Genomic DNA, 72089 nt, shown 5'->3' with positions numbered 1-72089 from the left:
AGCTAAGTCGCTTTCATGCTCAAAGTTTTAATTTTTAACTTGCGTTCGGTTCGACCAAGCATTATACTTTTTTGGGAAAAAGTTGCTTGTAAAAAATTTCCTTGTCCAAACTTTGTTTGTGACACACATATTCAAATACCCCGTTTATTTGGGGGCTTCCTTTATGAAGCTTTTCCTCTTGCATATGATTATACTTGTACGGCTTCATTCCTTGTTCGTGTATTACGCCACAATATGCACCATAGTGACTTAAGTGATTTGCAAGCTGGGTTGCCTGGCTCCTGTGCTTACCCCTACGTTCCCGATTGTTCGGCTAGGGAGTAAAGGGAACACCTCTGCGATTGTCACGACCGGTTCCTCCGAGCTCTGACCTCAGACTGGGTGAAGCCGAAAGCTAGCGCTCTTATTGTTTTCAATCATGGTCGGCACACAACGGAACTCATGAGTACAAAAAATCTATTGCACAAGTCTCATAGTAATAATGAGCACCGAAGAAAGGTATCGGTAGGGTACTATTTTCTTCGAAGATGCTTCTTACACTTCGTCTGTAATATAGCATAAGTTCCCTGAGCGCGCTTTGTCTGTTACAGCCTTATGGCCCAGTTGCCTGGTTACCAGAAACACTGTCGATATTCTCGATAGGCGGAGTACATAACACTTTTCGGCCTTGACCGAAGAGGGAGAAGCCGACGGTCGGTTAAGACGCGTTTAAAGTTCGGTTGAACAAAGATATGATATAAGTACTTCGGTACATACAATCATTATACATAAAATCTTTTACCCAAGTCACTTGGGGGCTCTTAAAATTTATATGAGCTATTTTATAGTAAATGTGTTTTCTTCTTGGTCGTTGCAAAGTCTTTTTCTATCGCTCCTATTTCAACGTGAGTGTGTGGTCAATAGCCAGATAACCCATTTTCTCTCTAGTGACCGCTCGAGTTTAGTTCGCTAAACTGGTCTAACGAGAAGCACTCCGCCTTCGGGATAGGAGCCTGCAGCCGTAGGCTGACCCGCTTGAAGTCTTGAGATTGGATGTGTAATGTTAAAGCACGACAGTAGCACTCTTTTTTTTCTAAGACCAATTTTCAGATTGGCACCGAACACTTGATCTTGTTCGGATGTCAAGTTTTTACTGACGTTTTTGGTTTTCCAAGCTTATGGCACTTTTAAACTATTTGTGTGTTTTCAGCACAAGTCTCGCAGTGCAATGCCGGACACCTTTATAGATTTTGCAAAAATATTCTTGGATATTGCTATATATGCATCGGTTTCAAATTGTGTCTTCGGTCAATAGTTGGGTTGCCCAGCTCCTGCGCTTGCCTCCTATGTTCCGCTTTGTTCGACTAGGTGTGCAAAGGGAGAACCACTGCGATTGTGCTTCTAGCTCACATGGTTAAGCACCTCGGTGGAGAAAGCCGAAAACTGATTGTCACAATAAGCGTAAACTGGTCAGCGATCCGATGACAGTGTTAAATGACGGGCCATTCATAACAATGGCCGAAGTGTTTACGGCTTGACCTCAACTGTCGCCGAACACTATTAGGGGCTATTAACTGGCCTCCCAAACTAAATCCTTGATATTTTGCTCTTACATTGGAGCTGAGGTTTCATGATCATGCTTAGCATGACAACCCAAAGAAAGGAACCGATAGCGGGACTATTTTCTTTGGAAGACATTTCTTCTGTTAAACAGTAATATAACATATCTCTCTGCGTACCTTTGTTTATAAAACCGTATGGTCAGATTGCCTTGTTTGTCGTAAATCTTTGCCCTCATAAAGGCTTTATAAAGTAGGACAAACACTCCTCGGCTATTGGCTGAGGAGGTGGAAGCCGATGGTCGGTCAACAAAGTTTTGTACAATGTGGATCTGAGCAGTAATGACGTAAAGTACTTGGATACATAGAGTCATTACACATAATTTGTGATTTTACTATGGATATCAATCCTTAATTTGGCCACCCGTGCCGGCATTAAGGCTCGGGGGCTACTGGGCTTCGGGCTTATTATTTACAAATATTAAAGGGGCACATCGATCCCCTGATCTGGTTTTGCCACCCGACCAGTGTCTCGGGGGCTACTGCATTGCCTGTCCAATGCATAAAATTTTATGTGCAATATAGTTTCTGAGGAGATTTTGATCCTCAGGTTGGTTGGCCGCACCCAACCTGAGTCTCGAGGACTGAACACGCCGCTGTTGGTGTCCCGAAGTATTCTGCTGAGCTAGGACTTGATCCTCAGACTGATTTTGCAAATCAACCTGAGTCTCAGCGGCTACTGGGATCAGCGGTCGTATGTCATCCTTCATGTGCATCTCGGGTTTTAGACCGATACACACCTGGAGGGCTACTGGCCATATATCTCGGCAGAGAATAAATTGTAGTAATAAAAAATATTGACAAAAAATCGGCCCACAGTCGGGGTGGTGCACCACCTCAGAAGCAGTCCGGCATAAAGCTCGGGCGCTAGTGGCTGGCTCCATAGAGGGCATTTCCGGCATTAAGCTAGGCTAAACTCCTTCAACCTTCTTTGAACCAAGGTGATTTATGACACCTCGGATACAGTCCAGCGTTGGAGCTCGGATAAATAGTCCGGCGTTGGAGCTCGGATACAGTCCGGTGTTGGAGCTTGGATACATAGTCCGGCTTTGGAGCTCGGATACATTCCGGCGTTAGAGCTGGGAAGCGGTCCGGCGTTGGTGCTCGGCTGCAAAAGATACCTCGAATGCAGTCCGGCGTTGGAGCTCGGACGCAAGAGGACGTTGCCGCTCGGGAACAACTTCAAACCCGAGGTGTGGCATAAAAATTACAAGGCATTGATAAAGGCCGGGAACTTAAAGGGGCTCCTCGGATACCCGACGTGTGAACTCGTCGAATGCATTTCGGTGATCCTCAAGATCGAAGATGAGAAGATTTGTTGAACCAGTTTTCAAGACCGACGACCGAAGATGAAGAATGGTTCGGAAGAATCGAGGAGCATCCCTAACTTGAAGACCGGTTCAGGGGGCTACTGACGGTGTCCTGGACTAGGGGGTACTCACCACATCATCTCCCGATCTGTTAGATTGGGCCGAGGACCCCCATGGCCGTATACTCATGGGCCAGTTCGGACAGTTGTCGCATACAAGGAAGATTCCACAAGACTTGGCGATCAAGACAAGGACTCCACCCCACCGGCGTATTCTGCTAGGACTCTTGTTATCCCAGGCCTCTGGTGCATTATATAAACCGAGGCCAGGCTAGTCGATAGAGAAATACAACAATCATACCATAGGCTAGCTTCTAGGGTTTTAGCCTCTACGATCTCGTGGTAGATCAACTCTTGTAAAACTCATATCATCAATATCAATCAAGCAGGATGTAGGGTATTACCTCCATCAAGAGGGCCCGAACCTGGGTAAACATCGTGTCCCCTGCCTCGTGTTACCATCGATCCAAGACGCACAGTTCGGGACCCCCTACCCGAGATCCACCGGTTTTGACACCGACGGGTTCCCATTATAACCCAACCGCATAAGGAACACAAAATCAAGGAACATAACACCGGTATGACGGAAACTAGGGCGGCAAGAGTGGAACAAAACACCAGTCATAAGGCCGAGCCTTCCACCCTTTACCAAGTATATAGATGCATTAAAAATAAACAAGTTATAATAATGATATCCCAACAATAAACATGTTCCTACAAGGAACAAACTCCATCTTCACTTGCAACTAGCAATGCTATAAGAGAGGCTGAGCAAAGCGGTAACATAGCCAAACAACGGTTTGCTAGGACAAGGTGGGTTAGAGGCTTGACATGGAAATATGGTAGGCATGCTATAGCAAGTGGTAGGTATCGCGGCATAGCAATAGAGCGAGCAACTAGCAAGCAAAGATAGAAGTGATTTTGCGGATATTGACATCTTGCCTGCAAAGTTCTCCCAGTTGACGTATGCCTGACCTTCGTAAGCATACTCAACGGGTTCCTCGATCACGTAATCGTCTCCCGGCTCTACCCAAGGCAAGAACACAAGCAACAACAATCAACCACGGTGCAATGCGCAAGCAACATGATGCAAAACATGGCATGATATGCGGGATGTGATATGCAATGCATATGCGTGCTCCGGAAGGAAAAGATTGAACCAGGCCTCAACTTGGCAAGCCAAGAGTGCCACTGGAAAGATGAGTTGATTTTGGTCGAAATCGATATAAAGATCGCCGGAAACGGATGCACGGTTTGCAAATGGCAAGAAAACAAGAATGGCACAATTATGCGATTAACAGCACGATGCCATCTAGAATGAAATAAGAAACTAAGCTACTACACTCCCAACATAGCAACAAAGCACATGGCAGTGATCTACTCAAGATGCTTGACAAAATATGAACACTGAGCTACGGCTAAATCACACAAGAGCAGGTTCAAACCAGCATGGCAAGAATGCAAAAGAAATCAGCTTCACAGACTTAGTGAAAATAATAACATGTCAGGAATTAACATCAGGAAGACATGTTTAGAGCAAGCAATCACCATGCTACAGGAACAGATCGTAGCAATACAAGGCATGGCATGAATCTACTCAAAGCATAGAATAAAAGTCCCTTACTGACCATAAGCCAAAAGGATCAGAAGATATGATGGCACCCATGTAAACATAGCAAGTTTCGTTAACAGATTCAGACTTGGCAGAAAACAGAGCATGGCAAAACAGAGTTTTGAAGGCCTCTTTGCGAGCTCGATTCACTCACCACAAGGCATTGCATTACAAACTAAGCATAGAAATAGAAATATGACATGTTCGAGAAGCTAACCATGGCAAGAACAAGTTTATAGCATGCTTGGATCAACTACAACAACCTTGGCAAAATTGATTAACATGTAAACAATCAGCTAGGAATGTTTTATAGCAAAAGTAGAGCAAGATTAAGTCATGCTAGGGCACTCCATAATTTCAAACAGGGACATGGATGGATAGAGCACAACCATATGCCCAAATCATCCTTACTGAACATACCCAAAAGTAGCATGGATCTCACTGTAGCAATATGAATACATGGCATAAAAATAACAGCAAGGAAATGACAGTGAAATTCTAAGTCTCTGAAATCAGCACGAGAGCTACTTTGCATGCTTGTGCTAGTCACCAAAAAGATCACAAAAATACATGGCACACACCCCTGTAAAGATGGCATGGCATAGCCCAAAACACATGTAGAGCTCAAGTCCATATGCAGCACACAACAATTGTAGCAAAAATGACAAATGCTCATACTCTGCTAGGAATCAGCACCTAACATTTTATAGCACTCTTGCTTCAACTATTTGGGCATCAAGATGGACTCAAAAAGCATGGCACAATGGAACAAAATGAAGAGCACATCATGCTGAACATTTCGAGATATCATGCATGCAAAACGGATCTACGGGTGAGGACTTATGGCATGTTGAATAGGGCTTGAAAATATAGTAGAAAAATGACTTAGAGAAAATTAGACCTCGCGAAAACTGGACGGAGAAGACCTGGGACGGAGGGATCCGGGCACAGAGAGTCGTTTGGTTCGCGGTCTTGGTGGATCTGGTCCAAGCGGGTTCGGGATAACATCGTCCTGTCGGAGGTTGAAGGAGGCCGGCGATGGGAGACGGCGCCGTGGCTCCGGCGAACAGGGGAGCAGGGGGGCGGAGGAAGGCGGATCCGGTCGTCCCCCGTTCAGATCTGGCGGCTCCGGCCACCTCGTCACGGACCCGAGGGAAGGCGGGCTCGCGGGGACGCGGGAGCTCCGGTGGGCGAGCTCCGGCCGGCGAGCGCTGAGCGGGGCGGCAGAGGCGCTAGCGCCGGCGAGGCCGAGGCGGCAGGCTTCCGGGCGGCGGTGGAGGCGCTTGCGCCGGCGAGGCCGAGGCAGAGAGCTTTTGGGCGGCGGGTACGGCGCGGTCGGCGGCGGCGCGCAGGCAACGGCGTGCTCCGGTCACCGGAGTTGGTCGCTGGCGACGCATGAAGGCGGTGGGTCGGCGAACAAGCGGCGAGGCGCGGGTGCTCATGGTCCGCGGTGGCGGAGATCCGGGCCTGGGCGGGCCCGCGATGGGCTTTCCCCATCCGTGCGGTGAGAGGCGGCGGTGAGGACAGGTGGCGGCGCCTGAGTGGAAGAGGGAGGCGGCGGCAATGACGTGTCGGCCCCGGATTGGTCCGGGCGACGTGGCGGCGGCGGTGGACATGTCCGGCGCGGCACGAACGTGTCCGGACGCGCGGAGGAGGAGGAGGTTAGGGTTTGTACTGCGCGAAAAAAGGAAGGGGAGGTGTTTATATAGGTAGAGGGAGGTAGGAGTGTCCAAATGGAGTGCGGTTTTCGGCCATGCGATCGTGATCAAACAGCCGAGAGGATGGAGGGGGTTGGATGGATTATTGGGCCACTTAATAGGGGTGTTGGGCTACAACACACACGAGGCCTTTACGGTTCCCCGGTTAACTGTTGGAGTATCAAACGGACTCCAAATGGCACAAAACTTGATAGGCGGTCTACCGGTGGTGCACCAAGGCCGCTTGGCAAATCTTGGTCCATTCCGAGAACGTTTAACACCCGCTCACGAAAAGAGACAAAAGGGGAACGCTGGAGGACGTAGGAGTGTCGGATTGCAAAACGGACAGCGGGGAAAATGCTCGGATGCATGAAATGAACACGTACGCAAATGCGATGCACATGATGACATGATATGAAATCCATGACATGAAAAAAATGCAAAACGAAGACAAAAACCCAACCACGAAAGAAATATCATATCGCATCTCTGGAAAAAGGCAAGAGTCAGAGTACAAATGTGGAAAGTTGTATCCGGGGCATTACAACACTCCACCACTACGAAAGGATCTCGTCCCGAGATCTAGGATGGCACCGGAGGGAAAGGAAGATGAAGAGAAGAGGTAAAGCTAAGTTACTTCTTTGACAAATGAGTGAAACCAAAGAACCTTGCGATATTGAACAAATTTAGAGAAAGAATACCACGAAGATGAACAAAGTTGAAAACTCTCTGTTAGAAAAGAGGAACAAGGAAGAACAAATTTGGATAGCACTCTGTTTGAAAAGAGATGCAAGACTTGATAGGATGAAAAAAACTTGAGCAGAGGGCACGACACTTCGGTTAAATGGATAAGCATGAAAAGAACACGATCCTCCTACTTCGAGATGATGAGTGAAGAGAGCAACATCACAATGCCTCCGGAAGGAATGAAAGAATTGGATGGAATGAATGGAGGGAAACAAGATCTTGAGAGAGCACACTTACAACAAATGCTAGAACAGAGTTGTTGGATTATCAACAACGAAAGGATAAGCTTGATGTGGGCTTATGGAAGACATCTCAAAATTATGAGGTGAAATTCTGCCACTAACGGAAAACAAAAGATTGGATTGATATCAACAAGAAGACGAGAAGCTTATTTTCACCGGGAGGGTAACTGAAGAACTTGGGTCATTTATAAGCACCATAAATAGCAACAATCCTTAGGGAAAGCTTTAGGTGAAATATAACCCAATCTAACTCCAATGAAGGGATTGATTGGTTGAAAAGATGACTTGAATGAAGAGAAAATGATGGATTTAGATATGTCACTCTTGAAAACATGTGAATCATGAAACCAAAGGGAAAATTATCAACAATGACATAACACCACCTCAAAAGATAAGATAGAACGAATTGGACTTTGGGATGCAAGATGAATAATGCTTGAACTCCTCTGAAAAGAATCTCGACAAACACTTCGAGAAGGAATTAAATCCTTTATGAACCAACATGTAGAGCCTCCATAAAGAACTCCGGTAACAAAAGGATGATCAAACGAAAGGAAAGAGAAGTTGAAAAACACAAGATGAAGCCTTGCGATGATTTAGATGGAGCTTCGTGGTGATATAATTGAGAGACCTTGGAACTCCAGGAAAGAAAGATGAACAAAAGAAATCAAAAATTTATTCATCATGAACAAACTCCGAAGGAAGGAATTGAACACTTGGATGAAAGAAGAATAAGAATTATGTTATGCGTATCCCTCACCAATTTAAATTGATGACAAGCAGCGGATTTGGCATACTACTTATTCCCGTTGGAAAGGATTGATGAGAGATATAGCGCATACTTGAATAAGGTCTTGATGGATCCACCGGTGGGGTTCGGAAAACCACGAATGAATTGATATAAAAAAGAAGCAAGAGAAATCTTAAACGAACCACCGTAAGAATTAAAATGACCGAAGAAAAGATAAAGGAACACCGGGAAGAATTATGAAATGAACGAAGATACTTGAGAGAATTTAGATTCAAGTGAACGAAGAGATCCCGGGCTGATTAGAGAATACTTGAATGATGCACCGGTAAGATTTGGAGAACGATAGCTACACATTGAGAATGAATAATTCTGAGATGATGGGCTCCGGAGAATCAAACTGAAAAGACTCCTGAATTTCTCTGGATGGGTGAAAAGAATTCTCACAATCGAAAACAATTATGAGAGGATGGCATAAAGCTAGCACCATGAATCTTGAAGAGAATGGAGCAAGATATGGAGGAAAACTCTTCTTCGGTCTTCAAATGTTGAGAATGACGATGAGAAACACCACCATGAATTGTTGAGATACTCCGGGATGACGAATTTAAAGGTTGATCCAACGGTGATAAGAATTTGACAGATCTTGGAGAAAGGCATTTGACTGATGATAACTCATTCTTACGTCAAACTTTGAAATGAATTGAAAATAACTCCGGAAAAATAGAAGAAGAGTCGGGTAATAAGATCCTAGGAAAAGACCTGTGGGTTATGGGCCCACTCAAAAGAAACACCATTGAAAGATTGCTTGAAAAGAGAGATTGCACCGGTGAATTAAATGGCTTGAATGAGATAACATCCTCAAAATAGGTTGAACGGATCTTGAATGAAAAGACGAGCCTTCTGAGATATCTTCAGCACTCCCGAACAAATGAATAGCGAGAGGTGAAAAATTAAGAGGTGCAACGGCATGGAAAAGCATTTGAAATGAGGAAAAGAATACAATCCACCCTGAAAGGCTTGAGTTGGAACCACCGGAGAAGGAAAGAACGAAGAATGATGAACTTGAAGCTCCATTACTATCTTCCTGAGAATCACCGGATAAGAACACTGAAAGAGAGGAGTAAAGAGGCTTCACATCCATAAGATGGATACTTGAATAAGAAATCTTAGTCCTTGAAGAAAAAGGGTGGGAGGGCGGGAAAAACAAGGAAAACTTCAGACGAATGAAACAAACACCGTTGACGAAAACTGAGTTGATCTTGCGGATGTTGAATATGATCAGATCCAATTGACGAGAAACACGCCGGTTGAAAAGGATTGACATGACAATCTCGATGAACAAGAAGGATTGGTATTCACATAGAAGTATGAGAACACCACTTAGGAAAGGTATGGAATCAACATTTGACTCCGAAGCAACTCGAATACCACAACTCAAAACAAAACAAAGGATTGGCTTGCAAAATATGCTGGAAACAAACATATGATAGATCCCATATCGTATCATGTGTCTATTGGAAAGATATTCTAGGAGCTACTTGAATTCCCACTTATCAACTCCCGAAACTTTCCGGTTATGCAATCATGTGTTGGGGATACAGGGGGAGCATAAAATCTCACACAAAACTAACAAATCCTACATCCAGCTATATCCATCCTTCAACACATAACCAAGAAACCTTCGGAAATCATTTACCACAACCTTCGAAAAGCATCCTTTATACGAGTTATGGCAATACTGCCGAACTCCCTCCCCGGTACTTGGTGGCGTCGAGGTTATCTCACCAATAACTACATAAAAGAGATTTTCGATGTCGGCGAACTCAGGTATTCTAGAACTGCAATGATAAAATTGTGACGACAACACCTCGGAGCTCAACTCCCCGGGACACTGCCACAACCCCTAAATGTCAGGAGGCACCAAGAACACTCGTCACAAAACCATCGGAACAATTCCAAGATACCCGCGTGATCCTAAAAACAATTCGTGAAATTTGAGAAGAGAAGAGTCAAAACTCTACATCAGGAGGCCTCACTAGAGCGACGAAGGGACTGAGGAGTAAAAGAATCCTACTCTCCGATATATATAATCCTATAAGACTCAAAACATTTTTCTAGACTCAACAACGCCAGCGATTTGATCAAGCAGGGGGCTCCTAAGTCGGGGAAGGCTCTGATACCAACTTGTAACACCCACGATGCGGCTATATCTCCCACGTGTCGGAGCACGACTTAGAGGCATAACCGCATAGTAGGCATGTCGCAAGAGGGGTAATCTTTCCACATCCCATGTACTGAATATGAAAGGGATAAAGAGTTGGCTTACAATCACCACTTCACACAATACATAAATATAACATTACATCATCCAGATACAATCAAGGTCCGACTACGGAACCAACATAAATAAAAGACAACCCCAAATGCTAGATCCCCGATCACCCCAACTAGGCTCCACTACCGATCAACTGGAAACAGAACAACACAACGAACACGATATTCATCGAGCTCCCACTTGAGCTCAGTTGCGTCATCTGCACTGGTATCATCGGCACCTGCAACTGTTTGGAAGTATCTGTGAGTCACGGGGACTCAGCAGTCTCACACCCTCACGATCAAGACTATTTAAGATTAAAGGTAGGAAAAGGGGTAGTGAGGTGGAGCTGTAGCAAGCACTAGCATATATGGTGGCTAACTTATGCAAATGAGAGCGAGAAGAGAAGCAAAGCACGGTCGAGAAGCAAAGCACGGTCGAGAAGCTATAAAGATCAAGAAGTGATCCTGAAACTACTTACGTTCAAGCATAACACGAGACCATGTTCGATTCACAGACTCCGCCGAAAAGAGACCATCACGGTTACACACGCGGTTGATTCATTTTAATTAAGTTAAGTGTCAAGTTCTCTACAACTGGACATTAACAAATTCTCATCTGCCCATAACCGCGGGCACGGCTTTCGAAAGTTGAAAGCCCTGCAGGGGTGTCCCAACTTAGCCCATCACAAGCTCTCATGGTCAACGAAGGATATTCCTTCTCCCAGGAAGACCCGATCAGACTCGGAAACCCGGTTACAAGACATCTCGACAATGGTAAAACAAGACCAGCAAAGCCGTCCGATGTGCCGACAAATCTCGATAGGAGCTGCACATATCTCATTCTCAAGGCACACCGGATGAACACTATGTACAACTAAAACCAACCCTCAAGTTTCCCCGAGGTGGCGCTGCAAGTGGCTCTGTTTTGGACCAACACTCAGAGGAGCACTGGCCCGGGGGTTTAAAATAAAGATGACCCTTGAGTCTGCGGAACCCAAGGGAAAAAGGCTTAGGTGGCAAATGGTAAAACCAAGGTTGGGCCTTGCTGGAGGAGTTTTATTCAAGGCGAACTGTCAAGGGGTTCCCATTATAACCCAACCGCGTAAGGAAAGCAAAATCAAGGAACATAACACCGGTATGACGGAAACTAGGGCGGCAAGAGTGGAACAAAACACCAGGCATAAGGCCGAGCCTTCCACCCTTTACCAAGTATATAGATGCATTAAAAACAAACAAGATATAATAATGATATCCCAACAATAAACATGTTTCAACAAGGAACAAACTCCATCTTCACCTGCAACTAGCAACGCTATAAGAGGGGTTGAGCAAAGCGGTAACATAGCCAAACAATTGTTTGCTAGGACAAGGTGGGTTAGAGGCTTGACATGGCAATATGGGAGGCATGATATAGCAAGTGGTAGGTATCGCGGCATAGCAATAGAGCGAGCAACTAGCAAGCAAAGATAGAAGTGATTTCACGGGTATGGTCATCTTGCCTGCAAAGTTCTCCCAGTTGACGTAAGCCTGATCCTCGTAAGCATACTCAACGGGTTCACGTAATCGTCTCCCGGCTCTACCCAAGGCAATAACACAAGCAACAACAATCAACCACGGTGCAATGCGCAAGCAACATGATGCAAAACATGGCATGATATGCGGGATGTGATATGCAATGCATATGCGTGCTCCGAAAGGAAAGGATTGAACCAGGCATCAACTTGGCAAACCAAGAGTGCCGCTGGAAAGATGAGTTGATTTCGGCCAAAATCGATATAAAGATTGCCGGAAACGGATGCACGGTTTGCAAATGGCAAGCAAAACAAGAATGGCACAATTTTGCGATTAAGAGCACGATGCCATCTAAAATGCAACAAGAAACTAAGCTACTGCACTCCAACATAGCAACAAAGCACATGGCAGTGATCTACTCAATATGTTTGACAAAAGATGAACACTGAGCTACGGCTAAATCACACAAGAGCAGGTTCAAACCAGCATGGCAAAAATGCAAAAGATATCAGCTTCACAGACTTCGTGAAAATACTAACATGTCATGAATTAACATAAGGAAGACATGTTTAGAGCAAGCAATCAACATGCTACATGAACAGATCATAGCAATACAAAGCATGACATGAATCTACTCAAATCATAGAACAAAAGTCCCCTACTGACCATAAGCCAAAAGGATCAGAAGATATGATGGCACCCATGTAAACATAGCAAGTTCTGTTAACAGATTCAGACTTAGCAGAAAACAGAGCATGGCAAAACAGAGTTATGAAAGCCTCTTTGCAAGCTCGATTCACTCACCACAAGGCATTGCATGACAAACTAAGCATAGAAATAGCAAGAAGACATGTTCAATAAGCTAACCATGGCAAGAACAAGTTTATAGCATGCTTGGATCAACTACAACAACCTTGGCAAAATTGATTAACATGTAAACAATCTGCCAGGAACATTTTATAGCAAAAGTAGAGAAAAATTAAGTCATGCTAGGGCGCTCCATAATTGAAAACAGGGACATGAATGGATAGAGCACAACCATATGCCCAAATCATCCTTACTGAACATACCCAAAAGAAGCATGGATCTCATTGTAGCAACATGAATACATGGCATAAAAATAACAGCAGGGAAATGACTTAGTGAAATTCTAAGTCTCTGAAATTAGCAATATCACGAGAGCTACTTTGCATGCTTGTGCTAGTCACCAAAAAGATCACAAAAATACATGGCATACACCCCTGTAAAGATGGCATACACCCCTGTAGAATCAGCACCTAACATTTTATAGCGCTCTTGCGTCAACTATTTGGGCATCAAGATGGACTCAAACAAGCATGGCACAATGGTAAAAAATGAAGAACACATCATGATGAACATTTCGATATATCATGCATGCAAAACGGATCTACGGATGAGGAGTTATGGCATGTTGAACATGGCTTCAAAATATAGCAGAAAAATGACTTAGAGAAAATTAGACCTCGCGAAAACTTGACGGAGAAGACCCGGGACAGAGGGATCCGGGCACAGAGAGGCGTTTTGTTTGCGGTGTTGGTGGATCTGGTCCAAGCAGGTTCGGGATAACATCGCCCCTGCCGGAGGTTGAAGGAGGCCGGCGATGGGTGACGGCGTCGTGGCTCCGGCGAGCAAGGGAGCAGGGGGGCGAAGGAAGGCGGATCCGGCCGTCCCCCGTTCAGATTTGGCGGCGGGCGACGGCACCGGCCACATCGGCATGGACCCGAGGCAAGGTGGGCTCGCGGGGACGCAGCAGCTCCGGTGGGCGAGCTCCGGTCGGCGAGCGCTGAGCGAGGCGGCGGAGGCGCTAGGCAGCGGCGGAGGCGCTAGCGCCGGTGAGGCCGAGCTGGCGGGCTTCCGGGCAGCGGGTACGGCGGTCGGCGGCGGCGCGCAGGCAACGGCGCGCTCCGGTCGCCGGAGTTGGTGGGCTTCCGGGCGGCGGGGTCGGCGAACGGGTGGCGAGGCGTGGGTGCTCACGGGTCACGGCGGCGGACATCCGGGCCCGGGCGGGCCCTCGATGGGCTTCCCCGGGCCGCGCGGTGAGGACAGGTGGCGGCGCCTGAGTGGAGGAGGGAGGCAGCGGTGATGACGTGTCGGCCCCGGATTGGTCCGGGCGACGTGGCGGCGGCGGTGGACATGTCCGGCGCGGCGCGAACGCGTCCGGACGCACGGACGGGGAGGTAGTTAGGGTTTGTACTGCGCGAAAAAAGGAAGGGGAGGTGTTTATATAGGTAGAGGGAGGTAGGGGTGTCCAAATGGAGTGTGGTTTTCGGCCACACGATCGTGATCGAACGGCCGAGAGGATGGAGGGGGTTTAGATGGATCATTCGGCCACTTTAGAGGGGTGTTGGGCTGCAACACACACGAGGCCTTTACGGTTCCCCGGTTAACCGTTGGAGTATCAAATGGACTCCAAATGGCACGAAACTTGATAGGCGGTTTACCGGTGGTGCACCAAGGCCGCTTGGCAAATCTTGGTCCATTCCGAGAACTTTTAACACCCGCTCACGAAAAGAGACAAAAGGGGAACACCAGATGACGTAGGAGTGTCGGATTGCAAAATGGACAACGGGGAAAATGCTCGGATGCATGAAACGAACACGTATGCAAATGTGATGCACATGATGACATGATATGAAATGCATGACATGAACAAAATGCAAAACGAAGACAAAAACCCAACCACGAAAGAAATATCATATCGCATCTTTGGAAAAAGGCAAGAGTCGAAGTACAAATGTGGAAAGTTGTATCCGGGGTGTTACATAAATACAGGCACATATGTAGATACGGCGGGGTCTCGAACGCCTACTCGCGCATATGTACGGCCAGGGCTCGTGTACATGGCTGGGTCGGAATGGAGAAGTTGTGCCGTCATCGTGATCATGGGGAGGCAACCGGCTGGGTCAGAACGGAATGCGTCATCGTGTTCATCGGGAGCGAACCTGCTTGGATGGAACAACTGATGGAAACGAGGCCTAGTATACCGCAGAACGGAGGAAACAGCCTTGTGTTCGACCGGCCACGGTCGAAACGGGATCCTTTTCATCGGGAGGGGTCTGGCGTACCGCAAATGGAGGAAACGGACCTCCTATGGCTGAAACGGGGTCCCGTTGATCGGGAGGGGCATGGCGTACCGCAAAATGGAGGAAACGGACTTGGGTTGCAGTGCTACGGTCGAAACGGGGGTTCTGTTCATCGGGGGGGCGTGGCGTACCGCAAAATGGGACTCCACGGGATACTGTTCATCTCCACCGTCGACAGCCTCCACGGGCTACTGTTCATCCACCGTCGACTGCCTCCACGGGCTCCTGTTCATCCACTGTTGACCTCCTTGAGCCTGCACCTGTGACCGTTCATCCACGGGCTCCTGTTCATCCAACCTCCACCACGCCCTCCTCCACCGGCTACTATTCAACCAGCCCTCCATGGGCTACTATTCAACCAGCCCTCCACCGGCTACTGTTCAACCAGCCCTCCACGGGGTCCTGTTCATCCAGCCCTCCATGGGGTCCTGTTCATCCACCGGCTCGATCGATCTGGGTACTGTTCATCCAGCGGCAATGGCCTCTACTACCACGGGGTCCTGTTCATCCAACCCCCACCGGGAACTGTTCATCCAAACCCCTAACAACGCTCACTATTCATCCAGAGGCAGCATCGATCGGCTTCAGTTGGTAGCAGTAGCGAAGGAATCACTCGGGTTCAGTTAACAGCAAGGGATCGATTGATCGCTCGGGTTCAGTAACCGCGTAGCCTGCAGTGCAATCGCTCGAGTTCAGTTAGAGCCCAACGCCTCGCTCGGGTTCTGTTAGAGCCCAACGCCTCGCACGCACGCGCGTACATACGAGAGAATGTGCATCGCTCGGCCCCGACCATCCACCGTAAGCAGGAACTCCCCGATATTTTCCTTGCTCTTGCTTCTACCACAGTTTTTTCCGTCATGGACGGCCCAAAGAATGTCATGCAGCTGCGTCACCGGTTTGCCCAGGACGAAAAGCCCATTTTCTGTCATGATTTTTTGTCATAGAAGTAGGACCCCACCACATCTATGATGATACCGGGTTTTGTCACAACTATCGTCATAGAAGTGTCATTAGTATGACAGAATTTTTTTTCGTTCGGCCCAAAATGTCATGGATGTGTCTTTTTTTGTAGTCAACTTTGATGTGCCACATGCCTCAAAACCGTAAACCGTGCGCCCACACAGAGCGAGGTTCATGAAGCATACTACATATGATGGTCCCCTTCCCCCCTCTTCACCGCATACTATATACTCCTGCTATAATATGTACAACCCAAAATAATCCTCATCGATGGTGAAATTAATTAACCTCTCCCGATGTGGGTCAAAGTGATGCATGCATGCATCGACGATGGCCTCGTGGGCCCACAGATGGAAGCGTGAGGGAGTGTATCCACCATTTATGAGAGAGGACGAAGAATCCCGATTGTTGTCGTGGGGGTCATTTCTCCTTCTTCTCCTTGTGCTAGACCTTTGTTATGCTCTAGGGGAAGGAGGAGTAACGACCATCACCGACGGTCGCAAATGTCAGAGAGGAATTAGTGAGGGAGAGTCTCCACCGTATAGACTCGGCAGAACGATAGTCAATCCGTGATGAATAATAATGATCTAATTTAATTTTTATAGTACATATATTGAGTTGTACAAGTTTCATCTTTGAATTATGAATGTAGGAAATGTCGTCATCGAACGACAAAAGTCTCCCGAGGGAGTGCAGCTGGTGCAACGACGACCGAGGTCTGTGTGATAGGCCTCCCCTGGACAAAGATCGGCGCTTGAGCATTAAGCTCCAGGAGACCTTCAATGTTGAAAGGGTACGGAACGATGAAAAGTGTTTTTTTCGTAATTAAGCATGACTTCAACTATTTCAACGTGTAATTTTCATCTTTTACAATTTGAGTAGCTTATCCCATGCCATGCAAGACGTTATGTCTTGGAGAGGATGGGTTCCGAAGACCATGAAAATTTCGAAACAAAGAAAATCACCTAAGGACCCATCATGATGTGGATTTTGAAGTAAATCTGTATAATTCTGAGAGCATAACCCATTTTGGTTACAAAAATTGGGAAGCACTTTGCAAGATGTATGGTTTTTATGAGGGTATGCTTGTCACCATGGATCTTGGTGATCCTGATATCGACCAAGACAATATGGACATTTGGGTCCTTGTTGATACGCTTCCAATTCTACCACTATGTGAGTTTCTCAAACATAGTTATTAACTAATTTATATTGTTCATTTCAAAATAGTTGACAGCTTGTTTCCATTGACAGCTTATTTTCATTGTTCAAACAATGTGCGGAACATGGTAGACAGAACCTATTACACCGATGGCTCTGAGTTAACCTATCAGGAGAAAAATCATCTGGTCGCATTTTGTACTGATCTTGAGAATTACAATATCTATTATAAAACTCCTCCACATTATGGTCAATACGTGCCACTAGTGCACGTGCTGAACTACGGTAACATCCATGGAGATGCCATGGTAAGATTTTTTAGTATTACGACATCCGTGCATCTTTTGCATAAATTCTTTTAAAACTTAACTACATTGCTAACCACGAAGTTATTACTATGTTTTTCAACAGAAAATCTCGAATGATTGTGTGCCTCATCTGATGTATCATAATGGTTGCATTGATGATTTGAACATACGGCCAGGTCATCATACGAATCTCACCTGTCCATATTGGATTTCTAAAAGAAGTGGAGACATGACAATCAAAGAATGGAAAAAATGTATGGACAGTCGTAAGGAGGTACTTGGAAGCAACATTGTGCGAAAGGCAAGAATTGAAGACAGGATAATCTCCATTCTCCATAATGGAGAGTCAGGGCCTATCTTGTTTTATGCTATTTTACCTAAGAGAAGGTAGTAGGTCCTAGTTAATAATACTCATGATCATGTGCTAAGAACAACTAAGTAGGATCGAGTTGAAGTTGTATGATCGATGATGATGAGTATGACTTGTTATTATGATACCATTGATGAGTTATTTGTTATTATGATCGATGATGCATGATGCTAAGTTGTTATATGAGCATGATTACTTATTATATATAATAGTGGGTGAAATGAACCTAGATTAGATTCAAGTGAAGCCAACATGTGGTGCACATCGAAAGTACTACTAATCCAAATTAGATCATGTTTGGATTAGAGTAGTACTTTTGACGTGCACCACATGTTGCCTCCACTTGAATCTACTCCATGTTCATTACACCCACTGTTATATATAATAAGTAATCATGGTCATAAAATCATATGATGAAAGTACTATATACAAAACCACACAATGAAAATAAGTTGTATTTTTAAAAATACAGGAAAATTTAGCAGCAGCGCTTTTTAGAACAAGCGCTAGGGAAGCACTACTGCTAACTAGGTATAGCAGTAGCGCTCCCTTTCCAGCGCTACTGCTACTAGTTAGCTGTGGCGCCTTAGTGGTAGCGCTGGACCCAGCGCTACTGATATGCATATTTCAAGCGCTACTACTAGGGTTTTCCCTAGTAGTGCACCCCTGAAGAGTGGTCTATTCTTAGTGAATCTCGATAGTAGTGATACACATATTCATAATATTTATGCAAAAAGATGCAAAGTTGATATTGATAGTGCAACGTATTTGTGGCACTGCTGTTTAGGTCATATTGGTGTAAAACACATGAAGAAACTCCATGCTGATGGACTTTTGGAATCACTTGATTATGAATCATTTGATACTTGCGAACCATGCCTCATGGGCAAGATGACTAAAACTCAATGCTCCAGAACAATGGAGCGAGCCAATGACTTATTGGAAATAATACATACTGATGTATGCGGTCCGATGAGTGTTGGGGCACGCAAAGGGTATCATTATTTTCTGACCTTCACAAGTGACTTAAGTAGACATGGGTATATTTACTTAATGAAACACAAGTCTGAAACATTTGAAAAGTTCAAAGAATTTCAAAGTGAAGTAGAGAATCATTGTAACAACAAAATAAAGTTTCTACGATCTGATCGCGGAGGCAAATATTTGAGTTACGAGTTTGGCCTTCATTTGAAACAATGTGCAATAGTTTCACAACTCATGCCACTTGGAACACCCAGCGTAATGGTGTGTACGAATGTTGTAACCGTACTTTATTAGATATGGCACGATCTATGACGTCTCTTACCGATTTACCACTACTGTTTTGGGGTTATGCATTAGAGACAGTTGCATTCACATTAAATAGGGCATCTTCTAAATTTGTTGAGACGACACCGTATGAACTATATGGTTTGGCAAGAAACCTAAACTGTTGTTTCTTAAAGTTTGGGGTTGTGACACTTATGTCAGAAGGTTTCAGCCTCATAAACTCGATCCCAAATAGGAGAAGTGTGTCTTCATAGGATACCCTAAGGAAATAATTGGGTACACCTTCTACCACAGATCCGAAGGCAAGATCTTTGTTGCCAAGAATGGAGCATTTCTAGAGAAGGAGTTTCTCTTGAAAGAAGTGAGTGGGAGGAAAGTAGAACTTGATGAGGTAATTGTACCTTCTTTAAATTTGGAAAGTAGCACATCAGAGATTTCCATTCCCGTGATGCCTACACCAACTAGAGAGGAATCTAATGATGATCATGAAACTTCAGATCAAGTTACCACTAGACCTTGTAGGTCGAACAGAGCACGTTCCGCACCAGAGTGGTACGGTAATCCTGTCCTCGAAGACATGTTACTTGACCATGGCGAACCTACGAACTATGAAGAAGCTATGATGAGCCCAGATTCCGATAAATAGCTTGAGGCCATGAAATATAAGATAGGATCCATGTATGAGAACAAAGTGTGGACTTTGGTGGACTTGCCCGATGATCGGCAAGCCATTGAGAATAAATGGATCTTCAAGAAGAAGACTTACACTAATGTTAATGTCACCAACTACAAAGCTCGACTTGTCGCGAAAGGTTTTTGACAAGTTCAAGGGGTTGACTACGATGAGACCTTCTCACCCGTGGTGATGCTTAAGTCAGTTCGAATCATGTTAGTTTATGATTATGAAATTTGGCAAATGGACGTTAAAACTGCGTTCCTTAATGGATTTCTTAAAGAAGAGTTGTATATGATGCAACCAAAAGGTTTTGTCGATCCTAAAGGTGCTAACAGAGTATGCAAGCTCCAGCGGTCCATTTATGGACTGGTGCAAGCATCTCATAGCTGGAATATACGCTTTGATGAGGTGATCAAAGCATATGGTTTTATACAGACTTTTAGTGAAGCCCATGCTTTTGACCTTAATTTTGGGGCAGGATTAACTTGTGGTCTAGGTGGTGGCGGTGGAGGTGGCTTCTGATTTGCTTCATCTCCACCAGATGGCTCATTAGTTCTTACATGCCTTCCGTTGTGTCCTGCTGGAGCCTCTTGATTCAACCTTGCCCGCTTGCTGCAAGTTCGAGGTGTCGTAGCAGTAGGAGAAGGGGCAGCCGGACGAGGAGCGGGAGAAGCCACAACAATCTAGTCTGATCCTGCACTTGTAGCAATATTCTCCTGATCACCACTGGCTTCATAATCCTCGTCTTCGTCCTCATGATATTCCTCACTTAGACTCCACAAACTAGTCATGCCTGCCAAAAATACAACAAATAGGCTCAGACTAGCACTTTGACAGATCGATCTAATGGACAGAGGCAGACTATACATAATACAAATGGACAGAGAAGGAGAAGAACTGAAGATGTATAGGAGATCTCATACTTGCTGGTCACACGCCGCTGCAGTGCGCAGTGGATGTCGTCTCCGCTGGTCGAGGAAGGTGCGGCACCGTCGGGACGAGGTCACCGTCGGGTCGATGAAGGTGCGCCGTCGGGTGGGTGCGGCGCCGTCCGGACGAGGAAGCTATGCCGCCGCTCGTTAGGTCGGGCGAAGGAAATATGCCCTGAAGGAAATAATAAAGTTGTTATTTTATATTTCCTTATTCATGATAAAGGTTTTTTATTCATGCTAGAATTGTATTGATCAGAAACCATGATACATGTGTGAAATAGATAAACAAACACCATGTACCTAGTGAGCCTCTACTAGACTAGCGCGTTGATCAAAGTTGGTTAAAGTTTCCTAACCATAGACATGAGTTGTCATTTGATAACTGGATCACATTATTAGGAGAATGATGTGATGGACAAGACCCATCCATTAGTTTAACATAATGATCGTTGAGTTTTATTGCTATTGATTTCTTCATGTCAAATACATATTCCTTCGACTATGAGATTATGTAACTCCCAGATACCGGGGGAATACCTTGTGTCCTATAAAACATCACAACATAACTGGATGATTATAAAGATGCTCTACAGGTATCTCCTAAGGTGTTTGTTGAGTTGGCGGGCTTCCGGGCGGCGGGGTCGGCGAACGGGTGGCGAGGCGTGGGTGCTCACGGGTCACGGCGGCGGACATCCGGGCCCGGGCGGGCCCTCGATGGGCTTCCCCGGGCCGCGCGGTGAGGACAGGTGGCGGCGCCTGAGTGGAGGAGGGAGGCAGCGGTGATGACGTGTCGGCCCCGGATTGGTCCGGGCGACGTGGCGGCGGCGGTGGACATGTCCGGCGCGGCGCGAACGCGTCCGGACGCACGGACGGGGAGGTGGTTAGGGTTTGTACTGCGCGAAAAAAGGAAGGGGAGGTGTTTATATAGGTAGAGGGAGGTAGGGGTGTCCAAATGGAGTGTGGTTTTCGGCCACACGATCGTGATCGAACGGCCGAGAGGATGGAGGGGGTTTAGATGGATCATTCAGCCACTTTAGAGGGGTGTTGGGCTGCACGGTGGTGATGAGTTCTTGAAGGGATCTTTTCTAGGGTTCGAGAAGCTCGCAATTTGTGAGGAACAAGTGTTTACTACTGATATGTCTCCGTCGTATCTATAATTTTTGATTGTTCCATGCCAATATTCTACAACTTTCATATACTTTTGGCAAATTTTTATACTATTTTTGGGACTAACATATTGATCCAGTGCCCAGTGCCAGTTCCTGTTTGTTGCATGTTTTTTGTTTCGCAGAATATCCATATCAAACAGAGTCTGAACGGGATAAAAACTGACGGAGATTTTTTTGGAATATATATGATTTTTGGGAAGAAAAATCCACGCGAGACGATGCCCGAGGGGGCCATGAGGCAGGGGGCGCGCCCCTGACCCTCGTGGCCACCCTGTAAGGCAGTTGATGCCCTTCTTTCGCCGCAAGAAAGCTAATATCCGGATAGAGATCGTGTTAAAATTTCAGACCAATCAGAGTTACGGATCTCCGGGAATATAAGAAACGGTAAAAGGGTAGAATCTAAGAACGCAGAAACAGAGAGAGACAGAGAGACAGATCCAATCTCGGAGGGGCTCTCGCCCCTCCCACACCATGGAAGCCATGGACCAGAGGGGAAACCCTTCTCACATCTAGGGAGGAGGTCAAGGAAGAATAAGAAGGAGGGGGGCTCTCTCCCCCTCGCTTCCGGTGGCACCGGAGTGCCACCGGGGGCCATCATCATCACCGCAATCTTCGCCAACAACTTCACCGCCATCAACACCAACTCTTCCCCCCTCTATGCAGCGGTGTAACCTCTCTCTTACCCACTGTAATCTCTACTTAAACATGGTGCTCAACGCTATATATTATTTCCCAATGATGTCTGGCTATCCTATGATGTTTGAGTAGATTTGTTTTGTCCTATGGGTTATTTGATGATCGTGATTGGTTTGAGTTGCATGTTTTATTATTGGTGCTGTCCTATGGTGCTCTCCATGTCGCACAAGCGTGAGGGATCCCCGCTGTAGGGTGTTGCAATACGTTCGTGATTCGCTTATAGTGGGTTGCATGAGTGACTGAAACACAACCCCGAGTAAGGGGGTTGTTGCGTATGGGATAAAGAGGACTTGATGCTTTAATGCTATGGTTGGGTTTTACCTTAATGATCTTTAGTAGTTGCGGATGCTTGCTAGAGTTCCAATCATAAGTGCATATGATCCAAGTAGAGAAAGTATGTTAGCTTATGCCTCTCCCTCATATAAAATTGCAATAATGATTACCGGTCTAGTTATCGATTGCCTAGGGACAAATAACTTTCTCGTAACAAACAGCTCTTTACTAAAATTAACTTAGTTATTTCTTTACCTAAACAGCCCCTACTTTTTATTTACATGCTCTTTATTATCTTGCAACACTATCCAACAACACCTACAAAGTACTTCTAGTGTCATACTTGTTCTAGGTAAAGTGAACATCAAGCGTGCGTAGAGTTGTATCGGTGGTCGATAGAACTTGAGGGAATATTTGTTCTGCCTTTAGCTCCTCGTTGGGTTCGACACTCTTACATATCGAAAACTGTTGCGATCCCCTATACTTGTGGGTTATCAAGACCTTTTTCTGGCGCCGTTGCTAGGGAGCAATAGCGTGGGGTGAATATTCTTGTGTGTGCTTGTTTGCTTTATCACTAAGTAATATTTATTTGCTGTTCTTAGTTGTTTTCTATCTTTAGTTATGTGTAGGAAACGCAAAATACCAAAAAAAATAGTTGTACCTACTAAACCAATGGTTGAAGAACCACTCAAAATCTATCACACTGCTGAAGCTTATTACTTGGACCATCTTCGATCCCTATGTGCTCGTGCTGAAACCCCAACTAGCTTAGTTGAGGGAAATTCTTTAGATGAGCATGCTTGTTATGCGCGACACCGAATATCTGAAAAAGGGAAAATTTTACTGGGTCAAATTCATTGTTTGCAATTCTGTGCTTGGAATTTATGCGAAATATATGATATTACTTGTTGTTCTGAAAACCCTAAGAAACACCTTCCCTACCAATGTGAGTTTATTGATAATGGAATCATATCTTCGTATGCTAAGGGTTTTTACAATTACTATGATGTTCAACAAATTGAAGAATTTGTTGCTTTTAAGGGTGCTTATGAAATTGCTTCTTTAATCGAAAAGTATGATGCTATTATTTACAAATCTAAAATTTTTGCCATACTTAAATATTGCTATGATAATTATGCTTCTAATGCCTATGTTGAACCATATATTGAGGACTACTCCGCTGTCCAAGAAGAGACTAATATTTTGCAGGAGTCTATGGAAGAAGAAATTGATGAAATTGTGAGCTCGTTGGATGAAAAAGATGAGGAGGAGAGTGAAGAACAAAAGGAGGAAGAGCGGATTAGCTACCCGTGCCCACCTTCTAATGAGAGTAACTCTTCAACTCATACATTTTTTAATTTCCCTTCGTGCTTACCAAAGGATGATTGATATGATAATCGCTATGATCCCTTTGATTCTCTTGAAATATCCCTTTTTGATGATGCTTGCTATGCTTGTGGCCAAGATGGCAATATGATTATGCTTATGGAGATGAACTTTCTATAGTTCCTTATGTTAAACATGAAATTGTTTCTATTGCACCCACGCATGATAGTCCTATTATCTTCTTGAATTCTCCCGACTACACTATATCGGAGAAGTTTGCACTTATTAAGGATTATATTGATGGGTTGCCTTATACCGTTGCACATGACGATTTTGATGAATATAATATGCATGTGCTTGCTGCTCCTACTTGCAATTATTATGAGATAGGAACTATATCTCCACCTCTCTATATTTCCAATATGGTAAAATTGCAAGAAATTGTTTATACTATGCATTGGCCTTTACTATGTGTGCATGAATTGTTCTTTTATGACATGCCGATGCATAGGAAGAGAGTTAGACTTCGTTGTTGCATGATATATGTTACTTTGTGCTCACTACTAAATTATAAATCATTGTTAATTAAAATTGGCTTTGATATACCTTGGGATCCGGGTGGATTCACTACTTGAGAACTATATGCCTAGCTTAATGGCTTTAAAGAAAGCGCTGCCAGGGAGACAACCCGAAAGTTTTAGAGAGTCATTTATTTCTGTTGAGTGATTTTATATAGTTTAAAAACAACAAAAATAAAGAGGGGAACCCAAAACTTTTTCAAAAAGGAAAGTGAAAGTGAGAAAGACAAGCATTGTTGAAGTGGGACAGCTCCTTGAACTTTGTTCATGCTCACTGAAACTTCGTGAATCTTGATTACAGGAAGTTTTCAACAAAAATAATTATCCCTTTGTACAATTCCATTGTATTATAAAAAATGTGCCAAGGTTTGCCTTTAGGATGTTTACATTTGCTTGATGGTTTGTACGGTGCAGGACAGAAAGTTTGGCTGTAGTGCGCTATTTTACATTTTTAGCTGGAATGTCAAATGGTTCTGACTCATTTTGCACTGTCTTTATATACAAATTGTTTGTTTTTCCTAATTATGGCAGAATTTTTCAAGTATCAGAAGTATGGTGAATGTTCAGATTATTGCAGACTGTTCTGTTTTACACAGATTCTGTTTTTGATGCATAGTTTACTTGTTTTGATGAAACTATCAATTTGTATCAGTGGATTAAGCAATGGAAAAGCTATATTACAGTAGACACAATGCAAAAACAAAATATGAATTGGTTTGCAACAGTACTTAGAGTAGTGATTTTCTTTATTATACTAACAGATCTTACCGAGTTTTCTGTTGAAGTTTTGTGTGGATGAAGTGTTCGATGATCAAGAAGGTCTTGATGTGAGAAGAAGGAAGAGAGGCAAGAGCTCAAGCTTGGGGATGCCCGAGGCACCCCAAGTAAATATTCAAGGAGACTCAAGCGTCTAAGCTTGGGGATGCCCCGGAAGGCATCCCCTCTTTCTTCAACAAATATCGGTATGTTTCCGGATTCGTTTCGTTCATGCGATATGTGCAATCTTGGAGCGTCTTTTGCATTTAGTTTTCATTTTTATTTTATTCACCATGCTGGTATGAGGTAGTCCTTGGTTGATTTATAGAATGCTCTATGCACTTCACTTATATCTTTTCAGTATGGCTTTATAGAATGCTTCATGTGCTTCACTTATATCATTTGAAGTTTGGATTTCCTGTTTGTCTTCACTTAGACAACCGCCATTTGTAGAATGCTCTTTTGCTTCACTTAGATTTGTTAGAGCATGGGCATATCTTTTGTAGAAAGAATTAAACTCTCTTGCTTCACTTATATCTATTTAGAGAGATGACATGAATTGGTCATTCACATGGTTAGTCATAAAATCCTACATAAAAATTGTAGATCACTTGATATGTTATGTTTGATTCCTTGCAATAGTTTTGCGATATAAAGATGGTGATATTAGAGTCATGCTGGTGGGTAGTTGCGGATTAGTAGAAATACTTGTGTTGAGGTTTGTGATTCCCGTAGCATGCACGTATGGTGAACCGTTATGTAACGAAGTCGGGAGCATGATTTATTTATTGATTGTCTTCCTTATGAGTGGCGGTCGGGGACGAGCCATGGTCTTTTCCTACCAATCTATCCCCCTAGGAGCATGCGCATAGTACTTTGTTTCTATGACTAATAGATTTTTGCAATAAGTATGTGAGTTCTTTATGACTAATGTTGAGTCCATGGATTATACGCACTCTCACCCTTCCACCATTGCTAGCCTCTCTAGTACCGCGCAACTTTCGCCGGTACCATGAACCCACCATATACCTTCCTCAAAACAGCCACCATACCTACCTATCATGGCATTTCCATAGCCATTCCGAGATATATTGCCATGCAACTTCCATCATCATCATATACATCACTTGAGCATTCATTGTCATATTGCTTTGCATGATCGTAAGATAGCTAGCATGATGTTTTCATGGCTTGTCCGTTTTTTTATCCCATTGCTACACTAGATCATTGCACATCTCGGTACACCGCCGGAGGCATTCATATAGAGTCATATCTTTGTTCTAGTATCGAGTTCTAATATTGAGTTGTAAGTAAATAAAAGTGTCATGATCATCATTATTAGAGCATTGCCCCAGTGAGGAAAGGATGATGGAGACTATGATTCCCCCACAAGTCGGGATGAGACTCTGGACGAAAAAATAAAAAATAAAAATAAAAAAATAAAAAGAGAGAAAGGCCAAAACAAGAGAGGGCCCAAAAAAAGAAGAAATAAACAAAAAAATGATAAAAAAAGAGAGAGAAGGGGCAATGTTACTATCCTTTTACCACACTTGTGCTTCAAAGTAGCACCATGTTCTTCATATAGAGAGTCTCTTGAGTTATCACTTTCATATACTAGTGGGAATTTTCATTATAGGACTTGGCTTTTATATTCCCATGATGGGCTTCCTCAAATGCCCGAGGTCTTCATGAGCAAGCAAGTTGGATGCACACCCACTTAGTTTCTAGTCTGAGCTTTCATACACTTATAGCTCTTAGTGCATCCGTTGCATGGCAATCCCTACTCACTCACATTGATATCTATTGATGGACATCTCCATAGCCTGTTGATACGCCTTGTTGATGTGAGACTATCTTCTCCTTTTTGTCTTCTCCACAACCACCATTCTATTCCACCTATAGTGCTATGTCCATGGCTCACGCTCATGTATTAAGTGAAAGTTGAAAAGGTTTGAGAACATCAAAAGTATGAAACAATTGCTTGGCTTGTCATCGAGGTTGTGCATGATGTGAATATTTTGTGTGGTGAAGATGGAGCATAGCCAGACTATATGATTTTGTAGGGATAACTTTCTTTGGCCATGTTGTTTTGAAAAGACATGATTGCTTTATTAGTAGGCTTGAAGTATTGTTGTGTTTATGTCAAATGATAGACTATTGCTCTGAATCACTCGTATCTTAATATTCATGCCATGATTAGATATGTGATCAAGATTATGCTAGGTAGCATTCCACATCAAAAATTATATTTTTTATCATTTACCTACTCGAGGACGAGCAGGAATTAAGCTTGGGGATGCTGATACGTCTTCGTCGTATCTATAATTTTTGATTGTTCCATGCCAATATTCTACAACTTTAATATACTTTTGGCAACTTTTTATACTATTTTTGGGACTAACATATTGATCCAGTGCCTAGTGCCAGTTCATGTTTGTTGCATGTTTTTTGTTTCGCAAAATATCCATATCAAACGGAATCCAAACGGGATAAAAACTGACGGATATGTTTTTGGAATATATATGATTTCTGGGAAGAAAAATCCACGTGAGACGATGCCCGAGGGGGCCATGAGGCAGGGGGCGTGCCCCTGACCCTCGTGTCCACCCCGTAAGGTGGTTGATGCCCTTCTTTCACCGCAAGAAAGCTAATATCCGGATAGAGATCGTGTTAAAATTTCAGCCCAATCGGAGTTAGGGATCTCCGGGAATATAAGAAACAGTGAAAGGGTAGAATCTGAGAACGCAGAAACAGAGAGAGACAGAGAGACAGATCCAATCTCGGAGGGGCTCTCGCCCCTCCCATGCCATGGAGGCCATGGACCAGAGGGGAAACCCTTCTCCCATCTAGGGAGGAGGTCAAGGAAGAAGAAGAATGAGGGGGGCTCTCTCCCCCTCGCTTTCGGTGGCACCGGAGTTCCACCGGGGGCCATCATCATCACCGCAATCTTCACCAACAACTTCACTGCCGTCATCACCATCTCTTCCCCCCTCTATGCAGCAGTGTAACCTCTCTCTTACCTGATCTAATCTCTACTTAAACATGGTGCTCAACGCTATATATTATTTCCCAATGATGTCTGGCTATCCTATGATGTTTGAGTAGATCTGTTTTGTCCTATGGGTTATTTGATGATCGTGATTGGTTTGAGTTGCATGTTTTATTATTGGTGCTGTCCTATGGTGCTCTCCATGTCGCGCAAGCATGAGGGATCCCCGCTGTAGGGTGTTGCAATACGCTCATGATTCGCTTATAGTGGGTTGCGTGAGTGACTGAAACACAAACCCGAGTAAGGGGGTTGTTGCGTATGGGATAAAGAGGACTTGATGCTTTAATGCTATGGTTGGGTTTTACCTTAATGATCTTTAGTAGTTGCGGATGCTTGCTAGAGTTCCAATCATAAGTGCATAGAAAGTATGTTAGCTTATGCCTCTCACTCATATAAAATTGCAATAATGATTACCGGTCTAGTTATCGATTGCCTAGGGACAAATAACTTTCTCGTAACAAAAAGCTCTTTACTAAAATTAACTTAGTTATTTCTTTACCTAAACAGCCCCTACTTTTTATTTACATGCTCTTTATTATCTTGCAACCCTATCCAACAACACCTACAAAGTACTTCTAGTTTCATACTTGTTCTAGGTAAAGCGAACATCAAGCGTGCATAGAGTTGTATCGGTGGTCAATAGAACTTGAGGGAATATTTGTTCTGCCTTTAGCTCATCGTTGGGTTCGACACTCTTACTTATCGTAAACTATTGCGATCCCCTATACTTGTGGGTTATCAACTACCGATTCAACTCGGTATGCACCTGTCGGATTTCGGGTTCCGGCAGACCCTTGAGGTTCGAACACTGGGGTGCGCACGGAGATCTCTCCCCTACCGATCTACGTCCGATCCTCTCATTCGAACTAAGATGAAAATGATGAACAACACAAGATACGCGAGGTTTATACTGGTTCGGGCCACCGTTGTGGTGTAATACCCTACTCCAGTGTGTGGTGTGGTGGATTGCCTCAGGGGCTGATGATGAATAGTACAAGGGAAGAACAGCCTCACGAGAGGTGTTCTTGAGCTGGTGCGATGAACTGCTAGGGTGAGTTCCATCGCCTCTCTTTCTCTCTGCTAGGGTTCTACCAGATCTCTCTCTCTCTCTCCTCGGTGTCCCCCTTTCCTTTCTAGAGGCTAGCTCTATTTATAGAGGCCCTGGACCTCTCCCCGAATAATTGAGCGGGAAGGGCGCCAACAATTGGCCATTTTGAAGGGGAACATCTAGTACAAGTTATCCTGACCAAAGGTGGTCTTCGGCTGCCAAAAGCACTAGTGATGACGCCGTCTTGGGCTCCACGGTGACCTTCTTCCTGCCGCTCTGCTGGTCTTGGTCTCGTTGCACCGGAATGTCAACCTTTGCCTGATGCCTTGGCCTGTGCTTGCCCCCTTTGCACCAAAGGGGAAACAAGGACCCTGTGCAGGCTGGCGCCCGCCTGGCACCCGCCTGGCCTTGATCGTCATGGCTTGCGTCACGGGATCCTCGCGAGGTACCCTTGCATTGATCTCTCCGCCTCCTCGCGAGCCTGCCTGATGAGGCCGCTCTTGAGGAAGCTTCCTATCGTCCGCCCCGCGAGGCTTGGCCCCTCGCGAGGGTCTTGAGCTTGCGTTGATGAAGATGGGCTGCGCTGGGCCCCCACTTGAGCCACAACGCAGGCCGCAGGCAGGCAAGTCTGGGGACCCCCGTTCCCAAAACACCGACAATAGCCCCCGGGCCCAAGGTGCGCGTGGGCTTGGCTTAGCAGAGAAGCGAAGGGGCAAGCACAAAGCGCCGTGGGCCCTAATAGCCTGCGGCCTTGGGCGCCGTGGGGCGGTTGATTGGACGTGGGCGTCTGCACTTCCCACGAAGCCTCGACAACTGCACGACTGACAAAAAAGGGGGTGCTCGGGCCAGGCCTACTTGCCCTGCTCTCGTTTGCCTTGCCCTAGATCCCCTTTCTTGCTTTCCTCCTTCTTGTTCCCGAAATCCTCTAGATCCGTCTCAATCCTTCGCATCCGGCACGCCATGGCAACTCGCAAGTCCCCGGCTGATGCTTGGTACTCGCTGGCCCTGGATTCCCTGAATTTGTCGGAGAAGAATCTCGCCCTCGCACGCCTGATGACGGTGGCGCAGGGCAGCGAGGGGGCGACTGTGCTCAAGGTCGGCTCCGACCAGCCTGAGGGCAAGGGGAGCACCTTCTACCCGTTCTTCGTGAGCGCCATCGTCGCCGGTCTGATGCCTCCTTTCTCTGAGTTCCTCCTTGCCGTTCTTCGCCAATACAACTTGCAGGCCCTGCATCTCCACCCCAACTCTATCCTTCTCCTGGCGATTTTCGCCTACTATTGCGAGGCTCATGTTGGTGTGAAGCCCTCGGTGGCCTTGCTGCGCCACTTTTTCTCCCTCCGGGTTTCTGGCACTCAGGTCTCCGCATGCGTGAGCTTCATTGCATACTCCAACTCCAACGCCATCTCGAAGCCTGGGAAGAGGATCGAAGGCTACCGGAGCAAGTGGGTCATGGTGGATGTCGGGCGCCTCCACCCTCGTCTGGTATTGCCCACGGGGCAACCTAAGTCCGTTGACGCATGGTCCCGCGCGGAGCTTGTCAACCCTCGCGCGAAGGCGGTGTTGAGGAGGATGAACGTGGACCTGAGGCCAAGTAACTTGGGAGCGGCGAAACTGACCGGGGCCACGCTCCTGAGGGAGTTCTTGGAGCACCGGGTGGCTCCGCTCCAGGAGCACTCGCTCCCACTGTGGAGGCTTGGAGGAGCAGACGCCGCCCTGCGCCTGAGCTCCGAGGCCCTGACCGACGAGGATCTGACTGCGGCTAAGGGAGTCCTGGATTAGGGGGTGTCCGGATAGCCGGACTATACCTTCGGCCGGACTCCTGGACTATGAAGATACAAGATTGAAGACTTCGTCCCGTGTCCGGGAGGGACTTTCCTTGGCGTGGAAGGCAAGCTTGGCGATACGGATATGTAGATCTCCTACCATTGTAACCGACTCCATGTAACCCTAACCCTATCCGGTGTCTATATAAACCGGAGGGTTTTAGTCCGTAGGACAACATAGACAACAATAATCATACCATAGGCTAGCTTCTAGGGTTTAGCCTCCTCGATCTCGTGGTAGATCTACTCTTGTACTACCCATATCATCAATATTAATCAAGCATGACGTAGGGTTTTACCTCCATCGAGAGGGCCCGAACCTGGGTAAAATTTCGTGTCCCTTGCCTCCTGTTACCATCCGGCCTAGACGCACAGTTCGGGACCCCCTACCCGAGAACCGCCGGTTTTGACACCGACATTGGTGCTTTCATTGAGAGTTCCTCTGTGTCGTCGCCATCAGGAAGGATGCCTCGCCCAGTCTTTAAAGACGGCACCGTTCCTAAGGGAGCTTTGGCTGTCGGCCAAACCCTCCGGCTAGGTGGTTTTCTTATGACCGCCTGTTCAGCTTCTGCGCCGACGATGACCTCTCGAGCCATCGAAAACAATCTTCATTTCAGATCAGAACTCACCGAGCAGTTAGATCCAATGGAGCTCTCCTCCATAAACGAGCTCTTGGATCGCTTCGCTGCCCTGGGAGTCGCCACGGATTACGACCAGATTGGGCCTAAACCCTTCCTGAGAAAGATTAACTCTCCCCAAGTCACCCATCATGTTGCCGTGGTAGAGGGACAGTGCGGCGACCCTTCATCTATCTTAAAGAGTCGCTATGTCCGGATTCCCGATCCCTCCAAGCCGGATACCCGCGGAGGGGAGGATATCACTCAAGACCTGAATTTAGAGTCAGGCGACGGGCTGGATTCATTGGACAACATCCAGGAATCCAAATTTTCGAGTTCGGAAATTCCTCGGCCTCTGAGCCTTAGATGGGGTGAGTCTTCGGATTTAATTCCACCCACCCACCCCAACATAAGCGATCTATCCAAAATCAGGCAAGAACCCGATGAAACAGTACATCATTACTGGGCCAGATTCCTCCTGGTTAAGAACAAGCTAAGGGACTGCCGCGAGGAAGACGCAATCTCAATCTTCTGCAATAATTGCACGGACAAGGGAATACTCAACGCCATAAGTCATCGTGATATTACATGCTTTGCTGACTTGGCGTCCATTGTATGAAAATACTGTGCGATGGAAAGCGCCTGGAAAACCAAATTAAAATTTTGGGACAATCCGGCCCTGAATACAAACCGAGTCCGAAATAAAAGGGTGCATCATCACCAGTCACCCGGGTCAAGCACTAAAAAGCAAAAACCCTCTACAGGGCATGGAACCGTACTAGAAGGATGGCTTAATGGACCCTGTAAAATTCACGGTACAGAGGACGCCACACCAACTCACAGCCTTAGAGCATGTTGGATACTCCGGCAAGTGGCCGAAATTGGCGAAAATCTCCTAATTCCGGAGGCCACAGAAAGCCACCCCAGAGACACCAATATGGTATTAACAGTCTTCGAGACTTTCGCATCAAATATTATGCGAAAAAGGACACTCCGCATCCTTGCCGAAGTCTACCAAGTAGCAACAATAAACCCATGGAGTGACACGGCTATTACCTTTAACGCCAGTGATGAACCTAAATCCCGAACAGCCCGAGCACCAGCCACATTGGTCCTCAGTCCAATAGTGGATGGCTTTCGTCTTACCAAGGTACTCATGGACGGCGGCAGCGGATTGAACCTCATTTATGAGGAGACCCTTCAAAAAATTGAAATAGACTGGAACCGCATTGAGCAAAGCAGCACAACCTTTAGAGGAATAATCCCCAGTCGGGAAGCGCGCTGTACAGGAAAAATCACACTAGATATGGTGTTCAGCACGCCGGATAATTACAGGTCCGAAGAGGTCACGTTCCAGGTGGCTCCGATCAGCAGCGGTTATCACGCTCTGTTAGGGAGGGAAGCGTTTACAGTCTTCCAAGCAATACCCCATTACGGGTACATGAAGCTCAAGATGCCCGGACCTAATGGGATCATCACTCTCGCTAGTGATCTGGACATAGCACTCCGCGCCGAAAACAAGACAGCCGCACTGGCCCTCGAGGCACTATCCGAAGCCCTAGCGGCTGAGGAGCTAACTGCGCTGCGCTCTATGGTGAATAGGGACGATGTGGTACTCGACAAAAGATCCAAGTTCACCTCCTTTAAACCGGTGGACAAAATAGTCGAATTCCAAGTCCATCCAACGGACCCCAATAAAACAGCTTCCATCAGGGCACAGTTAAACCCTGATGTCGACGCCGCATTGCGAGAATTCCTACGAGAGAACTGGGACATTTTCGCCTGGCACCCTTCAGACATGCCAGGAATCCCACGCAGGCTGGCCGAGCACAGCTTAAATATCCAAGCAGGATTCAAACCTGTCAAACAAGCTCTTCGGCGTTTTTCCGAACCTAAGAGACGGGCCATGGGAGAGGAGCTAGCAAAGCTATTGCAGGCCGGATTCATCAGAGATATAAAACATCCGGACTGGCTAGCAAACCTGGTAATGGTACCGAAGAAGGACAAATCCTGGCGCCTGTGTGTTGATTTTAAAGACCTTAACAATGCTTGTCCAAAGGATCCCTTCCCCCTCCCCCGCATAGATCAAATTATCGACGCTACCGCAGGACACGATTCGTTGTGTTTCCTCGACGCATATTCTGGCTACCATCAAATTAAGATGGCAGAACCAGACCAAGCCGAAACGGCATTTATCACACCATACGGGCCATTCTGCTTCAACACAATGCCCTTCGGGCACAAAAACGCCGGTGCAACATATCAGCGCATGATTCAGTCATGTCTGGCAAGCCAGATCGGCAAAACAGTGGAGGCATATGTAGATGATGTGGTCGTCAAAACAAGACATGTTGAATCTCTAGTAGACGACTTGAGGCTCACATTTGATAACCTCCGAACATACGACATCAAGCTCAACCCGGAAAAATGCGTTTTCGGCATTCCAGACGGAAAGCTCTTGGGCTTCATAGTATCCGGTAGAGGAATTGAAGCAAATCCAGCCAAGATCCGAGATCTGTCGCAACTGGATATCCCAAAGGACCTCAAACAAATATAAAAGTTAACTGGATGCGTGGTGGCTCTAAGCCGCTTTATCTCCCGCAAGGGAGAAAAGGCCCTACCCCTTTACCGCCTCCTTCGGCATACCGAACACTTCAAATGGACGGATGCAGCCACGGCCGGACTCAACAAAATAAAAGCCATACTGGCAACAAACCCAGTCCTGGCCGCGCCAAACATTGGCGAACCAATGCTATTATACATTGCAGCAACACATCAGGTTGTAAGCGCAGTACTCGTCGTCGAACGAGAAGCGGACGGACACAAATTCCCCCTTCAAAAGCCGGTCTACTACGTGTCCACTGTCCTCACTCCCTGCAAATCACGATATCCGCATTATCAAAAGATTGCGTACGCGGTATTCATGGCATCCCGAAAGCTACGACACTACTTTCAAGAGTGTTCAATAACAGTAGCCTCGGAAGTACCACTTAACGATATTATAAACAACCATGACGCAACGGGCCGGGTTGCAAAATGGGCCATTGAGCTCCTCCCGTTCGACATAACTTATAAGCCACGACGAGCCATCAAATCGCAAGTCTTGGCCGACTTCGTCGCAGAATGGACGGAGGCCGAACTCCCTAAAGAATACGGCACATATTCAAATTGGATCAATCATTTCGACGGCTCCAAGATGTTGGCCGGACTAGGGGCTGGCGTTGTTTTGACGTCCCCCACAGGAGACACAGTTCAATACATACTACAGATTATGTACACGGACTCCAACAATGCAGCCAAATATGAGGCCCTTTTACATGGTCTCCGGATGGCAGTATCCATGGGCATCCAACGCCTAGAGGTGCGCGGGGACTCGAACCTCGCAATATCCCAAATAAATGGAGACTTCGATGCCAAGGATCCAAAAATGGCAGCTTACCGCAACACCATCCTAAAAATGTCAGCTCGGTTCGAGGGGCTTGAATTTCACCATATAGCCCGGGAAAATAATCAGGCGGCAGATGTCCTGGCACGCATCGGCGCAAAACGCGATGTAGTCCCCCCCAACATCTTCTTGGAAAGGTTGTTCAAGCCATCCGTAGTATGGGAAGGGGAGCCGAACAATAACAGCCCGGACCCAACCGCACTGCCCGACACCGAACATTCTGACACAATCGGAGGCTCTGCCAATGAAATAACACCTTCAGCCCACGTAATAATGGCCGTCATCGCCCCGTGGACAGAACCATTCCTGGCCTACCTTACTAGGCAGGAACTCCCTGAGGACCAAAATGAGGCACGCTGCATAGTGCGGCGATCTAAAGCCTACAGAGTCCACGAGGGAGAGCTGTATAAGAAAAGCACTACCGGAGTCCTTCAAAGGTGCATCTCCAAAGAGGAGGGGCGGAACCTCCTGGCTGAAATTCATGCCGGACTCGGCGGTCATCACGCTGCAGCCCGGTCCCTTGTAAGCAAGGCCTTCCGTATAGGCTTTTATTGGCCGACGGCCCGGGCAGACGCTCAGGACTTAGTCCAACGATGCACCGGTTGCCAGCTCTTTGTAAACCAAAGCCATATGCCACCCACCGCCCTCCAAACTATCCCCATTACTTGGCCCTTCGCGGTCTGGGGGCTTGACATGGTTGGACCCCTCAAAGGTGGAACCCACAAGCAAAAATACTTACTGGTCATGGTGGATAAGTTCACCAAATGGATAGAAGCCAAGCCTGTTAAGACGGTCGAATCCGGACCGGTGATAGACTTTATATCCGGGGTTGTACACCGTTACGGCGTCCCCCACAGCATCATCACTGATAATGGCACGAACTTCACGGCCGACGAGGTAAAACTCTGGTGTAAAAACATGGGCATCAAGCTCGATTATGCCTCCATCTATCACCCACAAACTAACGGCCAGGTCGAACGTGCAAATGGTCTTATCATGAGCGGCATCAAACCCAGATTAGTGCGGTCCCTCAAGGAATCTAACACGCACTAGGTAGAGGAGCTCGACTCCGTACTCTGGTGGCTGCGGACCACGCCGAATCGCACCACCAGATACACACCATTCTTTATGGTGTACGGCGCAGAGGCAGTTTTGCCTTGCGACATAATTCATGACTCACCTCGAGTGCGCATGTATGAAGAAAGAGAAGCCGAACTCGATCGGCAGGACAGCTTGGACGCATTGGAGGAGGAGCGTGACGTGGCAAAAGCCCGTTCCGCATTCTATCAACAGCAGGCTCGAAGATACCAAAGCAGAGAAGTACGGGCCAAAAATTACAATGTTGGCGAATTAGTTCTATGACTACCGGACAAGAAAAAGGACAAACTCAAGCCCAAGTGGGAAGGTCCCTTCATAATTGACCAAGTCCTGACTGGTGGAGCGTACCGCCTGCGGGATGCATTGGATAACCGACTCGAGCCAAACCCATGGAACGCAGCCCGTCTCCGAAGATTCTATGCCTAGCGCCGGACTCTGTGTTCGTCTCCTTCCTCTGTCCATTTTTTATATATTTTCTATCTTACATTTCTCTTCTTCTTCTTCTCTCTCTCTCTCTCTCTTATAGCCTCTAAAGGCTCATAAAGTGACGCACTATCCGCGCTCATTAAACCTGGGGGCTTCTTTAAATAGAAGCTTATTCATACGGGCTTCATGCCCAACACATGTGTCACACTTCCGCATGTACCTTTTATTCACCATTATATGCATCGATATGACTTAAGTTTTGGCCAAGCTGGGTTGCCTGGCTCTTGTGCTTACCCCTACGTTCCCGATTGTTCGGCTAGGTGGTAAAGGGAGCACCTCTGCGATTGTTACTGCCGGGTCAGCCGGACGTGTACCTCAGACTGGGTGAGGCCGAAAGCTAGCGTTCTTAAGGGAATATTTGGTCGGTGAACTAAAGATGATCTTTTTTTATCTATACGCCCCCAGATGTTTTCCTGCGTTTCTTTTCGCAGCATGGACATGCACCTTAGGGCATGCCTCCCAGGGAAAGGAACCCCTAACGAAACTATTCTGCCTGGAAGATGTTTCTTACTAACCATGTAATATAACATAACTAGTCGGGCACTTGTCTGTTCAAGCCCTAATGACCCCTACGCCTGGTCTCCATGCATTCCCCGGTTCCTATATAACCGCATGGGAATTCGGACACACTCCAGACCGTCAGGTCCCGAGGCTGAAGCGAAAAGGTCGGCCATGACAAATGATCTACAATCCGGCTAGAAGGCATTATAAATGTCAATTAAATTACACTGTCATTTTGACTGGTTGTATTCCTCTTCAATACCATCTAATAGGCTGTCTAATTTACAGTCTTGCTGGGAATACTTTGCGGCCAACTCTACTTGGCCGTATACTAAGCTTACAGGGATCTCCTTCCCATCGGGCCCTACAGGACCGACCTCGGCCATGTGGTTGGGGTCAGCCTTTGCATACCGCATCTTCACCATGGCCCAGGCCTCCCTAGCGCCTTGATGGCAGGCTGATATCTTCCATAATCGGAAGCGCCGCCGTGCTCCCTTTAGCTTCTCCGCAAGCTCTCCAAGACCTTCGGGAATGGAGACGGATGGCCACAGGGCCTGGGCGACGCCTTGCATCGCCTGCCGAACTCGATCGAGCAGTTGCGAGAGCTCAGGAAGAAGGTCACCTGTAGAACCGGGCATCTCCTCTGCAGGACGACCTGTTAGCACACCTACAGACATTGCTCTATTAATTGACTTCCCCGCCGAACTTTGTTTCGAAGGTTCGTTCAAGCACTTGCTAAATATGTCGCGCCAAAGCTGCTGATTCTCCTTCATGGAATCTGACAGCTGGGCACGAACATCTTTCAGCTCGACGCCCAGCTTGGTGTTGGCATCTTGGAGATCGTTCTTCTCCCGCCTCACCTTTGTCAGCACCTTCTCACCAGCCTTTAGCTGGAATAGGAGGTGCTGCCTTTCCGGATTCAATCTGGCGCCATCTGCAATTTCATTTGTCAGATTCGCACCACAGTCGTGCTTCGCAAAATACTTATCTTTCGAAGTGTATATTACCCGAGGGGGTCTCCTTGGGCTCCCCTGCCGCGGCTAATGCGGCCTCAAGTTGGGCTTTGCACTCTTCCAACTCCTTGGACATTAGGGAATTCTTTTCTATAAGGACTTGCATCACAAATGATCCTCAAATCAGTTATTCTAACTGTTTCAAGTCTCGGGGGCTACTGGTATATACATATAATTACCAGAATTTTCTTACCCGTATGTCTTTTACATACTGCTCCGTGGCTCTGGCTAGACCATTTTGAGCGGCACGGAGGTATGCATCTCCCGAGTTGAAGGCATCTAACACCCCTTGGGAGAAACAAGCGTCGCGAAGAATTGTCCGGCGACGCATGTGGTTCATGGCACTCTCCACCTCAGAGTTGGTGGCAGACAACCCGTCCACATCCTCCGTCGGAGGAGCGTCTGGCGCGCGCCTTGCGTTCGCCTCCGCCTCCTGACCAGGCTTTGGAGCCTGGCTGGTGGAGGCGCGATTGGCAGCCTCTCCGGATGTAGTCCGGCGAGGTCTCTTTGTCCTGAAAACAGCGCGAGTGTCAATATGCCTCGAAGGTATAACACCTGGGATAAGGGGGCGCGCCATACCTTTGCGCTGACGCCTCGGTCCGAACTGCACTTCTTTTCTGCCCGCGGGGCCCTACGGGCCCTCGTTGGCTTGTTGCCGCAGGTTCGGCCTTCCGCCTTAAATACCTCCCCTACAAAGTTTGTTTGCAATCAGGAAACTGAACATGAGTGGGCGGACACCTATTCGGGGTACTGGGACTTCGATCTCAGGTACCTGTGGGGTCAGGATTAGCCCTGGGTAATTGGTCGTAATGGCCACCAAGGCGTTGTCCTTGCTCAATTGATGGAACACTCCATCAATCAGCTCCACAGATATGTCCGGATCCTCTTGGGAGGCCGGGTCGAGGGACCGTCCTAGGTCCTCGGGTTGTGGAGGAGGGCTGCTTATTTCCTTAACAGTCTGGCGCAGTTCCTGCGTTGAAGTCGTCAGACTGAATATTTAACAATGGGAATACAAAACGGATGGACAAGTAAATACGGCCGCTTACCCAGCTTGGGGGATTGTGCATGGAGAATCCACCCTGAGGGTTGACGCGGAGAAATTCCTCCTCTTCTCCCTTATACAAAGTGGACAAGATCTTTAGTAGAGCGGCAGCTGAATCCGGCCCCTTACGGCTGTAGCGGGTGGCGTCGTCCTCCCCGTTGAAGTCCCACATGGGTGGCTTCTATACTGAAGCGGTTGCACCCCCCGCATAATGCATTTGTCCATAACCCCGATCATGGTTAGTCCGGAATGGGCTAACAATCTTATTCGGCCCATCAGGTAAATGATGTCCCTATCACCTCCCCTCTGAGGGCTCCGTGTGCGCCAGCTTAGGCGCTTCTTTAAGGGAGCACTGTTGAATTCAGGGAGGCCGATCTGGACAGGATCTGGCAGCGGGACGTCTTCTATATAAAACCACTCCGAGGGCTAGTCTTCGGATGCCTTCTTTGGGGTTCCGGACAGATATCCGGTCCCGGCGATGCGCCACACTTCGGCTCCGCCCACTTGATACATTGACCCCTTCTTGGAACGGGGCACGAGGCAAAATAGCTCCTTCCACAGTCCGAAATGAGCTTCGACACCCAAGAACAGCTCGCAGAGGGCTACAAAGCCCGCGATATGCAGTACTGAGGCACGCGTGAGATTATGTAGCTGGAGGCCGTAGAACTCCAGCAACCCCCGGAGAAATGGATGGATTGGAAATCTGAGCCCCCTTATTAAGTAAGGGATGAGGCACACCCGCTCTCCTTTGGAGGGATTAGGGGCATTCTCTGCTTGCTCTCCGCCGTTGTAGACGGCAAGACCGGCTCGAACCGGGACCATATAGGCCGGGGGGAGAAATCCCTTGGTCTAGAGTGTCACTAGCTCGCTATGCGGGATGGAACATCTCTCCCAATATCCGGGCTTAGGGCTGGAAGGGCGAGGGGAGGAGTTGCGATGGCTGGCCATGGTGGAATGGACCTTTGTCGGATGCGCTCTGATGAACACTCGCGGAGGGGAGAGGGTGTGGATTGGATCTAAATCCTCGTCCCCTTAAATAGGGCAGCTCATTTACGCGGCTAGGGGTGTGAATGTAAAAACACTCAGACTTTTCATATTTGTTTGACACATGGTAAGCGGTCATTATTGGGCGTAGAAGCCAAGGAGCGCAACATCTACAAGAAACCAGACTTTATTCAAACAGGTACATAGAATTTGGAGGAGAACCCGCCTTGCAATGCCGAAGACGATATGCGCGCCGGACTCGTCGTCATTGAAGCCTAGTTCGGGGGCTACTGAGGGAGTCCTGGATTAGGGGGTGTCCGGATAGCCGGACTATACCTTCGGCCGGACTCCTGGACTATGAAGATACAAGATTGAAGACTTCGTCCCGTGTCCGGGAGGGACTTTCCTTGGCGTGGAAGGCAAGCTTGGCGATACGGATATGTAGATCTCCTACCATTGTAACCGACTCCATGTAACCCTAACCCTATCCGGTGTCTATATAAACCGGAGGGTTTTAGTCCGTAGGACAACATAGACAACAATAATCATACCATAGGCTAGCTTCTAGGGTTTAGCCTCCTCGATCTCGTGGTAGATCTACTCTTGTACTACCCATATCATCAATATTAATCAAGCAGGACGTAGGGTTTTACCTCCATCGAGAGGGCCCGAACCTGGGTAAAACTTCGTGTCCCTTGCCTCCTGTTACCATCCGGCCTAGACGCACAGTTCGGGACCCCCTACCCGAGATCCGCCGGTTTTGACACCGACAGCGGCCCTCCATTCCTTGGTTGGGGGAGACGTGGCGAGCCCGGTGGACGCCCCCATCCCCCTGTTCCTTCGTGACGACTGGGAGCAGGTGGTGAACACCATGCCCACCTTTAACGGTGAGGGGCTGGTGCCCGCGGCAGCTCTCGAAGGCCTGGCGGTCCTGGCGATGGTGAACTTGTCCTCCGACAGCTCCAGTGGGGAAGAAGAGGCGGAGGAGGAAGCATCCGACTCGGAGGAGACTGGCGAGGATTGGGGGGAGTCCTTCCCTCGGCGTAGGTCCCGGGCCCTCCGCTCCATGCCGGATGACGATGAGGCCAGCGCCAGGCGAGGAAGAGAGGGCTCTTCCTCGGTCACGAGGAAGGGCAGGTCGAGCCTGGTTCCCCCAGGGTCTGCTATGGTCCCTGGGGGGTCCAAGGCCAGCTCCATCCCTCCTGACGCGCCTTCTGCTTCCGGGCCCTCCAAGGCTGACCCCTGCTGCAGGCTCTCAGGCTTCAAGTTTGGTCGGAAGTTGCTTGAGTCCATGGACGACGTCCAGTAATTGCTCAATTCGTGCTCTGCTTGGTTTCTGCCGCCGAGGCTTGACGTTTGCGCTCTTTTACCAGGCCGGCACTTGCTGCCAAGAGGTTGAAGGAGGCTTCTGTGGCCCCGCTTGGGGTGAATCCGTCTGCCGGGGCGACGCCTTCGGCTGTTGGGGGAGAGGACGGCGAGGCCCCCGGCTCTCTGACCCAACCGCCCTCGCGAGGCCAACTGGGGCACCCCGGTGAGGAGTCAGCCCCCGTGGCCCCGCTGGACCTGGAGTCGACTGTGCCCGGTGCTACGGCCATGGCGGCCAGGGCTCAGGAGGTCCCTTCCTGCCAAGCCGTGGTCACGCTGCCATCCTCTCCGCCTTCTCCACGGGTTCTTGTCTCTTCTGCTCCCTCCCCTCTATCCTAGACCAGGTTGCCAATGAGCTGAGCCAACTGCGGGAGGATCTCCTGAGCGTGGACCCTCGTCTGGTGGCCGGGCGCCTGGAGTTGGCCTCTGGCTGGGCCCGTTCTGCTGCTTCCGTTTGAGCGGTGCTGAGCCAGGCCGTGTCGTCCTCCGACGAGGAGAAGCGGGCCACTAACCAAGCCAAGGCCGCTCGCAACGCTGCCCTGGGTGACGCTGCAGATGCCCAGGGCCGCTGCAAGACGCTTGAGGCCGAGCTGCAAGGCCTGTGCGACGAGCTTGCCAAGGAAGTGCACAGCCGCCGGGAGATGGAGAAGGAGATGAAGGCTAGGGAGGCCGCCGCCAAGGACCGGGACGCAAAGCTTGATGACCACCACAGCCGGCTGGAGACGCTGGAGCGGTCGCTGAAGGCGGAGAGGACCGAGCTGGACGCCAAGGCGAAGGTCCTAACGGAGGACCGGGTGGCCTTCGCGAAGCTGGAGAAGAAGGCTCGAGGCATACTGAAGACGCTGTATGAGAGCGCCCTGGAGGAGCCGTTGGCTGGTGAGGAGGACGGCCCCGCCAAGCTGCTCCCCTTCCTGGTTGATGCGCTTGAGGACGTCGCGGACGGCCTTGGCCCCACGGTCGAGGCCGAGGCGCGTGCCCTGTCTTCTGTATCGCTGACGCGTGTCCTCAGCCATGTCTACCTGCGCGACCCCAACGTCGACTTCGACAGCCTGCTGGAGCCCGTGAGCGGCGACTGTGCCGCTGCCGCCGCTGAGGCCGTGAGAGGCTGAGCCAAGGTTTTGCTGGGGAAGTTCCGCTCCCCCAACGTCCTGCCCGGGCGCGGTGCCGCCGGCCTCGCGACCTCGGGAGGCGAAGCCGTCCAGCGTGACTCCATCACCGGTGACGGTGTTACTGGGGAGTGATCCCTTCGCGACTTCCATCCTGTTTTATTCCTGCACATGCACCATGCCTCGCAAACTTGTGTTTGGCGTTGTGGAACAATCTTATGGCTTGTAATATTTGCTTTGAATTTCCTGGAATTTGCATTTTCCTCTCCTACTTGCTTATGCTCTACGTCGGCAGGGCCCGGCCCCGCGCGTACCTCACCCAGTGTTAGCCCCGACCAGAAACCAAGGACGGGACTAAGGAGTGAGGGGATACGTGGAAAGTTAGGCTCCTGAGTCGCGATGCTCAGGAGTCCCCCTTGACGCGCGACCAACAAGTAGGGAAGGGGGGAGCGAGAAGTGGATTGACCGTTCTACGTGGGCAGGGCCCAGCCCCGCGCGTACCTCACCCAGCGTTAGCCCCGACCGGAAACCATGGACGGGACTAAGGAGTGAGGGGCTACGTGGCAAGTTAGGCTCCTGAGTCGCGATGCTCAGGAGTCCGCCTTGACGCTCAAACGAGTTTCGTACCTTAGCTCCGCTCGGGGAGTGCACACGACGACCAGGTCCAAGGGACCTGGCTGGGTGGCATGCGCTCGGCGAGGCCCGGGCGTAGCCCCCGTGTCCAGCCCCTCGCGCGGCACTCCCGAGGGGAGGCGTTGCGATGGTGCCGGACACTGAGCTCTGGGCTACCTGAGGTTGGTACGGTCGTGGGCCGCCCTCAGTTGTTTATCACCAGCGCGGAGCATAGCGCTTCCGTATGTGTATGAGCATAGCCGCTCCTCGGCAGTGTCGTCAGCCAGCGCGGAGCATGGTGCTTCCACTGGTGCGTGGGAGGGGGCTCCCCTCTGGGAGGAGCCCCCGGGGCGTGTATAGCCCCGCCCTGACACGTGGCCAGCACGGTAGGGCTAGGAGAGGTGTGTCTGGGCACCCGTGAGCCAGAGCGGGACTCACGAGGCCCTACCTCGAGGCGGGTTGCGCCTGGCTCTGGGTCTTTATAAATTGGTGTGTTCCCGCAGGGTTGTTAGAATGCAAATGCTCTATGTCCTCAGGTCCCGGTCCTCAAGCGAGCTCAGCCGCCGCTGGTATGACAGGTCGCGATGCCGTGGGTCAAGGCCTGGGGGTCAGGGCTGGAGAGCCAGTAGGAGCCCATGAGTCGCGATGCTCAGGTACCCCCCCTTTTAACGTGCAAGCGCTTTGCATGACGAAGAGCAGTAGGTGATAATCATGGAAATCAGATTAAGCGTGAAAGAACAACTTCGCCCTAAGGTAAATGCTGGAAAAGCAACCGCCGCTGGGTCGGGCCCGAGCGGCATGGGGATGATGCAGCCCGAGGGGCTCCCCCAACAAGGTAGGTAAAGAGCATAGCCAAAATGGATACATGCCACGGGGACGGACCCACGCGGCCTGGGAATGGTGCAGCCCTATGGGCGCTCCCAGCTAAAAGTAGAACTCTGAAAGATGTCACCTGGTGCTGTCGAAGATGAAGTGATGCTGAGGAAGTGAGCGATGTGCGGTGAAGATGTCGGCCCTCATGAGCCCCCAGGCCCAGGGGCCTCGGGAGGCTCCAGTGGCACGTGCAGGTCTTCGGGGACCATCGCCACCTTCGCCAGGACCGCGCGATGCCTGGCCTCCTGAGCCTCTAGGATGCTCCTCAACAGGCACCGATGTGCGGCAACCACGCTCGGCAAGCCGAAGGGCATGCGAACATGGCTGTGAGGTGGTCCCTCGCAGCGCCCTACGGCCGAAGGCCATAGGCGCTCCTGGGACGCAGCTCGGTTGAGCCCTGGTACGTCAACGCAGACACGCAGTCCTCCATCCTCGGCTGGGTGTGGGGCCATGGCAGGTAAGCGGCGGCTGCCGCGCATGACTCTGGACTCTTGTAGCTCATGGGTGTCCCTTGTGATGAACTCCTGAGGGTTTGGTCTCCCTTGCCTTGTAGCTTCCTGAGGGAAGTGTGCTTGAAAGCACCCCTCCAAGTGGTGCCCTAGCGCCTCCCCCGCAACCTTGGCAAGGTCGGCGGCTCTCCAAGCGAGAGCCCCCGATCCCTGCCTGAGGAGGGCGCCAGGTGCGCCTTCCTATGCATGAGAGGGCGGCGCTCCCTGATCGGGCGCGAACCCTGATGTGATACCTCCGTAGGTGCCTGCCTCCTTGTGGCTCGGGCCAGGTGAGGCCTTCTTCTTCTTGAGGGTCGCCTCGGGAGGCCTCCCGCTCCTGTGGTCTGGGTCTTCGATTGCTGTAGCTTGGAACACACGCTCGAGCGAGCACACCGCGTCCCTTTCTTCATAGGGTACGGTGATGACTCCACCGCTTCCTAGCATCTTGAGGACATTGTAACCATGGTGGGTCACTGCCATGAACTTGGCTAGGGCTGGGTACCCAAGGATGGCGTTGTACGGCAGGAAGATGTGAGCGACGTCGAAGTCGATGAGCTCGGTGCGGTAGTTGTTGCGTTGCCTGAAGGTGACCGGAAGGCGAACCTGCCCAATTGGAACAGTGGAACCATCGGTGACTCCTGAGAAAGGCTTGGTCGGCTGAAGCTGGTCGTACGACACTTGGAGATTGTCAAACGTCTCGACAGACAGGAAGTTGAGTCCTGCCCCGCCATCGATGAGAGTCCTGGTGACTTGCACGTTGCTGATGACTGGGAAGCAAAGCATCAGGAGGACTCCGGCCGTTGCCGTACACTTGAGCTGATCTGCGGAACTGAAGGTGATCGCGCATGAAGACCACCTGAGAGGGCGCGTGGCCTCAAACTTGGGAAGGACTGCATTCACCTCGTGAGCAAACTGCTTGAAGATGCGCTATGAGGCTGGGGCCTGGGCGCCACCCAAGATGCAAGAGATTGCATGCAGCTCTTGGAAGCCCCCAGCCCCATCGTCTTGGTGTTGGTCTTCGTTCCTCCTTGGTGGAGGCGGCAGAGGAGGGAGGCCCACGTTGCCGTGCGGCTGGCCCTCACAAGGCTGGTCCCTCCAGCCTACCTCGCGAGGATGATCCTGCCAGCAGTCCTCGCGAGGGCGGTCACGCCATCCTTGGCGAAGGCTGCGGTCTTCCCATTGTCCGGCACCTCTTCCTCCTCCTCGGCCATAGCCCCTGTCGTTGCGCTCTGGGCGTCGGCCGATTCGCCCATCTCGCACGGCTCTGAGCTCTTGACATTCGTTGGTGTTGTGGATGTGGAGGTCGTGGTACACGCAGTACCGTCCGCCCTTGGATGACTCAGGCTGATCCCTGCCTCGCTTGGTGTCCGGTTCCGCTGCTAGCATGGCAGCCCCCTTGCACTTCACGTCTTTGGCCTTGGGCTTCTTTTCTTCCCAGTCGGCTGTCGGGAGCTCGATGAGGGAGAGATGCCCTTCCTCAACCCTGGCGCACTTGGTCGCCAAGTTGAACAGCTCTAGGCCTGTGCACGGGTCTTCATGGATTGCTAGCTCTTCCTTCATCTTGACGTCGCGCACGCCGTCGGAGAAGGCTGAGATGATAGCTTCTTCAGTCACCTTGGGGATCTTGAGGTGAGCATAGTTGAAGCGCTGGATGTACTTCTGCAAGGTTTCTCCTGGCTGTTGCTTGATACGGCGCAGGTAGCTCACGGCTGGGGGCCGATCGCGTGTGCCCTGGAAGTTGGCGATAAAGCGGGTGCGCATCTCACTCCAGGAGGAGATCATGCCGGGAGCCAGGTTCAGGAGCCAGGTGCGGGCGCCGTCCTTGAGCGCCATGGGGAACCAATTCGCCATGACCTTTTTGTCTCCGTTGGCGGCTACAATGCCCAGCTCGTAGCGGGGAGGGAGGTCAGGCTTGAACTTGCCTGGCCATGTGATGCCGCGCAGCTCGGGGGTGAAGGTGAGGCAGCCCACCGTGGCCACCGGCGCCCTTTGCTGGTGCTGGACTTGTTCTTGCGGGTCACCACGCGCCGCCACTGGGAGCAGTGCGGGGTTTTGTCGTGGAGGCGCTGGGGCGCGATCTTGGCGAGCCAGCACTGGGAGCGCGCGAGCACCTTCTCGGGGACGTGAGATCTCTTGGCAGCTCCCTTCTTGCTGCGCAGGCGCCGGATGTGGAGGGTCCCGCCCTGGGGTTGCGCACCTTGGAGCCAAGGCACCTTCTTGGGGAGGAGGTGGCGGAGGCGCCCCCTGATCCTCGCCCCCTATACGGGATGGAGGGCGAAGCAGCGAGAGGGGCTGCAAGGGGGAGCCCCCTACGGCCCTGACGAGCTCGGTGATGCGGGCGAGCCAGTCCTCGTAGAGGTCGTCGACGGGGCGATAGTGGAGGAGCTCCCGCGCCAAGAGCAGTGAGGCGTGCGCATCCATGGGTGCGCGACGGGCGTGGGACGATGAGCCAGCTGGAGTCAGCGACGGGGTGGCGGTGCGGCCATCCCGCCGCACCGAGGGATGGTGGGACGAGGCCTGCTGCTCGTTCCCCGCCGGGCCGGTGGTGGCGTTGGCGGCGGGCGGCGGGAAACGGCGTGGGGGGCCGCCGACGGGCGCCGTCTGGGAGACGCGAGTGGCGCAAGCAGCCCGGCGCTCGGTGCGAGCCCGGCGAGCGTCAGCCATGGACACGACGGAAGATCACACGCGAACAGCGGAAGAAAGATTCCGGCGCACCCCTACCTGGCGCGCCAAATGTCGGATTTCGGGTTCCGGTAGACCCTTGAGGTTCGAACACTGGGGTGCGCGTGGAGATCTCTCCCCTACTATCGGTGTCAAAACCGGCGGATCTCGGGTAGGGGGTCCCGAACTGTGCGTCTAGGCCGGATGGTAACAGGAGGCAAGGGACACGAAGTTTTACCCAGGTTCGGGCCCTCTTGATGGAGGTAAAACCCTACGTCCTGCTTGATTAATATTGATGATATGGGTAGTACAAGAGTAGATCTACCACGAGATCGGAGAGGCTAAACCCTAGAAGCTAGCCTATGGTATGATTGTTGTTCTATATGTTGTCCTACGGACTAAAACCCTCCGGTTTATATAGACGCCGGAGAGGGTTAGGGTTACACAAAGTCGGTTACAATGGTAGGAGATCCACATATCCGTATCGCCAAGCTTGCCTTCCACGCAAAGGAAAGTCCCTTCCGGACACGGGACGAAGTCTTCAATCTTGTATCTTCATAGTCCAGGAGTCCGGCTGAAGGTATAGTCCGGCCATCCGGACACCCCCTAATCCAGGACTCCCTCAGTAGCCCCTGAACCAGGCTTCAATGACGACGAGTCCGGCGCGCAGATTGTTTTCGGCATTGCAAGGCGGGTTCCTCCTCCAAGTACTTCATAGAAGATTTTGAACACAAAGATAGTGTTCGGCTCTGCAAAATAAGTTTCCGCATATTGCCATAGAGAGAATAATATTTACACAAATCTAATCTACTGACGTATTCCGTAGTGTGACATCGCACCACGGCCAAGCCTTTATTCGAATCATTTTATTGTCCCACCTCAGCGTGTCATGCGAGGCGGTTTCCTTGGCATGTCTTGTCGAAGCAGAGATCGTGTCCCCTTATTCCGGGATTCTCATCAATACGGGCGTGGGTAACCCAACTGCGCCATTGATTACGGCACTTGGAGATAAGCGAGTTTTACCAGGCTGGTGGGGACACGTAGTTGCGTCCACCCATATAAGGGGATAAGGATCCACCTTTTCACCTACGCCTTCTTCCTCCTTTGCCTATCCATTTTCGCGCACTCGAGCTCCAGCGCCCAAGTCCGCACTCCCCACCTCAACCTTCTCCAGCCATGTCCGGAGCGGGAGGCAAGTGGATGGTCTCCTCCGTCACCGAGGGACACATCAAAAAACTGAGGAAGGCCGGATACTTGTCTAACGACATCGCGTACCGTCTTCCCGAAGAGGGGCAGCTCCTCCCCACCCCAAGGCCCCATGAGAAGGTAGTGTTCCTTCCCCACCTCCTCCGTGGACTGGGCTTTCCTATCCACCCATTCATCCAGGGACTCATGTTCTACTACGGCCTGGATTTCCATGATCTGGCCCCGAACTTCATCCTCAACATCTTGGCGTTTATCGTCATGTGCGAGGCTTTCCTCCGCATCCGCCCCCATTTCGGCCTATGGCTCAAGACTTTCAATGTCAAGCCGAAGGTGGTGCGCGGCAACCAGGCGGAGTGCGGAGGCGCCATGGTGGGCAAGATGCCCAACGTCTTATGGCTCGAGGGCTCCTTTGTGGAGACCCTGAAGGGGTGGCAATCGGGGTGGTTTTACATCACCGAGCCACGCGACCCTGAGTGGCTCGCGGCCCCCGAGTTCCAGTCCGGACCCCCAACGCGGCTCACGTCCTGGAAAGAGATGGGCCTGTCGTGGGGTAGCAAAGGAGAGGTGCCTGGACTGCAAACATGCATCCAAACCCTGGTGAACAAGCAGCTCAAGCTTGTCAACGTAGTCCAGGTTATGCTCATCCGCCGGATCCTCCCGTGTCAACAACGGGCCTTCAATCTGTGGGAGTTCAACCCGGCGCAGCACCAAACTCTGAGCAGGCTCTTCGACACGACATACGAAGACGCCTGGAAGGTGCTTTTCAAGGGCGTCGAGGCTCCCGCATCCGCTACCGAGGATCGCGGATTCAGCACGCAACGTCACGCTAGCGCGGTAAGTTGTTTGTACCTTTTACAGGGTATTGATTTTTCATAGTTTAACTCTATGCGGGATCTAAGCTCCCTTACCTTTGACAGGATTGGCAGGCGAAGTCCAGACAGATCGACTGTCCGGCTCCTTTGCCTGAAGACCCAGCCGATGCCCGCTTGGCGAAGCTGCTGGTTCCGGCACCCTATGTGGTGCCGGAGAAGAAGGCCACGGGGACTCAAAAAAGTGCCCGGCGCCAGGAGGTGTCGGGTTCATCATCCGACGGCTCCAAGGCGCATTCCTCCCGTGAAGACGAGGAGGAGGAAGAAGAGACCTCTCCCCCTCCAGCGGGGGGAGAGAAGAAAAGGAAGGCCGCCCTCACTGGGGAGGCCGAAGGGTCCAAGAAGGGGAAAACCCTTCCTCCGGACTACTCCACCAACGCCGACGACGGCGGAGAGGAGTGGCTGCTCAGGGCCAAGCCCCTGGCAAAATCATAAGTATCCGGATACAAGAGTAATTCATAGTATTCCTTTATTGCACAACTTTCCCTTATGTCGAATATGTTTATGCAGCCCACCCAAAGACCGGCTCGACGCGTCATCGAGCGGTTCACTGGACTCGTCGGATGTGAATTCGCTTCCGACGGCTACCTCCCCCCGCCCTACGGACGACGCCGAAGTGTTGTCCCAACAGGTTCCAAGCCAAGAGGAGGTGGTCCTGGAGGCGCCGCAAGGCGACCTCCCAGACTCCAGGAGTAAAGGGGATAAAACCCCCCAGGGCTCCAAGTCCGGCTCTAGGTCGGACACTGCTCCGGAACCTTCAAAGGTTCCAGAGTCTGGCGGACGACCTCCTTCCAAGAGGAGCAAGCCCACCGTGTCGGTGACCCCCGTCCAACCGGAGGCGCCGGACAATCTGTTGGAGGTGCTCAAAGGCGCCTCCATCGACGAGGAGCACTGCACCATTATGAGTGCGGTGGTCCAGAAGGTTCAGTCCGCCAAGAGCGGACTGACTGAAGCTTGTGCTAGCCTTTTAACAGGCTTTGAGGTAAGAAAATAATATGTAAATAATATTACCGCATAGACAGTAGCCCCTGATGCTCTGTTTGGCGTTCGGGAAGAAAGGCCAAATAGAGGATCAAATAAAATTCGCAGGAGTCTAACAAAAAGGAGTCAATATGCGTATGCAGGCTTCTCTGCTGGCGTCCGCCGAACTGACTGCGGAAGTGGACACGCTAAAGCAGAACCTCGAGCAGTCCCAGCAAGAGCTCGGGCGTGCCAAGAAGCAGCTCGAGGACAAGGAAGGTAAGAAATACCTTGTTTAAATATAAAAAAAGTTGCAATTGCAAAAAATGACAGGATTATCGTGGCTATTGTAGGGGCCACGTCTGAGGTGGCGACCCTTAAGCAAGCGCTGTCCGAGGCCGAGAAGAGGGCGGCCACGGAGCGCACCGAGCGAGAGAAGTATGAGGCCCAGGTTGGCAAGGTGCGGCAAGAGCTCCAGGCTCTCATGAAAAAACATGAGAGTTTGGAGCTTGACTCAAAGACGCGAGCGTCCGACCTCGCGGTGGCTATTGAAAATGCCAAGTCTGCCAAGGCCGAATCCCAGAAGACCCTCCAGGAGTTGGATGCGGTGAAAAAGATAGCGGCGGGTAAGGCATTCTTTATGCAAAGCAAACACATAAACGTGAGTTACTTGTTACTTACCCGAATCCGGAGCTCTCCAGGAGCATCCACAGATCTTCCCCGTAGCGTGTCCGATGCTGCCGCATTCTATCGAGCTGAGGAGGGCAGCTCGACAGAGAAGGTGTTCTGGTCTCAGTATGCTGAGGCCGGACACCCCGTGCCCCTGAGCGACCAGCTGAAGCAACTGGTCGAGCTCCACAAGGCGGCCGAACAGGCCATGAAGGGCCTCATAGTTCGGCTGTGGCCTGGAGAGGCTCTGCCTGGGACCTATTTTGGGCTGGTGCGGTGGCTGGTGGGGGCCTATCCAAGGCTCGAAGTCATCAAGCACTCCGTCTGCATTAAAGGTGCCCGTAGGGCCCTTGCCCATCCTAAGGTGCACTGGGGCAAGCTGGATGCTGAGAAGCTTGTGAAGGACGGGCCACCACCGAGGAAAGAGCATCGCAAGCCCGAGAATTATTATAAGGATGTTCTGAAGGGTGCCCGCCTTATGGCGGATAAATGTTCCAAGGATGTAATTTTTGAGTAAAACTCGCTCGTTTTGTCATGTGCGCTGAAAACTTGTTCATATGCGCTAAGCAATGCTGTTGGAATTTAAAATATTACCTTCTGTGCGGCTGTTTATCAATTCTGAGAGATGGCGAGTCGTCGGCTTCTGCCCCCATGCCGCTAGTGTTGGGGTGTTCGGGGATAAACATGAGCGCTCTTTTTCCCATGTTTGGGTCCTTCGAGGGAGGCGCTCAGCACAACAAACAAGGCAATCGGACTATAATGCGTGAACACTCTCACTTAGCCATAGAATTCTATAGTTTTAAATTTCGGCGAGGCCCCTGGTATTCGGAAGACCAAGTTCGGGGCGCTATCCACGCCTTGGCCGGACAGAGCCGACTCCTCGCTCTAAGCGGCATAAGTCTTTAGGGACTCGAAAAACCTCTCGAACAGCGACCAGCGCTCGCTTCATCATGACAGTCAGTTTTAGCTTTCTCTACTGAGGTGCTCGGCCCAGCTCAACTGGGGCACAATCGCAGTAGTTCTCCTAGTGCTACCTTAGCCAACATAGCGGAACGTAAGGCACCAAAACATAGGAGCCGGGCAAACCCAACTATTGACCCTAGACATGACTCGGAGCCGATGCATATAATGCTATAAGTTCGGGGTGCCGCACTTGTTAAAGTGTTCGGACTTCTCACACCATATTGAGGGGTACTAAAGCCCCTGGCGTATTTTGGCCGTACCAAAGTGTACGGGTGCAACATGTCGTTAAGGAACATATATTTGTAAAAAAAAGAGTAATGCAAAAATAGACAAAAGCTATGCATTGTTTATTAAAAAGGGCTGCGATCAAAGCAGAACGATACAAATAATGCGATAAGCAAAAGGTTGGACTATTTAACATGTCCGTTCTAGGGGCAGGCTGCGGAATGGTAAGCGAAACAGGTATACTGCTCGTGATAGAGACCACCTGGGAGTTCCGTAATGCGGCATGGCTTGTCTGCTTCCCAGGTTCTTGCATCGTTTGTGCGGTAATTGAACTGCCGAATAGGCCTTCCGAAGAGTGGAGTCCTGAAAGTAAGAGAAAATTAAAAAATCGGCAGGCCCTGGTGCGGTTTAAGCCGTGTTTCGGGCGTGCCGTGATGGTGCCCCTCCCCCTGTACCCATGGTATTTCTAGAGCGTAGTTATGTACGCGAAGCACTGGTGTCGCATTTTTGCGAGGGCTGGGGTTGGGGCCGCATTGCTATGCCTGCTCGAAATGTGCCAGGCGGTCTTGTTGTAGGTTACTCCGGGCGCGCTTGACGGTGTCCGGACATTTAATGGCCGGACTAGAGAACTGCCTAGAGAGGCTGCTTTGTACTTTCGTTGCAAGGGCCGCCGTGTGCTCCTCCGTTCGGAGGGAGCGTTCAGTGTTTCCATTGACCGTAATTACTCCTCGAGGGCCTGGCATCTTGAGCTTAAGGTATGCGTAGTGCGGTACCACATTGAACTTGGCGAATGCGGTTCGCCCGAGTAGTGCGTGATAGCCACTGCGGAATGGGACTATGTCGAAGATTAACTCCTCGCTTCAGAAATTATCCGGAGATCCGAAGACCACTTCAAGTGTGACTGAGCCTGTACAGTTGGCCTCTACACCTGGTATTACGCCTTTAAAGGTCGTTTTGGTGGGCTTAATCCTCGAGGGATCTATGCCCATTTTCCGCACTGTATCCTGGTAAAGCAGGTTCAGGCTGCTACCGCCGTCCATAAGGACTCTAGTGAGATGAAATCCGTCAATAATTGGGTCTAGAACCAATGCGGCGAATCCGCCATGACGGGTGCTAGTGGGATGGTCCCTTCGACCAAAGGTGATCGGGCAGGAGGACCATGGGTTGAACTTTGGGGTGACTGGCTCTACCGCGTATACGTCCCTTAATGCGCGCTTCCGCTCCCTCTTGGGGATGTGGGTTGCGTATATCATGTTCACCGTCCGAACTTGTGGGGAAAAACCCTTCTGTCCACTGTTGTTCGGCGGCCGGGGCTCTTCGTCGTCATCGCTATGCAGCCCCTTGTCTTTATTTTCGGCATTTAACTTGCCTGCCTGCTTGAACACCCAACAATCCCTGTTGGTGTTATTGGCCGGCTTTTCGGGGGTGCCATGTATCTGGCACAAGCGGTCGAGTATTCGGTCCAAACTGGACGAGCCCCTAGGATTTCTTTTGAATGGCTTTTTCCACTGCCCGGATTTATAGCCTCTGAATCCAGCATTAACTGTCGTATCCTCAGCATTGTCGCCATTAATGCGGCGCTTCTGCTTGTTGCGACGCGACCTGCCACTACTGTCCCTGGTATCCGAATTACCAGGGTTCTTGGTCATATTGTTGCTATGAGCAAGCCAGTTGTCTTCTCCCGCGCAAAAGCGGGTCATGAGTGTCGTGAGTGCTGCCATAGATTTCGGCTTTTCCTGTCCAAGGTGTCGGGCAAGCCACTCGTCACGGATATTGTGCTTGAAGGCTGCTAGGGCCTCTGCGTCTGGACAGTCGACTATTTGATTTTTCTTTGTTAGGAACCGTGTCCAGAATTGCCTGGCCGATTCCTCTGGCTGCTGAATTACGTGGCTTAGGTCATCGGCGTCTGGTGGTCGCACATAAGTGCCCTGGAAATTGTCGAGGAATGCGGCTTCCAGGTCCTCCCAACAACTGATTGATCCTGCTGGCAAGCTGTTAAGCCAATGCCGAGCTGGTCCTTTAAGCTTGAGTGGGAGGTGTTTGATGGCGTGGAGATCATCGCCGCGGGCCATGTGGATATGAAGGAGATAATCCTCGATCCATACCGCAGGATCTGTTGTGCCATCATATGATTCGATGTTTACGGGTTTGAAACCCTCGGGTATTTGATGATCCATTACTTCGTGTGTGAAGCATAGTGGGTGTGCGGCGCCTCTGTACTGGGCTATATCACGACGTAGCTCCAATGAGCTTTGTCTACTGTGTTCGGCCCTACCGGATTTGTGTCCCGCGTGACGGTTATCGTCTCGAGTCGTGGGGCGCCCACGCGATCCGTAGATCAATCTTGTTTGCCTTGCCTTGTCCTCCAACATATCTCGCAGGTCTGGTGCATTTTCCCGTGCCTTGGTACGGGGTGCGGCTTGAGTGGAGGGCCGAGAGGCCTCTCTGTCGTGGCCACGAGGTGGCCGGTCGGCCGTATCAAGTGCTGGTGATGTAGGTTTAAGTGCTTCCTCCTCTAATCGGGGTAGCAACCTGCGCTTTGGGTAGCTCTTGGAGGGGCGTTCGAGTTTATGCTCTTCGGCCGCAAGGACTTCAGTCCATCTGTCGACTAGCAAATCTTGATCAGCTCTAAGCTGTTGCTGTTTTTTCTTGAGGCTTCTTGCCGTGGCCATAAGCCTGCGTTGAAAACGATCTTGCTTGATGGGATCCTCTGGCACGACGAATTCGTCGTCGTCGATGCCTGCCTCGTCTTCGGAGGGAAGCATATAATTATCATCCTCGACCTCTCTATCTGCCGCTCTCTCATGAGGGCTGGCTTCTCCATCCTCCTGTGCTGAATCTTGCTGGAGGGGGTTTTCTTCGGCACTCTCCGGAGTATTATTATCTCCCGTGCTGGAATCACCGTATTTGCTTTGGTGGGATTTTGAGCGGCGCCGCTGACGCCGGCGCTTAGGCTGTTTCTTGGAGGGGTCATCTTCCGCTGTTCCATCGCCATCTCCTTCTTTTGGGGTGTCCACCATGTATATGTCATATCACAAGGTGGCTTTCCAGGGCCCAATAGGCGCAGGTTCTTCATCATCTCCTGCATCGGCGTCCATACCATCGATGTCTTCGGAGTCGAAGTCGAGCATGTCGGTTAAATCGTCGACAGTGGCTACAAAGTGGGTGGTGGGTGGGCTTTGAATTTCTTCATCGTCCGTATCCCAACCTTGCTGACCGTAGTACGGCCAGGGCTCTCCTGATAAAGAGAGAGACTTTAGTGTCTTCAGAATATCGCCGAAAGGCGAGTGCTGAAAGATGTCCGCGGCAGTAAACTCCATGATCGGCGCCCAATCGGATTCGATCGGCAGGGGCGCGGAGGGTTGGGAGTCCGGAGAGGAGTCCGGCTCCTTGGAGTCATGAGTCTCGCGGAGTGCGGGGCTGGTGTTCGGCTCGATCGCCGTTGGGATCGCAGCCCCCGAGGCGGCGTCCAACCGCCTATCCTCGATCGGCGCAGTTGGCTCCGAATTAAGGGTCGAAGCCGATGCGGGTGCGGCCTCCAGGGCACTGTTCGGCAGCAGAGCTAGATCATGCTCGTCGTGACAGTGTGGCGCACTCGGCAGTGACTCGAATCCGTCGAAGATCAAGTCCCCACGGATGTCACCTGTGTAGTTTAAACTTCGAAATCTGACCTGACGGCCAGGGGCATAGCTTTCGATCTGCTCCAGATGGCCAAGTGAATTGGCCCACAGTGCGAAGCCGCCAAAGACGAAGATCTGTCCGGGGAGGAAGGTCTCACCCTGGACTACATCGCTATTGATGATCATAGGAGCCATCAAGCCTAACGGCGACGACACAGAGGAACTCTCAATGAAAGCACCAATGTCGGTGTCAAAACCGGCGGATCTCGGGTAGGGGGTCCCGAACTGTGCGTCTAGGCCGGATGGTAACAGGAGGCAAGGGACACGAAGTTTTACCCAGGTTCGGGCCCACTTGATGGAGGTAAAACCCTACGTCCTGCTTGATTAATATTGATGATATGGGTAGTACAAGAGTAGATCTACCATGAGATCGGAGAGGCTAAACCCTATAAGCTAGCCTATGGTATGATTATTGTTCTATATGTTGTCCTACGGACTAAAACCCTCCGGTTTATATAGACACCGGAGAGGGTTAGGGTTACACAAAGTCGGTTACAATCGTAGGAGATCCACATATCCGTATCGCCAAGCTTGCCTTCCACGCAAAGGAAAGTCCCTTCCAGACACGGGACGAAGTCTTCAATCTTGTATCTTCATAGTCCAGGAGTCCGGCTGAAGGTATAGTCCGGCCATCCGGACACCCCCTAATCCAGGACTGCCTCACCTACCGATCTACGTCCGATCATCTCATTCGAACTAAGATGAAAATGATGAACAACACAAGAGACGCGAGGTTTATACTGGTTCGGACCACCGTTGTGGTGTAATACCCTATTCCAGTGTGTGGTGTGGTGGATTGCCTCAGGGGCTGATGATGAATAGTATAAGGGAAGAACAGCCTCGCGAGAGGTGTTCTTGAGCTGGTGCGATGAACTGCTAGGGTGAGTTCCGTTGCCTCTCTTTCTTTCTGCTAGGGTTCTACCAGATCTCTCTCTCTCTCCTCCCTCCTCGGTGTCCCCCTTTCCTTTGTGGAGGCTAGCTCTATTTATAGAGGCCCTGGGCCTCTCCTGGAATAATTGAGCAGGAAGGGCGCCAACAATTGGCCATTTTGAAGGGGAACATCTAGTACAAGTTATCCTGACCAAAGGTGGTCTTTGGCTACCAAAAGCAGTGGTGATGACGCCATCTTGGGCTCCACGGTGACCTTCGTCCTACCGCTCTGCTGGTCTTGGTCTCGTTGCACCAGAATGGCAACCTATGTCTGATGCCTTGGCCTGTGCTTGCCCCCTTTGCACCAAAGGGGAAGCAAGGACCCTGTGAAGGCTGGCGCCCGCCTGGCCTTGATCGTCATGGCTTGCGTCACGGGATCCTCACGAGGTACCCTTGCATTGATCTCTCCGGCTCCTCGCGAGCCTGCCTGATGAGGCCGCTCTTGAGGAAGCTTCCTGTCGTCCGCCCCACGAGGCTTGGCCCCTTGCGAGTGTCTTGAGCTTGCGTTGATGAAGATGGGCCGTGTCGGGGATATACCCCGCGGCGTAAATCGGCCGGAACTATAACCCGGCCAGACTAGGTGTTTCATTGGTAAACCGCCAGAGGATTGGCGGTTTCCGTGTCTGGCGGTTCACTGGTATGACGATTCACGAGCCTGAATACTCATTGGTGACCCGGCGCGTATTCCAGATGGATGACAAGTCCCAAGGCCCAGCAGGCCGGTTTAGGTTAATGATGGGCTGGTTTAATAGGAAAGGCATGAGGAACATTTATCTTACAAGGAGTTAAGACCTGGACTTGTATCCGGTTTGTATTAAGATAGACTAGTCCTAATCCTAATAGGACTCCACATGTAACCCGCCCCTTCAACATATATAAGGAGGGGCAGGGCTCCCCAAAAGGCGAGAAGAGGGACAAGTTTCACAAGTTGGACAAGTTAGGTTTAGAAAATAACTCTCAAGTTAGAGCACTCTTGTAACCGTGATCATGATCATCAATATCAATGAAGCTGGATGTAGGCTTTTACCTCCAGCGTGAGGGGCCGAACCTGGGTAAAACATCACGTCTCTCGTCCCGCTCAACCCCTCTCAAGCTACCACATAGATCCGTTGGCCTCGCGACTAAGTCCTGACACTAAGGACATCTGCCGTGACAATTCCACAACAGTTGGCGCCCACCGTGGGGTCGGCTTACGGTGGTGTTGAGTTCTTGGAGGGATTTTTTCCAAGGGATCGAGGAATTCATAATTTTCCAGATAAAGAAAGGATCTACATCAACGACGAGCAGTCAGAAGAATATATACAAGATTGAGATTGGGAAGGTTTAGGGTTATAGTTCTGTTGAGCCGTCATCTTGCGATTGGTTTGATTGCTTCCAAGCCGCCAAGATTGACAACGATTATTTCTTGATTCGCCGAGACAGATAGACTTCTAACGAAGACGCGTCAACTCTGAGTCAGCTAGCTACCTCTAGTTCTGGTCCGGTTTACCACGACCTGGAAGTGGGTGCAGCATTGATTTAGCCTCATCAGACTGCCTTCCGTTGACCGGCATCACCTCCGAGCCGCCACAGCCAGAGCTCGCCCCCGTGGCCCTGTGTCGTCTAGTCGCTGTCACCGCCTCTGCCTCTGCAGGTTTTTCCATCTCAAATCCCTTCGGCCAAATCGCCAGGCCATGCCTGAGAGTCGCTCGGTGGCGTGACTGCCTCATGTCCCGAGGTGACCTGCTAAAGTGTTGATGTGAAGACCGAATCAGATAAGTACTCTAATTAGTGCTATCTCAACTAGTACTCACGCATCAAGGCTGAACCAAAAACAAGATATCTCGGAATAGCACTACGTGGGTATTGATGAAGGAGTCAAATCATATCAACAGGCTATTTTGGTTGTTTCCCACTTTCCCTAATGCTACTAGTAATCAAGACCGCATAGCCACTTTATCTGAGGTCAGATGAGCCATACTGGAAACTTGGGCTGCATGCGTCAGCTATAGATCAAGACAAGAGAAAGAAGAGGAGAACAGGCTCGAGCTTTGCTTTGGGTTCAGCCTCCGCGTCAAAAGCAGCCGCCACCCACAAGCTGTTACAACCGGCCTCAGCCCGCCGCGGTGACCCGCTGTTTCGAGCAGGAGAGCCGCCGCTTCCGACAGTCGTGCCGCGCAGCCTTGCTTCGCCTAAGCTTCCACTGCTGCAGTGTGCCTCGTCGCCTCCGAGTCAAATCACTGTTGCTTCGGCGTCAAGTCGCTCCGGCTTTGGCTTCAAGTCGTCGTTGCTTCCACTGTTGCTTCGACGTTGCGGCCATCTTGAGCCGCCAAGGACTGCGCCAAAGCCGCTGCCATGGCTCACCGGTTTCTGAAACATCAGGTGACATCTATCTAAGTCTGTTTTTGACATGTATTGTTTTTGTAAAAAGAACAATTACATTGGTTTTGCATATTTTTATATGCAGGACAATTATTCGCCACAACATTGGTGTTACACCATGCATATGGAGCGCGCACTGGCGTCATTATATACTGGCTTTTGACCATTCCGCACTGCTCAACAGAGGCGCGCAAACCGCGTGTGGTCCGGTTTACATCAACACGCGGCCGGTTCTCCATCTACGCCGGCTTACAATGCCCGCAGGCGACTCCCCGTCCGTGCCGGTTCACAATACCCGCAGGCGGCTCTCCATCCGCGCCGGTTTACAACTCCCGCAGCTGACTCTCCCGTCCGCGCCGACTTACTATGTCGCGGCCGATTCATCTGGCTGTGCCGTCTTTGAATCTGCGGCCGTCTTTGTCTTCCGTCTCTCGCGGCCTGGTCTACATCAACATACCGGGCCGCACCTGTCTGCATGAGCTGTTTATTGGGCGCACAAGTCGCCGCCACTACAGTTTTGATTAACTTCAAATCGCCAGTTGGAAGGAACCATTGGCCGAGTTGCTGACACGGCTCATATGGGATCATTTACAACCCGCCGCAGTCACCTCAACCTTCTATGGATTCACGTCGTGCTATCAACGCCAATGATATACAAGTTATGCCGGTTTATATCACGGTCAAATATGGAGAGTCTCAAGCTAACTCCTCGAGTCACCTTTGAAACTCGGGGGCTACGATGACATGACTCAGCGAATCTTGCCAGTTTTAGCAAATTTAAGAACCACAGGACGATGGAGGGAAGGATAACCCGGTCTCGGAGGCTACTGTTATATTGATGAAAGTTTAAAGGCCCTCAGAAGATTTCCGGATTAGAAAGTATATGACAGTTACAAAATCCCGGCTCAATGAAGAAGTTTCGGGTCATCAGAAAACGATTCCGGTTTACAATCCGGTACAAGGGAAATTTGTTCTCCGGTTTAAGAATTTCCGGTTCAAAAAGGAATTAACTTCTCGCAAGTTCGAGTTTAAAGGCCGTCAGAAAATTTCCGGCTAAAAATGAAGATTCCGGTTTAAAATCCGGTTCAAGGGAAAGATGTCTCCCACAAAGCTTTGAAGATCTCAATATCCGGTTCAAGATCCCGGTTCAAGAAGAATTTATCTCTTGCAAAAAGTTAAAAATTGCCGAAGAGGACCTGCTGCCACGATGCGCGGTTCGAACATGGGTATCCCGCCTTACTGGCCTGACATATTATTGATCACATGGGGGCTTCTGCTTCATAAAGCGGGGTCTCTGTTTTTTTACATCATGTGTGGTTACACGGAGTTGTTCTAAAGCGGCCTCCGGTTTACCCCTTGAGTTAGCTTTTCAAAAGCATCATGTTATATCACTTGGGGACTTGGTCGTGTCCGAACCAATGCAATACCTCTTGATAGGCGAGAGCCACCAGATCACTTGGGGACTTGGTCACGTCTGAATCAGTCATGCCTGTTGATCGGCCTAAGGCCACAGAATCACTTGGGGGCTTGGTCGAACCCGAACCATTGCCATGCCACTTGATCAGCATAAATGCCACGGTTTCATTTGGGGACCTCGCTGACTTGAACCATAGCTACACCTATCGGGAGCTTGGTCGTGTCCGACCATGGTAACGCCATCTGATCAGCTCAAATAAGCCTCTTTTTGCAAACGGTTTTGTTATTGCCTTTGCTTCACATTTTTCTTTGAAAGATACTTCTTTCTTTTTATTGCGTTTTTTAAACCGACAAAGTTTTAAGCCGGTTCAAACTGTCAGTTGACGGAACACGGTCCATCTTAATCCGGAGGCTATCTACCCGGTTTGATTTTCTGTTACCATCCTATTATGGAGTAAACCGGTGTTTATCAACCCGGCTCGGTTTTCAACTACAAGTTGTCAATACACGATCAAGTTATAATCCGGGGACTATCAGCCCGGTCTGGTTTGACTACGAGTCGCCAGTATTATATGTGGTTAAACCGGTGTTTATCACAACCCGGTACGGTTTTATCATAAACCGGCACAATATGGAAGGAGTTATCAGTACTCAAGATTGGGGTTATCACCTTTACTACAAAAAGTTGGTAAAACCAACAATGTGATTCAATGTCACAGGTATGATCTATTTCATATTTGATTATTCTTAAGTGCAGCCTTGGTTATAAACCCGGGTTATATGTTGGGCGTTATGACCCGTCCGGCGGTAAACCGCCAGGACACTTTAAACTTGTTGTATGCAGAAACAGGTTTGTTAAACCGGTCTGGCTTTGGACTATAAGTCGCCAGCATATATATATATATATATATATATATATATGTATATATATATATGTATATATATATATATATATATATATATGGATTGCGCCATTGGAATCATGCGCTTATAAATCATTGGGTTATATTATTCAAATAGCCAAACTTGGCTAAATTTTCACTATGATATTGAATGAATAAGGTTTTCATACCGGATTATATTATCTTGAATAGCCAACATGGCTGGATTTTTATGGTTATTAATAACCGGTATTATTGAGTTTTCAAAGTCGCTTTAGCGCAATGGCTATTATTTTATCAAAGGATATGATTTATTCTACAATGGAAGGAATAGTCCCGAGTCGCTGCAGGCTTACAACCCGGCACTTGGGGGCTACATTATTCAAATTGAGATTACATGCAAGTCTCATGTCGCTGCAAGCATGCACCATGACACTTGGGGGCTAATACAAAGTCATTTTTACTAGTCTTATTGAAGACCCGACTCATCATATTATCATGAGCCGGCCCTTGGGGGCTACCAATTGCTCCTGTCAACAATCCAAGGTACACAAGTTTTCGTCCATAATATTGAAGGATCCATTGCTCAGTTGGTAAAGCACAAAGCTCTTAACCTTGTGGACGTGGGTTCAAGCCCCATGATGGGAGTTACATAATATAATGTTATTCTCAATGAAGTATATATAAAGTCCCAGCTCAATATTATCTTACTGAGCCGGCCCTTGGAGGCTACACGTTGCTGTTAAAGTCTACATGATCATATTTTCAAAGTCCCTGCTCATTCTTTACATAATGACCCGGCCCTTGGGGGCTACACTGGTTGAAGTTTTTTATGAGCATCGGGAAATTACAAGTCCCAGGTTGCTGCAAGCATGACAACCCGGCACTTGGGGGCTACATATATGGAGTATTCGGTTTATATGATTGAGATGAACTAATCGGATTTCTTCAAGGTTGAAATACTTATTGGAGCAAGTCTTAAGTTATCACTATGTTCTCCTCTTAAGACTTGGGGGCTATAGGTATTATGCATATAAAGGAGGAACATCTTCATTTTATCAGTTTTGAGCAAATCAGGAAGATCAATTACATGACCCGGTGTCGACAACAATTATGACCCGGCGCCATCAATATTTATAAACTGGCTATTTTGGTAATATTAAACCGGCAAGTTTTACATCTTCAAACCGGTTGAATATCAGATAAGTATTTTCAGACCCATGTTTCTTAAACCGGCGCTTTGGGAGCTGAGTCAAAGGAGTTATTCTTCACGATATTTCTCGGTGACAAACCAAGGTCGGCAAATTGATTATGAAGCTGGTCTGTTGACCCGGATTTCTCAGAAGGAGGAAATAACAAGGACTTAAGAATAATCAGGTACCGGTTTACAAAAATTCTTAACCCGGAGCATAACCTGTCAAATTTGTTCTTGTGTTTAATTTGCAGCATAAGTTTACCATGGATAAATCCAAGCTAAACTTGGGGGCTAATGTCGGGGATATACCCCGCGGCGTAAACCGGCCGGAACTATAACCCGGCCGGACTAGGCGTTTCATTGGTAAACCGCCAAAGGATTGGCGGTTTACGTGTCTGGCGGTTCACTGGTATGACGATTCACGAGTCTGAATACTCATTGGTGACCCGGCGCGTATTCCAGATGGATGATAAGGCCCAAGGCCCAGCAGGCCGGTTTAGGTTAATGATGGGCCGGTTTAATAGGAAAGGCATGAGGAACATTTATCTTACAAGGAGTTAAGACCTGGACTTGTATCCAGTTTGTATTAAGATAGACTAGTCCTAATCCTAATAGGACTCCACATGTAACCCGCCCCTTAACATATATAAGGAGGGGCAGGGCTCCCCAAAAGGGGAGAAGAGGGACAAGTTCCACAAGTTGGACAAGTTAGATTTAGACAATAGCTCTCAAGATAGAGTACTCTTGTAACCGTGATCATGATCATCAATATCAATGAAGCAGGATGTAGGCTTTTACCTTCACCGTGAGGGGCCGAATCTGGGTAAAACATCGCGTCTCTCGTCCCGCTCAACCCCCTCTTAAACTACCACATAGATGCGTTGGCCTCGCGACTAAGTCCTGACACTAAGGACATCTGCCGTGACAATTCCACGACAGGCCGCGCTGGGCCCCCACTTGAGCCACGCCGCAGGCCGCAGGCAGGCAAGTCTGAGGACCCCTGTTCCCAGAACGCCGACAGCACCGGAAAAATTGTCAAACCGCCGGAATAGCACAAGAAGAGAAGAAAAGAAGACCACGACCTAGACCAGGGGTCAAATCCACCAGGGTTGACCCGTCTCGCCGGATCCGGGTCGCCACCATGATTTTTTTTGAACCGTTCCAACTTACCCGCCGAGTCACCAACGCCTTCGCTGACCTGGCAACAAAAAGACACGAGCAACAACCCTTGATTTGGATTTACACGGGAAGTTTAAAAAAGGAGGAAGCAAATTAATCACAATCCGGAAGTGGATGCAGCGTTGACCCAGTTTCTCGCCCCCGCGGCCTCTTTTGCTCCGCCTACCACCGGAGTGTCACCGATCCACCCTTCCACTGCGGATTCATCGGGGCTCTCCGAGCCGTCTCCGCTGCTAAACCGCCGTCGCCTCCGCCGCGTCAGCCTGTACCTCGCCGTGATTCGACTGTGCTGCTACACCTACCGACGCCGCAAGCTTTGCCATAACTCGCCCCTGCCTTGCGTGGCCTTTGCGGCAAACCGCCGCCGTACGACCCGCCTCGTGCCAAGTTGCCACTCCCGCGGTCTCGACTCGTGTGAAGTCGCGGCAACTGCCTACCTCACTCCGCCGCTCCGAGCGGCCATCGCCTTCGCCCGCTCCATCGTCCGCCTTGGCCAGCCCCGGTCGAGCTCGAGCCACCGTCGCCTTCGCCTGCTCGGACGTCTGCTTGTTCCGCGGCCGCGCCAGCACGCCTCGCCCGCGAGCCGCCCGCGGCAGAGCCGCTGCCTGTGCGCCAAGGCCCTTACGATAACTCCACTCGGACGCAACCAACGACCCGGACTTGGAGTCCATGGCCATTATATCAGCCGCCTACACCAGATGTCATCCCTCAATCACGGGACTGCCGAGGCGCTGCTAAAACCGCCAACCACATTGCTGGCAAACCACCGCCGCCGGGTCAACAAACACGCCTCAAATCGCCACCTCTGATGCTCCGGAGAATGAGCCGCCGTACCATAGCGGCCTTGAGTCGCCGAGGACGCCGTGAGTCGGCATCGCTCGTTACCGCTTTGCCATAACCCGCCTGCTGTTGTTGTTGCTGTTCTGCCGTGGCCGGCTCTTCCTCGCTCTACGCCGGCTGATCCCGCATCATTATATTGTGTGAGTACTTTCACCCGTTGACCTGCCAACGTCGTCGCAGCTCCCCCGTGGTGCAGCCACCAAGTCACCACCGGATCATTGCTGAGCGGCCTCGCCTTCGCCTTCGCCTTGCTGACCAGCTGGATTGAACCGGCCCTGTCGTCGCGAGTCGCCGGTCGTCCTCCGCAGTTGCGCCTGGGGCCTCCTTTACCGTGGCCGGATCAAACCGCCAGCGTCGCCTCGATTATGAGTCGCCTCCGCAATCTTCAAGTCACCTCCGCTGACCGCCTTCGAGCTGGTTGCCTCCATCAGCTCACCTCTACTGCGGCCGTATCTCGTCGACCCGCCGGGTTGAACCGGCCCTGTCATCGCGAGCCGTCGCCGTCCTCAGGTCGCCCATCGTTCAGCTTTGTGCCCGAGCCGCTGGTTGCTGTCGCCGCGTCTGCAGGTGGCTGCTCCCGTCGCGAGCTCGCGCCGAGTCACCGCCTCCGTCTCTACAGCCACGAGCTCCGTTACTGCGGCCCGTGCCGAGCCGTATCGCCTCAACGGCCGCTCCGAGTCACCACCAACTGCCGTCTTCGAATCGCCGCTTCCGCTTCGGTTTCTCCTTCTGAACCGCCGTTGTGAGCCTCTGCAGAGCCGTCCACGTGCCAGATTAAGTTGCCCCCAGGCTGGCTCTGGTGAGCCCAGCTCGGCCTTGCCTCTAAACCGCCGTGCCATGTGGTATCAAGTCGCCGTTTCCATCGCCTGACTCGCCGATGAATCCCTAAATCGCCCAGTGGCCTCACCTCTGGCTCTGAAGTTGCGCTGAGCCGCCGCACCCTTGAGTCAACCGAGGACTGGCTCAACGCACCTACGGGCCGCTGTCGGGCGCCGAGCTGCTATGGCCCTTGTTGACAAACCGCCGTGCTGTCTTGTGCTTCTCCTGCTGCTCCCGTATCGCGGCGCGACCTGAGCGCCTCCGTCCCAGCCACAAGGCCGGCCCTGCTTCCGAGCTGTCTCATGCTCGTCCTACCGCGGCCACGCCCGCGCGTGTTTGAGCCGCCCGCTGTGGAACTCCTCCACCTCGAGCCACTGCCAACCACCATGAACCGCCGCCGAGCCGTATCGACAAAAGTAGTGGCAGTGTTAGCTGAAGATTGCCGGTGTTGCCGTGGAGGGCTTCAGCGGAGGAGGAGGAGCGTAGGGCGCCAGAGGATGGTGTTGCTGTGTTCTGGGTTTGGTACCCGTTGCTGATGTCTAACCCGCTTGTCTCCGTGAAGCGTCAGTTCCGCCGCGGCTAAGCACCGACTCGGCTACCTACGCACCTGCAGGATGCTCCCTTGCCGCGAACTGGCCCTGTTTCCTCACGTGCACTTGTACTAATTGGAGAACAGAAAAGAAAAGCAGCACTGGCAGTGATGATAACTCGGTGGCCGGGTGGTTTTCCCCTGTAGATTACGAAGGCTCGGCAGTTTATAGTCCAATGTATATGGGCACGGGTGGTGGAGCAAAACAATGGTACTATGCCAGGTTACCGCCCAAAGTTGTCAGGGTTTATGCTCGACGAAAAGGGATGTCATACAGATGTTTCGTCACATGGAAATCATCTTAAAAAATCGGGCTATGCTGTTGTCTACAAGAAGAGGAATGGTGTGGTTAACTGAAATTGGTCAATCAAGTTGACTGACTCGCTACTAGCTAGCTTCGGAAGATGGGTCAACCACGGCCTCCTGAGCCGCCCGTGGATGGCACCTCTCTGACCTATGTAAGGATAAAAAAAGAAGGGGAAGGCCACCGTCCGCGTTCATCCGACAAAAAATATCAGGTGCTATCTTTTCTATATATTTTATCAGTACATTTTTATTCCTCTGAGCACCATTACACTGCCCTATTGGTGTTTTTATATACAGATAAAATTATTGTTATACTGCGGGTATAAAGCACGCACTGGCAATGTTCTACAATGGCGTTTTCCTCTGTGTCACATTACCTAATGAACGAACGGCCAGTTCACGCATCCGCACTGGTTTACAACGTGGAGGGCAACTTGCCCGTCTGCACCGGCCTATAATATCGTGGCCGACTCATCTATCTGCTCCGACGGCGGACTCACCCATGATTGATTTCCGCTTCACCATAGTGATCATCAACTCTGCGGTGGATAATAACTGGCCTGGTGTATCAGGTGAAATCCATCCAATATATTTTTATATTATATATTGCTTTCTTTAAAAAAGCAATTACTCCAGCTTGCAAAGTTATCTAATGCAGGACCCTAAACCACCATATTGGTGCAAATTTAAAGGCCGTCAGAAAATTTCCGGCTTAAAAAGAAGGATTCCGGTTTAAAATCCAGCCCAAGGGAAAGATGTCCCTCACAAAGCTTTGAAGCTCTCAATATCCGGTTTTAGAATTTCCGGTTCAAAAGAATAATCTCTCGCAAGTTCGAGTTCTCAGGAAAAATTAAAGGGACCAAAGAGAGTTTGTTGCACAGCATAACTCAAACATATACACTCAGCGAGCACAACTCAAAAATATATCACTTGGGGGTTTCCGGTTTATTGAGCTATGATTACCCTTTGATCCGGCTTATATGCCATGTTTACAAAAAAAACTTGGGGGCTTGTTACCCAAAGTCAAAAGGGGCCAAAGAGAGTGTTGCAAAAGCACAACTCAAACATAGGCACCCATTAAGCACATCTCAAAATATTGCTCGGGGGCTCTTTGCTTCTACAAGAACAAAGAGTCTATAACCTTGTAATAGGCTATAAAAGCCAGGCTTGGAAGCCAGGTGTATTCATCTAAAACCTCGGGTTATCCTGCCTTTTTTAAGTAAGCCACTCCGCCCAGGTAATCCTGGTAAGACCTGTCGAACGTTTGACAAGTCAATCTTATAAAGACCCTGAACTTGTCATAGTAAAAATGACGATTGGTTAATGTGAGGTCCATCTTATAAGGCTTTGCAAAATGGTTTAACTCAGTGGCCTGGCAGCCCATGAAAAGCCTTGCCTATTTGCATGTTTTCTTCTGAAATCTTCTTTTGGAAGTTTCTTTTGATGAAGATTATACTCATCCGGTGTTTATTGACCCAGCTTGGCTTTCAACTATAAGTTGTCAGCATACGATCAGCTACAATCCGGTGTTTATTGACCCAGTCTGGTTTTCGACTACAAGTCGCCAATATGAGATAAGATAACATCTGGTGTATATTAACCCGGCCTGGCTTTCGACTATAAGTCGCCAGTATATATTCAGATTGTGCCATTGGAATTAGGCGCTTATAAATCATTGGGTTATATTATTTAAATCTTTAATAGCCAACATGGCTGGATTTTTATGGTTATCAATAACCAGTATAATGATTGAGGTTTTCAAAGTCGCTTTTAGTGCAATGGCTATCATTTCATCAATGGATATGATTTATTCTACAATGGAAGGAATAGTCGCGAGTCGCTGCAGGCTTACGACCCAGCACTTGGGGGCTACATTATTCAAGTTGAGATCACATCAAATATGCAAGTCTCATGTCGCTGCAAGCACTACAAAAAACTGGTGGCATAACTGATAAAAAACCCTACAAAAAAGACACATCCATGACATTTTGGGCCGAACGAAAAAAATTCTGTCATACATATGACACTTCTATGACGATAATTGTGACAAAACCCGGTATCATCATAGATGTGGTGGGCTCCTACTTCTATAACAGAAAATGGGCTTTTCGTCCTGGGCGGGCCGGAGACGCAGTTGCATGACATTCTTTGGGTCGTCCATGACGGAAAAATTTGTGGTAGAAGAGGGGGGAGGAAAATTTCAGGGAGTTCCCGGTTACGGTGGGAGGTCGGGGCCGAGCGATGCGCGTTTCTCTCGTACACGTACGCGCGCGTGTGCGAGGCGTTGGCTCTAATTGAACCCGAGCAAGGCGTTGGGCTCTAACTGAACCCGAGTGATTGCACTGCAGGCTATGCGTTACTGAACCCGGGCGATCGATCGATGGCTGTTAACTGAACCCGATCGAGCGATTCCTTCGCTACTGCTGTTAACTGAAGCCGATCGGTGCTGCCTTTGGATGAACAGTGAGCGTTGTGGGGGGGGGGGGTTGGATGAATAGTTCCCGGTGGGGGTGGATGAACAAGACCCCGTGGTGTTGCCTCTGGATGAACAGGACCCCGATCGATCGAGCCGGTTGGGGCTGGATGAACAGGACCCCGTGGAGGGCTGGATGAACAGGACCACCCCGTGGAGGGCAGGATGAACAGTAGACGGTGGAGGGCAGGATGAACAGTAGACGGTGGAGGGCAGGATGAACAGTAGCCCGTGGAGGGGTGGTTGAACAGGAGCCCATGGAGAGGGCTGGTTGAACAGTAGTCGGTGGAGTAGCGCGCGGTGGAGGCTGGATGAACAGGAGCCCGTGGATGAACAGTCACAGGTGGAGGCTGGAGGAGGTCGACGGTGGATGAACAGTAGCTCATGGAGGCTGGAGGGGGTCGACGGTGGAGATGAACAGTATCCCGTGGAGTCCTGTTTCGCGGTACGCCACACCCCTCCCGATGAACAGGACCCCCGTTTCGACCGTAGCGCTCCAACACAAGTCTGTTTCGTCCGTTTTGCGGTATGCCACACCCCTCCCGATCAACAGGACCCCCGTTTGGACCGTAGGAGGTCCGTTTCCTCCGTTTCGCGGTACGCCACACCCCTCCCGATCAACAGGACCCCGTTCCGAACGTAGGAGGTCCGTTTCCTCCGTTGTGCGGTACGCCAGGCCTCGTTTCCATCGCCTGTTCCGTCCAAACCCTCCCGATGAACACGACCACGCATTCCGTTCCGACCCAGCCGTTTGGCTCCCACGCGTTCCGTTGCCTCCCCATGAACACGAGCATTCCGTTGCCTCCCCATGAACACGACGAGGATGCTGTTTCTCCGTTCCGACCCAGCAATGTACACGAGCCCTGGCCATACGTATGCGCGAGTAGGCGTTCGAGACCCCGCCCGTATGTACACATACGTGGCCATATTTTCTTTCTTGCACCCTGGCCGCTGTACGTACATGTACATGCTACGTGCGCGCCTCTACTATGACACGTGCGTGCCTCTACTACGACACGTGCGCGCCTCTACATCGACCAGTATGTACGTACACGTTCGCGACCAGAATGACAACGCTACGTACGCTTCGACCGGGTGGGTCCCGACTGTCAGGCACTTCCTTGCCTGCAAAGATGTAGCTGGTGGGTCCCAGCAATCAGGGGGCGAATCGTTTTTTTTTGCCCGGACGCACTTCCTTGCGTGCGAAGATGTAGCTGGTGGGTCCCGGTAGTCAGGGGGGAAACTGTTGGAAATATGCCCTAGAGGCAATAATAAATTGATTATTATTATATTTCCTTGTTCATGATAATCGTTTATTATCCATGCTAGAATTGTATTGATAGGAAACTCAGATACATGTGTGGATACATAGACAACACCATGTCCCTAGTAAGCCTCTAGTTGACTAGCTCGTTGATCAATAGATGGTTACGGTTTCCTGACCATGGACATTGGATGTCATTGATAACGGGATCACATCATTAGGAGAATGATGTGATGGACAAGACCCAATCCTAAGCATAGCACAAGATCGTGTAGTTCGTATGCTAAAGCTTTTCTAATGTCAAGTATCATTTCCTTAGACCATGAGATTGTGCAACTCCCGGATACCGTAGGAGTGCTTTGGGTGTACCAAACGTCACAACGTAACTGGGTGACTATAAAGGTGCACTACGGGTATCTCCGAAAGTGTCTGTTGGGTTGGCACGAATCGAGACTGGGATTTGTCACTCCGTGTGACGGAGAGGTATCTCTGGGCCCACTCGGTAGGACATCATCATAATGTGCACAATGTGATCAAGGAGTTGATCACGGGATGATGTGTTATGGAACGAGTAAAGAGACTTGCCGGTAACGAGATTGAACAAGGTATCGGGATACCGACGATCGAATCTCGGGCAAGTGTCGTACCGATAGACAAAGGGAATTGTATACGGGATAGATTAAGTCCTTGACATCGTGGTTCATCCGATGAGATCATCGTGGAACATGTGGGAGCCAACATGGGTATCCAGATCCCGCTGTTGGTTATTGACCGGAGAACGTCTCGGTCATGTCTGCATGTCTCCCGAACCCGTAGGGTCTACACACTTAAGGTTCGATGACGCTAGGGTTATAAAGGAAGCTTGTATGTGGTTACCGAATGTTGTTCGGAGTCCCGGATGAGATCTCGGACGTCACGAGGAGTTCCGGAATGGTCCGGAGGTAAAGAATTATATATAGGAAGTGCCATTTCGGCCATCGGGACAAGTTTCGGGGTTATCAGTATTATACCGGGACCACCGGAAGGGTCCTGGGACCCACCAGGTGGGGACACTGCCCCGGGGGGCCACATGGGCTATAGGGGGTGCGCCTTGGCCTACATGGGCCAAGGGCACCAGCCCCAAGGGTCCCATGCGCCTAGGGTTTCACAAAAGGGAAGAGTCCCAATAGTGGAAGGCACCTCCTAGGTGCCTTGGGGGGAAGGGAAACCTCCCTGGCCGCCGCCCCCCTAGGAGATTGGATCTCCTAGGGCCGGCGCCCCCCCCTTGGCCCTCCTATATATATAGTGGGGGAAGGAGGGATTTTCATGGATGCCTTCGGTTGCCTCCTTCTCCCTCTCCAACACCTCTTCCTCCTCTTCTGCGGTGCTTGGCGAAGCCCTGCGGGATTGCCACGCTCCTCCATCACCACCACGCCGTTGTGCTGCTGTTGGATGGAGTCTTCCTCAACCTCTCCCTCTCTCCTTGCTGGATCAAGGCGTGGGAGACGTCACCGGGCTGTACGTGTGTTGAACGCGGAGGTGCCGTCCGTTCGGCACTAGGATCTCCGGTGATTTGGATCACGACGAGTACGACTCCATCAACCCCGTTCTCTTGAACGCTTCCGCTTAGAGATCTACAAGGGTATGTAGAT

The sequence above is a fragment of the Triticum urartu genome, chromosome 1A, assembly GCF_056163025.1.
Source record: "Triticum urartu cultivar PI428250 chromosome 1A, HENAU_Tu73, whole genome shotgun sequence".
NCBI lineage: Eukaryota > Viridiplantae > Streptophyta > Magnoliopsida > Poales > Poaceae > Triticum > Triticum urartu.
This window is presented reverse-complemented; position numbering follows the sequence as displayed.